Source organism: Coregonus clupeaformis, chromosome 38, assembly GCF_020615455.1.
Source record: "Coregonus clupeaformis isolate EN_2021a chromosome 38, ASM2061545v1, whole genome shotgun sequence".
NCBI lineage: Eukaryota > Metazoa > Chordata > Actinopteri > Salmoniformes > Salmonidae > Coregonus > Coregonus clupeaformis.
In genome coordinates, this window is record NC_059229.1 from 4,803,199 (window position 1) to 4,873,287 (window position 70,089).

The window sequence follows — 70,089 nt, forward strand, 5'->3', positions numbered from 1 at the left end:
GTTAACCACAAGACAGCTGTTAGGACACCTAACATATGTCAGTACTATATGTGGTAGATCACTACTAGCATCATGAAATCATAGCCTGATCCACCATCCTGACTAAACCGTGTGAAGCTAAACAGAATGTAAGTTTGCGAGATCAGACTGGTCGAACGAGGCTAATGAAATCCACCCTAATCAATAATATCTTACCTCCATGTTGAACTTGAAGGCCAGGTTAGACTCGGCTATGATCCTCTCCTTGGTCTCCTGGTCCATCTCCAGCTCGTTCATCCTGCTCCTGTACAGCTGTTTAAAGGCCTTGGCGCTGTGGATGCCCTCAAACTGGTAGAAGTGCAGCCCCTCGCCACTAGAGGGCAGCTTCAGCGCCCGCTGTGCCACCTTCATTAGAATAGGGTTAATTAGAATGAATGAATTAGAATCAATTGGAAAATGCTTACACTGATATGTTTAAAATGTTTGTATTATTTTAAAGATGAACTGAAATCACGTTTTGTTGAGTATAAACCTTATCTCAAAGCTAATACAATGTCGTATAAACGTTATTGTGGACTACAATTCAGTTTCTGTGTTGTAAACTGCCCAAGTGCATCATTGTGGCAGTTGTATCGATATAAGTGTGAAATAAACCATTTTATGTACCTTCTTAAGGATCTGACCCCCAGAGAGGTCACCCATGTAGCGGGTGTAGGAGTGGGCCACCAGCAGGACCGGGTCTTCACGTCCCACTTCGTGGATGCGGTCTACGTATGGCTGGGTGCCCGGGGAGCAGGTGACCTGGTTCAATCAATCAATAATTCACTTAATCAATCAAAGTTACCCAGCCTAGACCCCAATGAGCAAGCAGAAGCAGAAGCAGAGGCACATAGGCTTGAAATAAACTCCCTAGAAGGAAGAAACCGAAGACTGATTCACACTATAAGGTCAAACCAAGTCAAGCCGAGCTGTACTGGGTTGGCCTGGTTACACGTCCACCATAGTTACTGTAACTGTGCACTACCAGCACAGTGCGGTTCGGGTCAGCCCTATAGTGTGAACCAGGCACCAGATAGGAACCTGGCTCAGAGGGGTGACCGGGGCCCGCCCTCTTCTGGCTGCACCTGGTTCTCCCAGTCTTCTCCATAGAAGTACTCCAGGTCATGGGCCAGAGCCTCACGTCGGTGCAGCTCAGTGGGGAAGTAGATGGGGGCAAACTGGGGGTGGTCCCTGTTCCTCTCTATCTCCTCCTCCATGGCAGTATACACAAAGTAGAGGGCAGCTGTGCCCCGCTGGAGAGAGGAGTGGAGTGGAGGGGGAGAGAGAGGGAGATAAGAGAGGGTAGGAGAGAGAGAGAGAGAGAGAGAGAGGTGAACTATTAACTCACAGGAAGAGAGAAATGCAGGTCATATTCAGTTCAGTTCTAGTCTATTCAGGAATAGAACTGACTAAGGCATCAAGTGAAATATGCTAATATTACATATACAGTAGCACTATTTCAATGCTGCGTTCTAATCCAACTCAACCAATTGACTGAATAAATGAATCGTTTAAATGAATTTGAGCAGGGGTCAATGTGTAAGATGGTTTGTCTGGGCCTGTCAGTTAACCCATTCTTACCCAGCCCTACAGACTGACCTTAAACAGTTCTCTTTGGATGCGTCCCCTGAGGAAGTCTTTCACAAACTGGCAGTTCTCTGCTCTGTCGTGGGACTCCTTTGTTCCCTCTGCTAGCAACTCTGACAGGTCATCTGGACTGGGGAGGTGAAGAACCGATGGAGGAACAACAGACAGTCACATAGTAAAAAATATGAAATCATTCACAGGTAAAGACATGCAAGCTGACACTCTTGGTCATAAAATAATGAAGTCCTATATCACTATGCAGGTTGGGGAAGACATGGAGTGAAACAGATACAAAGAACAGGTGAAAACTATTCACTGCTAAGAGCATGCAAACATAGCCTATGTTTATATACCATCATGCCAACTCCTTGTTACTCATTATCATACCAACTCCTTGTTACTCATTATCATACCAACTCGTGGTCCTCTGTAGCTCAGCTGGTAGAGCACGGCGCTTGTAACGCCAAGGTAGTGGGTTCGAACCCCGGGACCACCCATACACAAAAAAATGTATGCACGCACGACTGTAAGTCGCTTTGGATAAAAGCGTCTGCTAAATGGCATATTATTATTATATTATAACTCCTTGTTACTCATTATCATACCAACTCCTTGTTACTCATTATCATACCAACTCCTTGTTACTCATTATCATACCAACTCCTTGTTACTCATTATCATACCAACTCCTTGTTACTCATTATCATACCAACTCCTTGTTACTCATTATCATACCAACTCCTTGTTACTCATTATCATACCAACTCCTTGTTACTCATTATCATACCAAACTTCCAATTGTTGTTATTAGGGCCCCAGGTTTTCCCTGACCACCTAATAATTATAATATGCCATTTAGCAGACGCTTTTTATCCAAAGCGACTTACAGTCATGCGTGCATACATTATTATTTTTTGTGTATGGGTGGTCCCGGGGATCGAACCCACTACCTTGGCGTTACAAGCGCCGTGCTCTACCAGCTGAGCTACAGAGGACCTCACCAATAACCCTAAATCATTATGCATAATTTGACATTGAATAGATTAAAAGGGGTGATAGGCAATCCTAATCAATAGGCTACTACTCCTCAGTACCTGAGATCGTCCTCCTCATCCTCTACTTCAGTGATGATCCCCCCCCATTCGTCACACCGTTGGTCTTTGTCGGTTCTGGTACATTCTCTGCAGGCATCTTGCTGGTCTGTCTGTCTGGCTATCTGTCTGGTATGCTGTCCGTCCGTCTGGCTTGTTGGTTGGCAGTCCGTCTGACTACCTGTCTGGCTGGTAAGCTGTCCGTCTGTCTGTCTGTCTGTCTGTCTGTCTGTCTGGCTGGTTGGCTGTCTGTCTGGTTGGTTGGCTGTCCGTCCGTCTGTCTGTCTGTCTGTCTGTCTGTCTGTGTTTTGCTTCTCTGTGGAGGTGAAACAACAAGAGAGGATTGGTATGATGATAGAGGGATGAGACAGAAACCATTAAATGAGGTCCTGACCACAGTAGCTCCGGTGTGCTCCTGTGTTCAAAAGTACTGACACACATGACCCTCTGACATAAGGGGTAGTGTATTACAGTGCTATTATTATGTTCGGACATATCTTTATTTTGGATAGGCCAACAGAAAGTTACAGGTTCCATTCAGACCCATAACATATATTTCTGAATGAGTAGGCTAAGAATTGTATATTTACATAGATATATACATAAACATGCAATCTACAAAATATCATAAAATGTAGATATTTCAATAACTTATAATACATCAAATCAAAACATTGGTCACATGCACAGAATGCTAACTTGCAGCTCTTCCTCAACAGTGCAGAATTAATAATAAAACCAAAGATCCATACAACGCACCGTAGGCTACAGTAGAGTATCAATACAAATAGCATATATGCAACAACTTCACAAATGATCATATACTTCTCTATTTGACCTGTCTACGTGCTGGCAACAACATCGCCTGCCATGAGCGACAGTACACTATCGGACAGTTACAAAACTCACTTACATAGCCGTGAGCTTTGTATAACAAGCCCACATGAGTCTAACGTCAATTCCATTACACTAAAATTATATTTGCACGAATTCTCGGTTGCGCATAGGTACATTCGTAAACTTATATCTATCTCTATATTTTATGACAACTGAACATATATTGATTATTTGTTTACCTTGTAGTAGATATCAGCCGCAGAGAGTGCAGTAGACTGTGTTCATGCAAAGGAGGCGTGTGTTGAGTCACGCCAGCCAACCAGATTGCTTGCCATAACAGAAAGGCAGAATCGAAGCACACGATGATACAAGAGGACACAGCAGCTAGATTGAATCAAAAACGTACTGTAAACAGGGAATTCTAATGGGTGATGCAGTTGGATACAGCTATTATCTCCATTCGCAGAGATCATGTAACCATGTTGTAATTTATTTTCACAGCTGCGGTTAATTGTTGTTTGGACCAGTTCCTTTCCAATTTCTTTTAAATACCAATAGCAAAGCATGAATAAATGGATCAATACAGTTTGCAGTGACATTACCAAGTTAATATCAGGTTAATGTTTCAAGGCCTCAAAACCAAGTTCATATCATCAGAGGAGGGAAACTGTCGGTCCTTTTTCCAGAAGGCAGCACAACCCTCAATTCATTATTCTTATCACCTATTCCACAATGTAGCGCATTTGTACCAGTGATACTGTCTAAACTAGCATTGGTTGGAGTGAAAGCATAACATTACTAACGTTAGCTCCTTAGACATGCAGATTTTCCTCAATTGAATGATTGGAAAGATTTCAAATTAATTGAAGAAACATTCTGCTAAAGGTGAGACAATTTGACCGAGCTAGAACTATCTGAGATATAAGGTTTTGTTGAGGTTAAAACATATTTTTTTTTTTTATGGTGCCCTGAGGAGCACTTCCTTTGAAAATAATACGTACATACTGTGAAATAGTTTGAATTCAAATGACTAATTTCAGTAGCTGTGGCTTTTTGTTGATGTTCTTCGTGTGTGTGCTTGTGCGTTCACTAACCAACGTTGTCTACATTATTCTAGCGTCACAAAATGGTTAAATCTTCCTTGATTACCGGTGTAATCAGGCCAATGACGAAGTAATATATAGAAAACCAAGGTTTTGTTATGTCAAGAGTAAGAAACGCTAAAGATGCATCTATCCCAAATAACGGGTAATAAAGATACCTTAATAGAAAATGACTCAAGAAAACAATGAAAGTCACCCAGTAAAATAGTACTTGGGTAAAAGTCTAAGAGTATTTGTTTTTAAATATACAGTACCAGTCAAAAGTTTGGACACACCTACTCATTCAATGGTTTTTCTTTATTTGTTACTATTTTCTACATTGTAGAATAATAGTGAAAACATCAAAACTATGAAATAACACATATGGAATCATGTAGTAACCAAAAAAGTGTTAAACAAATCAAGATAAATATTTATATTTGAGATTCTTCAAATAGCCACCCTTTGCCTTGATGACAGCTTTGCACACTCTTTGCATTCTCTCAACCAGCTTCACCTGGAATGCTTTTCCAACCGTTTTGAGTTCCCACATATTCTGAGCACTTGTTGGCTGCTTTTCCTTCACTCTGTCGTCCGTCTCATCCCAAACCATCTCAATTGGTTTGAGGTCGGGGGATAGTGGAGGCCAGGTCATTTAATGCAGCACTCCATCACTCTCCTTCTTGGTAAAATAGCCCTTACACAGCCTGGAGGTGTGTTGGGTCATTGTCTTGTTGAAAAACAAATGATAGTCCCACTAAGCCCAAACCAGATTGGATGGCGTATCGCTGCAGAATACTATGGTAGCCATGCTGGTTAAGTGTGCCTTGAATTCTAAATAAATCACAGACAGTGTCACCAGCAAAGCACCCCCACACCATAACACCTCCTCCTCCATGCTTTACAGTGTGAAATACACATGCAGAGATCATCCGTTCACCCACACCACGTCTCACAAAGCCACGGTGGTTGGAACCAAAAATCTCCAATTTGGACTCCAGACCAAAGGACACATTTCCACCGGTCTAATATCCATTGCTCGTGTTTCTAGGCCCAAGCTAAATGTAGTTACTATGTGCATAATCATCCATGTGTCCCACATGTATATTCTCATTTTATTCACAGTGAGCCTGGGAGGAGAATGCCGAACCCTGCATTACCTCACCACCAGGTAAGGAAGGGGAATGGAGAGGTAATTAGAACAGAACAGAGGGAGAGAGAGGACATAACATCTCAATTCATCTTTCCTCGATTCCTTGCATCATATCTCCTCGCCTCCTTTTCAACTGTATCGGAGTATGTAAGTTAGGAGCCGTAATATTGACATAAAAATGGTTATATTTGGCTGCCAAACTTGCTCCCACCATTATGAAATGTAATGTTGTTAATTATTTTGCTTTCCCCATCATCCCGGAATCGAATCAGTGGGGGAAGCAGCGCTCTTGTAACCTGCACAGTTTTCCCCACTATCTCAACACAAGATTTAAATAATATTACACAATTCTAAAATGATTTAATTCAATTGATATTATAACAATATTTATTAGGATCGATGTTAAACTGAAGCTGAAAGACTGACATTCATTAAACAGGTCTTTCTTTTATCTCCCTTCAACAAGCGCTATTATGGTTGGAGGATATAGTGCCTTTAAGATGAGGAAGGACAATGTTTGTTTTCATGAGCATGGCCTTATTTCTATTACAGCATATTGGATGACTGTCATTCATATTCCACTCACCCATTTCAATGTAACATCTATAGGTTTAGGCTACTACATGACACTCAAATTATCCCTATAGCCATCATGAGGTTGCTACAACCTAGCCTATGAATGAAAGTTTACAACGTAGGGGCACAGGTAAAGATAATTTTTAGTAATCAAGGTGACAGACAGTGACACATTGAATAACGCCTTGCACACTCTTGCCTGCATCTAGCTGATCTAGGGTGTAATCATTAGTCCATCAGTTGCAAAAGATAATTTATTTTGGACAAATTCAGGTATGTTAATCCCATTTCGTTTGCTTCCGTTTAAGAAACATTTTTCAACAGAATCGGCAGAATGAATACACCCCTGATTACACGCAAATACAGTTCACTTTCATAGCAGCCACATACAAACAGTATGATCACTTTGCTTGTTGTAATTCCTTCTCGCATCTATGCACTCTCCTACTTTCTCATCTTTTCCCTTTGCTTGTGGACTTCAGTGCACAACACTTCAACTGTCTGTGATCTGGCGAAAAAACCTTTCCAAGCCAAACCTTCATATGATATCCACTAACCACTACACACAGCCTACATCGTTGTCACCATATTATCTAACGTCATAGTCAACATAGCTAATAGAACTAACGTATTAGTAAACCCGCTACAATCAGTCAGCAAGCAGTTTAGCAGTTACACCGGCGGGCCCCGGTGTCAATAAATGTATAAAACCAAAAGCTTACCTTGACTTGGAAGAGTTTCAGTGTTGGATAGCCATAGCCAGCTAGCTAACATAGCGTCCCTCTCTATTTGATCCGGGTGTAGCTAGCTAGCTAAGTAAGTGAAAGTGAAAAAAAAAAGACTGAAATATAGCTAGCTCTCTCTCTCCATCACTCTCTTGCTTCTCCTTAATTTTTGAAGAAATGTATTTGTTCACAAATGTTCAACTATTGTCTTTCTCTCTCTTTGAGTCAACGACTCACCACATTTTATGCACTGCAGTGCTAGCTATCTGTAGCTTATGCTTCCAGTACTAGATTGTGGTCCTCTGTAGCTCAGCTGGTAGAGCATGGTGCGTGTAACGCCAAGGTAGTGTGTTCGATCCCCGGGACCAACCATACACACACACAAAAAAAAAAATGTATGCACGCATGACTGTAAGTCCCTTTGGATAAAAGCGTCTGCTAAATGGCATATTATTATTATTCATTGGGTGGACAAAATGTCAGTTCATGCTGCAAGAGCTCTGATAGGTTGGAGGACGTCCTCCGGAAGTTGCCATAATTACTGTGTAAGTCTATGGAAGGAGGTGAGAACCATGAGCCTCCTAGGTTTTGTATTGAAGCTAATGTACCCAGAGGAGGACAGAAACTAGCTGTCCTCCGGCTACACCATGGTGCTACCCTACAGAGTGCCGTTGAAGCTACTGTAGACCTTTATTGCAAAACAGTGTGTTTTAATCAATTATTTGATGACATGTTAATATATTCAGTATAGTTTTATCTAAAAGGATGGTCCTCCCCTTCCTCCTCTGAGTAGCCTCCACTGGTATATACTGTATCAGTTATCCTGTTAGAGCTTTTGTGCCAAAATCTACTGCAGTGTGGCCAGAGTCAGAGGTGTCGTATGCTGAGGCAGTGAAGAAAGTAGCGGAGGATGGGTCAATGGTGAGGGATCCTGAGATGATACCTGTGAGTAGTAGATCTGTGCCAGCACAGAGGGATAGGCCAACGAGTGATATATGCTTCAGTAAGGTTGGCTTAGCGTTCATAGCAATGGTTATCCACTGTACTGCAGAAATGGAATGTAAATCACAGAAAATAGATGCTGTGGTGGCAGCTGCAGAGAAGTATTTGGGTATACAAGATTTTACTTCAGAAGAGTTACAGGGTGTGTTTAGTTGTGGTGTCCCGTCCTCCCAGGTCCGTGGCATGGTAGGGTCAAAGTATTTTATTTTTATGGTGTTTTTTATTTGTATTTTTATGAAATAGTGCTGTATAGGGGGGGGGGGGAAACAACTAACTGGTTAGTTAGTTGGTACAAATTGTTATTTTATTTTTCTTCCTTTTTTATTTTGTATCACTAAATGTAACATGATTGAACACACAGTCCCGCACAATGCAAACGCTATGGTACCAAAGAAGAAGAGATTGAGAGGCCGTCCTTTTTTTTTTTAAACAACCACCCATACTTGGAGAAATCAGGAAAATTGCATTGCATTAGCTAGGCTGGTGCAGGTCGGCTAGCTGACAGGCTCACTTTCCCGTTGAACTCGTCATCTTTCTTCTCTTATCCGCAGGACATAAAACAATATAGAGGTAAGATGGATGTCGATTTTGTTATTTCTAAAAGATTTCTCACAAAAACAAGCTCTGAGCGTATTTTGCTTTTTGGAACGTTAATGAAATGTTAGAGAAACTGAATAAACAGATTTGTCTTCGTAAAATGTTTTTTATAACATAAGGAACTGACATTTCATCACCGAAGCACAACCTAATTGTACTTTATAAAGTTGTTGAATCAAATTGCAATCACTCTAGAATAATTGTCTTACTTTTTCAACTCGAAAAGGTATTAACAAAACATTGACAAATACTGTTAACTTGTCAAAGGTAGCTATGTAGAAATTGCTCTGGTTGCTGAAATTCTAATGGTTCTCTTATTTCAGTTTATGTGACAAAACAAGCTATCCATTGTACCATTATAAAACGCTGTGAAACAAATTTTCAATAACTCAAAATATAGTATTTTTAGCTATTTGAAGCTTGTGTACAAAACCGAAAGTTAAAAGACCCAAAAATGAAACTTAAGGACGGGAAACATAGAAACATACGCACATAGAACGCATCTACCGCTTCTCAGACGTGCTTTCAATGGGAGTGACAGATCTACAACTCACATTTTCAGTCTTGTTTGTGTGTGTGCCCATTGTTGTACTTTCTATTCTAGCATCATAAAATGGCTGCCAATCCTGATTACCAAGCAATTGATTTGCCAAGAGATAGAGATAAAGAAAATAGGGGTTCTGTGCCAGGGGAAACGGATAAAATGCTGGCAACCCAAGTAACTGATAACATGAGCTCTGATGAAACGAGGTAAGAGGAGTATCCTATGAAATATCTATAGTCAGGAAAGTGTTACCAATTTAATTATGTGAAAGAAAAACTAGCCATTTTAGAACAACATTTGAGCTATAAAATTGCATGTTTTGTGATTGTATTCCATTATAAATATGAACAGTTATGTCCAAATAAAGTAGGCTTTTAACTCAAGCTGGAGTTGAAAATGTTATTGTGTTTGTATCAGGGAAGGAAGTAAAAAAACACCAGTGTCTTACAACATGGATAGTGATCGGTCCATGCGTCAACCAATAACATTCAACAGTGGAATCCTTACATCTGTGAAATGGTGAGACACTGTCTTCTGAAATATTGATGTAAAACATTCATCCAAACCTCTTTGTTTTGTTGTACTTTAATAACAGAGTTGGCTCACAAACTGACCTGCAAACTTCTACTCTCCTGAAAAAAATAAACATTAACTAGACAAGATTACTTTTTAGAGATCCAACCACTTTTGACAAACATTTCAGACCCTGGTCTTCAGTCTCTCTCTTGCTCTGTTGTTGCTAGGAGCCAGCAGGTGAAGACAGAGTGCTCAGTGTTTACAGTCGGCTCAACAGACAGTGAGGTTGATTTATATGGATCTGGTCTTCATATAAATCAGAGGTACAGTATGTAAGCCCATAATGTAAACCAGATATACACCTTTGTTTTGGTGTTATGAGGAAGCCTAGCCTGAGCTATTTATTGATTTCTTATAGTGTAAAAGTGTTTGTTGTTCATAGTACTGAATGCTGTCTTATTTACTATCCTGTACCATGATGGGGTGGCAGATAGCTGGGCCAGTAACCAAAAGGTTGCTGGTTCGAATCCAGCGACCAATCTGTCGATGTGCCCTTGAGCAAGGGCACAATTAACCCTAATTGCTCCTGTGAGTCACTCAAATGTAAAAAAAAAATACAATGTCAAATGAAATGCTGTTAATCCTTTGCTATGGATATGCATGTGTTCTAAACACTTAATGAGTAAAATTACCCTATCAAATAAACTTGCATGTAACGGGTGGCTTCATTCAGCTTTAACCTTTCTACAGCCCTACCTTTGAGGACCCTGCTTTAGGCCAGATGCAAGATAGGAGAATAGTACATCGTATCAGACTGGACTGTACCATATGTATGCAGCGCAGTGACAAAGCTGTGAAGTTCTGCGAGGATTGCAAGGCTACTTTCTGTGAGAACCATGTTAGAGACCACTACCAGGCCCCAGGACTGATGAAACACACATTGGTGGAGGCCACTGAAGGATGGAAAACCATTCCAAATGTAGACGATCACGTCCATGAAACGTATGTTGGAACAGAACAAACTGCGACTCAGGTTTGTGTGAAATGTCTATTTGGTCCCCTGATAGAAATGGTCAAGAAAGGTATTGACTAGGGTTGCAAAATGACGGTAACTTTCCTTAAATTCCCCAGTTTTCCAGAAATGAGGATTCCGGATTTCCTCCTTATTTCCTCCTTATTCCGGGAATCTTCCAACCAAGATTTCTGGAATTTCCTGTGAATTTGGGAAAAGTTACCAAAAATTAGCAATCCTAATAGTGACCTACAGTACATGATGTACTTACATGACTCTCCTTCGTAGGTCTGCTCATGGAAAACAGCCTTCTTTTCCAGTCTTCTGGGGATTCTCATACTGGTACTTGCCCTGGTAGGCCTTGTGTGTTATACACACCTGTGTGTCTCTGTACACGGTGAGTTTATTCATGGTTATTTCTTTATTTCTCGTTCTGTCCCAGTATTAATATTTTTCACTTATTCAATTTAACATTTTAACTTTTACCATTTTAAAACCTCTTTTAAATGCCCCGCATGCATTTCTGCAGGGTCTGAGGTGGGATTTCAGCAACGGATTGTTCTGCTGGGGAAGACTGGATCAGAGAAGAGAGCAGCAGGAAACACCATCCTGGGGAGAGAGGCATTTAAAATGGAGGCTTCACCTTTGTATGGGTCAGAGTGTGAGGAACAAGATGCTGTTGTGGGCCGAAATAACATAACTATGATTAACACCCCAGATGTGTTGCCGTCTGAGGAAGTTGCAGGTAAAGTAGCTGAATGCATCAACATCTCAACACCTCACGTCTTCCTGCTAGTGATCAGGCTGTGCAATTGGTGCACAGAAGAGGAGAAGAATACTGTCAAATGGATGAAGGAGAACTTTGGGGAGGAGGCCCTTAAATACACCATGGTGCTGTTCACTGGTGGAGACCAGCTAGAAGGGAAACCAGTGGAGGAGTATCTAATGGACAACAGTGATCCCCTAAAACTCCTCAGTATGTGTGGTGGCAGACATCACGTCTTCTATAACAAAGACAAGAATGAGCTCACTCAGGTCACAGAGCTGCTGGAGAAGATAAATGGATTATTGAATGAGAATAGGGGATACTATCATGTGACAAACATCTTGACCCGGAGGGAAGAGGAGATCGGGAGGAGGGAGAAGGCTCTGAGAAAGATACTAGAACAGGAGGTTAGAAAGAGGGATGCAGCCATAGCAACGATAAGAGAGGAGGAGGTTAGAAAGAGGGATGCAGCCATAGCAACGATAAGAGAGGAGGAGGTTAGAAAGAGGGATGCAGCCATAGCAACGATAAGAGAGGAGGAGGGGAAAAAGAGGGAGACTGAAGAGAGAAAAGAGAGGGAAGATGAAGGGAGGAAGGCCATTGATGATCTGGCAGTGAAAGTCTCAGGCTCAAAAATGTATGTAGGAGTAACGGTGATCACAATGATCATCTTAATTGTCCTTTAATGATACTAATCTGAACATTAGGGAGTCTCCATGCATCATCTCTTTGTAGAGCAGGGTGACCTCTGAAAACAAAACAAGTTTACAGATGAAAATTATTAAAAGTTAATTGATCAATTGTTGATCAATACGTTCATTGATTAATTGTTAGAAGTGGTTTTATATATTCTTTAAGAACATATCTCCCATGAAAACCTGGTGTTTAGAGAAATCTGCACTTTGTGTTATGGAGAATTACCAAAGGGGGAGCGGGGCTTCTTTTCTAATCTCTGGATGCCATGGAGTGATTTCTACTGTAAGAGTCACTGTAATGGAAATCAAGGTTAACTCTTTAAATGCTTCAGTTTAAAACTACATTATTGATTTATTGATGTTTGACAAGCTGGATTTAAACAGAAAGTGAAGTCTGCTAAATGATGTAAATGTAGATGTAAGTGAGAGGCAATTATTAACAATTTGTTGACTGTAATGACCATTTGAATGATTTGAATAAAGCTGATTATTAATCGAGAACTCTCTCCATTCAGTCTGTCTACTAACTGTCTGACTGCCCAGTAGAGGTCAGGATAGTCAAGGATATTACTCTGTTTTTCTACTGATTATTTTACACATTGTCCCAAAATCAGGGCCCATATTCACAATGAGTCAGAGTAGGAGTGCTTATATAGGATCAGTTTAGCCTTTTAGATCATAATGAATCAGAGGGGAGACCTGATCCTAGATTAGCATTCAAACTCTGAGGGGACCTGATCCTTTCATCATGTATGTTACCTACTGCTCCCCCTTTTAAATGCCTGTTATCTTTGTTTATGTATTACATTTTGATTAAATGTATTTAGATTGATTAACGCTTCATAGTGGAAATCTGTTTCTATCCAGTCTGTCAATTATAGTGAGTCATCCAGTTACTTACTGCCCCTCTAATGCTGCATTCATAACCAAGTGGGAAGGTGGTATTTATCCATTCGACTGGGAAAAATCTAATTGAACGCCCCTCCTACTGGTAATTACTAGTGGGAAACTCGTCTATCATCCCTGAACTCCAACTTCTCCCACATGCTGACCTCTGACGTCACCTACTAAGGAAATTACCTTGATAACAGCATTTTCGGCAGTTAAATGCAACAACAATAAAACAAAAAACTATAATAAGCAGTCTATTAATATGATTTTTGAACACTATAATTGGTTGTATAAGAAATGTATATGTTGGGGGACAAGGAAGGGTAAAGATCATATTGAATTATACATTTCTTATACAGCACGATAGCTGTACCTTTAGTTTATGGTTGACGCAGCTTGTTGGCCATTTGCCAATCAACGAGTTCAAAGCACGTGAATGCTTCCAACTGATGTTTACGAATTGCTGGACCCAGTTTAAATGTCCTTTAATAAAACCAATGTCAAAACATTAATGCAAAATATCAATGATGCATTTTGTACCACATCAGGGAAGGGCAGTTGGCTAAGCTACTACCGGGAACTGCTCAGTGTCAGAGGTCAGCTAGTTACTGGGTCATTTCACAAAAAAGTGCCTTTTGATATTTTAAGTAGAAATTGTGTACCAATATTTCATTTTAAAAGCCTGTTATATTAAATAAAGTGCCCTTTAATATAGACTAAATGGAGAATTCAATAAATCCAAATGTTTATATAAATAACGCCTTGCTAAAGTGACAAAATTCAGCATTTTCAAAATTCAGCATTCAGCAACCCTGTGTCAGTTATTCCCAACATTTCTCAAAGTTTCACCATCATTGTAAAGCCCTAGTTATTTTGTTGCTTTGACAAAGTAATTTCTGAAGGTTATTACTTGTTTCATATGATTAGTGATTCATTTACGTCTATCCCTCATTTTAAGGTCAACCTTGTTACGTGAACTGAACTCTTGTTTTAATATGGTGAAACTATTCTTTTTTATTTATTTATTTTATTCAAAAGAAACATTGAACATCTAATAGTCAAACCATAGAGTAAAAGCAGGTGAGCTGGTTCTACTCTTTTTGGCTATTTTCTGGTCTTTTGTGGTGGAAAATTGAGCAGGTCAAACATAACGCCAACTGTTACCCATAGATAGACAGACTAGAGATGTTTTAACAATACAAATAATTTGTGAAGCTTGCATTCAATTGCCACTCCCTGTTGCACACAACAATCTTCCGTTCCCCCTGTCTCAAGGGGATTTATGGTTTGATTTAAAAAATAAATTGTCAACCCTATTATGGTCAGCCCTGTTACTTTATTTGGCACTTAATATGCAATTACTATGGTCATGATTTTATTTAACCTCTTGAGATGGTAAAACATGTTTTATGAAGTTGTGCTCTTTATGACAGAATGTTAAAATTAGGTGAACTCAAACGTTTCTTTTGGTGGAATGACCTTGGTGGAACGACCTTGCTATGTGGGGCCTAGAAAGTTGCTACAGTATCTCTATTAGAACACGTGACTCCCCAATGGCCTCATTTTAATCTCCATAGACCACGTTCATGCCATCAGGGGAGGGAAAGAGTCGGAAGAAAAGAGGTTGAAGTTCTGTTTTCTTTAACTAAGCTGAGCTGCAGAACTGCAGAGCGTGGTGCCTTTCATAACTACCAGCATGATCTTCCAGCGTTTTATTTTAATTACTGGTGTCAGGTGATACTGGCTAAAAGGAAGCTAAGAAATGATGAAATTAAAGAGAGCTAGGATAGGAGGAAAGGAGGAAAGGGATCTAGGATAGAAGAGTTCACATGTATGTTGTAGGGATTCACCATGGCCAGTAGATGGCGTTATTATTCCTTTTCAATCTGACTATCCACAATGTGTTCATGTAACCGCACTCAATGACTGCTTGTTTTGTCACATGAACTGAAATTAGGTGTACTATTCTAATTTTAGCAACCAGAAAATGTCGTTGCGATTTCTGCATATTGCACTTTTAAGACATTTGTTTCTAACATGGGGGACCCAGGTTCAGATCCCACAATTAACACATCTATGCTTGTCGGGCTTTTCCTTCATCAATCAATCAAAGTCACCAGTGCACTCGCTCGTGAGCTGGCTGCTCTTTCTAAATAGTTGGTAAACCTGTTCAAAACAGTGGCAGCATGTGCACTGGTGATTCAATTTTTAAAGTGAAAAATGAATTTGTCTTTAACAAAACAAATGGCTGATATACATAAAGTATATGGGCATTAAATTACCTGATCCTAGATTAGCGCTCCAACTCTGAGACACTTTATGAATACAGGCTCCTGAACTCTGTGTAGGACTATCTAAAAAGTGAGAGAAAATACACTTGTACCTGCAACCTAAAGAAAGGCATTTTCAGGCCTTTTTGTGTACATGTTAACTGACCACTTGAACAATATTCTGTAAGCCTAATGTAGACAATTCATCCTTCAATAAAACCAGGTTCAGGTCTTTATACCTACTCAGCATTACTTAATAATGTGTTACATCACTCTATATGTTATGTTGGGTTATCCAAACATGCCCCCATAGATACAGAGACAGAAATATGATTATTTTGTTGGGATGAGTGACAATGCACAGGAAATGTATAGTTTACAGGTCGTCATGTTCAGTACATACTCTATACGGTATATTCTCTATACCCCCTATATGTTTACACTTGGTGAATCAATACATCATGTCTAATGTTATTATATTATTCTGAATCTGTACATTACACTGAAAATACCATGAATAAAGCATTACAAATAAGTAATATCTAAGAACACATCTGGGATATCAGATTGGGGATTGAGTATTATATTATACTCAAAGCTCTTAACCACTAGGCTACCTGCCACCTAGGGCCCTGTCAAATATAATGTGCTATACAGGGAATAGGCAGGGGGCCATTTGGGACATCCTCTGGCAGCTTCAAGGGGCCTTTTAATGTCTTGAAGGGCCCTTGAAAATGACCCTTGATTCCCTTCACTGTACTGTATAGGGGGAAAGTCCCACTTTTACTTGTTGCTCCCTATCACTCCTGCGATGTCCACCCTCTCTTGTTTGTTTTGTCATTGTTATTAGGGGGGACGAGCTTCCTATGATCAACAATATTACATTGACCTCGACTCCTGCCGGACCGGCCCAAGCTATTTCATATTGAATGCAATTTCCTGTGTTTATTAATGTTTTCGTCTCCTTTTCAGGCTGTGATGCTCGTTAGGAACAATGAAAACAATATGAACAATATGTAAGAAGATGTGTGGCATTATTTGAGAGTAGACTCATAGCCACAAGTGTGTCTGACTACTAGTTCCTCTCCCTATGGGGACATCAATCAAAATGGCAGCTGTGGTTCTAGGTGCCAACAGGGTCTTGTATCACTTCCTCAAAGCTTAACTGAGGCTGCGTCCCAAATGAAATGGCACCCTATTCTCTATGTAGTGCACTAGTTTTGACCAAGGTCCTTAGGGCTTTGGTCAAAGGTAGTTCACTATGTAGGGATAGGGTGCCATTTGGGACGCACACTGAGCCTATGGCTCCCTTGTGGAACTTGTGATGTCATTGTTGATCATTGTTGATCAATTGTCCCGCTATGTAGGACTCCAAGATTCCAATTTAGGTGTGCAGGTATTTTGTCTATCCCTGTATTGTTCACTGACCCTGATTGTTTTTGGAATAATTTGTGTCTTTATTACACAAAAGGGAAACCTTCCTGTTTACCTAGGATTTCCTCTTGTTTTCTGCATGGCTGCAGTGAAAACACTTTTACGCACAATAAAATAATCCACTGGTGTATTAGGTTTTGTTTGAAGTCAGATGGGCTTCGGTGATTAAATGTGTATTTACGGACAACAACATCATCATCAACAATAACAGAATTGAGTCTTTTGAAGGTGACTGTTCACCCTAAATCTTGTTGACAGTCTTCTCTCTTCTCTCTACTGTTTTGTTATATCAGTATTCATTCTGATTCTGATTTATCATTTGGGTTTGTTTGTGTCGCCCTGCTGGCAGTTTTCTATAAGCAGTATTCTTCCTTTTGTGACCTTTTGTGATCTTGGTGAACATAACTCAGAGAAAATAGATTTCACATGTGGCGTTCCACAAGGTTCGATTTTGGGTACGGTACTGTTCAGTTTATATATGTTACCCCTTGGCAGCGTTATCGGAAAGCACAGCATTGATTTTCACTGCTATGCAGACAATACACAACTTTATATTTCTGTGTCACCAGAGGATTTTAGCTCCACAGATAAATTATTAGACTGTATGAGTGATTTAAGTACTTGGATGGCTCACAACTTCCTCCAGCTAAATCAAGACAAGACTGAGGTACTTATTGTTGGAGCCAAAGCACAGAGAGAGAATCTGGCCGTACATTTTAATTCACGGGCAATAAAGATAAAACACCAGGTAAAAAACCTAGGTGTCATTTCAGATTCTGAACTCAATTTCGAATCACACATTAGGAATGTGACCATAAGAGCCATTTCTATCTCAGGCTGATACAGGGAGACTCATCCATGCTTTTATTACAAGCAGGCTTGACTACTGTAATGTTCTGGTCTACCCAAGAAAGCCATTGATCAGCTGCAAAACATACAGAATGCTGCAGCACGGGTACTGACCAAGACCAGACAGAGAGCACACATTACACCGGGTTTAAGGTCTCTGAGTTTTAGAACACATTTTAAGATTCTTCGATTGGTTTTTAAATCAATCCACAATTGTGCACCCCAATACATGTCAGACATGCTTTTAAGTTATGTACTCAGTAGGTCCCTCAGGTCCTGTGGCACTGGCCTTTTAACTATCCCAAAGCCTAGGACCAAGAGGCATGGAGAGTGTCACGCGACGTGTATGCGGTCAGCGAAGTCAAACGCAGGACACAGAGCGGCTGGAAACATACTTTTACTGAACACAGTAAATATAGTGCAAAAACAACAAACCTCCAAACAGGGAGGAAAACACAATAACCCGTACACCAAAGCAACTGCCGGAATGACAAAGAACAATCACACACAATAACCAATGAGAGACAGGGGTAAATATAGGGAATACAATACAACATAATGGGAAACAGGTGTAAACAATAAAGACCAAACTAGACAAACACTGATACATCGATCGGCAGTAGCTAGTACTCCGGGGACGACGAACGCCGAAGCCTGCCCGAGCAAGGAGGAGGAGCAGCCTCTGCTGAATCCGTGACAGAGAGGCAGCCTTTAGTTTCTATGCCCCCAGCCTCTGGAATAGCCTGCCAGAGAACCTGAGGGGGGCCGAAACTGTGGACATATTTAAAAGAGATCTTAAAACACACCTTTTTAGCTTTGCTTTTCCATAGGGTGCTTTTTAGTCTTTCAGTTTTTACTGTTATTCTTGTTGTTTGTTGTGTAGTAAATATTTCTGTTTTAATTTTCAGTGTTTTTTATTAGTTTTATTTTCCTGTGAAGCGCATTACGTTGCATCCATGTCTGAAATGTGCTATATAAATAAAGCTTGATTTGATTTGATACCTTTACCTGTCATGCGACCTCCGTAATCTGGAAGTTTGTTTCTCTAATGGAAGAAGATCATGTTTGATTCTGCATACAGTGGCCTTTTCTCAATTGGATTTGCTCAACTCCGGCATCCTCTCTCCTCCTTCCTCTCTAACCTCCCTTGAAAAAGGTAAAAGGTAATCGAGGAGAGGCGGCGAGGAGAGGGAACGTGGATGAAAATGCGCTTGTATGAAATTAAACTCTCCTCACCACTCGCGCGTCATCAGGCAAATGACGCTTACAGGAGTGGAATCCCAAAATAAATGTGTAAAGTGATAAAACAAATGTAGCTAGTTGTGCAATACATTTTATAGATAAAAGGATAAGTAGCATATCGTCTCCTTCGAGAAAACAACTGCTTCAAAGGCGGTGTGGCAGATTTCAAAAACTCTTCTGCGAAGGACTCAGGTAGGATACACGACTATCCTCGATGAAAGGTGGCTATCGAGGACGGGAGGACACTTCCGTTCGTCTACTAACAAATTGACACTCTCCTCGACCACTCAAACACTTACTGGTTTCCGGGTCATGGAGGAGAGAGAACGGAGGACAGACTTTTTTCCAAATGAGAGAAGGCCAGTACCTTTGTAATCTCCATCAATTTGCAAGCAGCTTATTCCTTTGATAGCATTGTTGGTACTTCACAGTCCACTCATTACTTACCTGATGTTGTGGATGGTTAATTTTCTGGTACATTTACATGTTTATGTCGTAGAGATTGATGAAATGTGCTAGCTAAGCTTGGCTCTACATATTAACTAGGATAGAACAAATACTTTTATATATGTTTTCCCCTATCAATTTTATCATACTTATGTATTTATAAAAGGGTTCACCCAAATCACACACAACCTATTCTAAAGTACCACACATGACCACAGAACTCTGTGACTGCATCATAGGCCTAAAGGCGTTGGCACGGTAGGGCAATGTGTTAATATGAAATAATAACTCAATCATCAGGCACCGGCCTCTCTGTGACACTTTAACGGCTTGATAATGTGTTACAGCCATGCTAGCTGAGCTGCTAATGTCTACAGGGAGGTGATAATGTTCTCTACTCAGAAACACCCTGCAGGTGGTCAAGTCTACACAACACCACACACTCTTCAAGCTCTTTACTCTTTGGAGTAGCTCTGTGTTAAGTGTTGTACTTTGACAAAGTGACCTGGACACCTTAACATGTTACCAGGTGCATTTGAATTGTCATTCATGTGTAGTACTTTAAAATGGGTTGTGTGTGACCCCCATAACGTGACCTCCTACAGTACAGGAAGTAATCCACTTGTTTCATCAAGAAGAAACATGTATGTGTGCAGCAACAAGTGCATTCAACGCAAGAGTCTTATGCCTTTGATAGCATTGTTGGCTCCTAACACGTTCCACTCACCGCTTACCTGATGTTGTGGATGGTTAATGAGTACACCTCACATGACTTCTGTCCTGTGTCTGACATGATGCAGTAGTATCAGTAACACCATGCAACCACCAGATCAAGCCTGTCAGATTTACAACCAGAGAACGTGAACAGTGAACAGCTCCCTGGCCTGCTGGGTTCAGGGGAAGCGTCGGCCCTGGGACCGTCAATTCTATGCTTGTAGTTATAGTAGTGTGTGTGTGTGTATGTGTGTGTACTGTGTGTGTATAGCCTAGTGTATGTGTGTGTATATTGTGTGTGCATACTGTGTGTTGGTGTGCCTCAGCCTCGCTCCTCTCTGAGTTGTACTGTAATTAGAAACAGCCCTAACTCACTACAGCACTCAGGAAGCAGGCCTGGGTCCGTTCTGTGTGTGCGGCGCGGTGGAGGACTACACTAACAAAGGGAGGAAAGTGTAGACATCAGGCAGGCATGCAGTGTAATTGTTCATTGCAGTCTGGTATTCCAGCCACCGACTCACCTCGTTAGTATGTACAGGTGTATGAATAGAAGGAATGAATGAGATGTAATAGAGGAAAAGAACACAAGTCGTTATTCCATGTTCTGTTTATAGTGCTGCGTAGGCTATAGTACGTGATGGAATTCTGCAGTGTTCCGCAGGTTCCGTAGAATCAACAACAGCTCATTACCGTGGCGACAGGAGAATTCCAAATGGTTCTAGAATGCATGAGAATTCTGTCTGTCGTCCTGTGAATTCCTGGTACATTTGGTGTAAATGAGGTTATATATAGACTGTGCTTTATCATAAGAATGCTCTATTTCACCTTAGATATGTTTTATCCATATAATTACTATTCATGTATCCATCTTACTTTGTTTTAATGGGGGTGTAGAAAATTCGCTTCAATATGTTCAGTGAGTCTGGTTCTACTGTATGTAATGTAGATCTCATGAGGTTGATCCTATTCTGCTGAGGTCTGCAAAGTAGGCTAGTTACTTTGTTCAGCACCTTATGTTCACTGACGCAGTTTGTATCTATGATCCCTTAGCTATGTCCACTCAGAATCTTAGCGATGTCTCCTAAAAATCTGAAATGTATGGAGTTCAGAGAGCTATGGACACCTGATGTCTGATGTACACTTTATGTAGGATATGTACCCACGATCATTTGTTCTGATAGGCATTCCATTTAAAAACATAGTCTAAAGCTGTCCAGCTAGTATTGTGTTGCAATTTTAGTTTTAAGTTTATAAGCCATAAAGTAAGATGGTGTGACACTTCTCTATTATTTTAGATGTCAAAGTCTGTTTGTTTTTTTACCCATTGAGAAACAACCAGAGGATAAACTATTGGTACAAAATATTATTGTTTGTTAAAAGTTGGAAGAACAACCAGTATTCTTTTGAAATATTCCGGAAAATATTGGTTCCAAGATTGAAACATTAAGGTATGAAGTTCAATCAATCGTTGGACAGAAAGGAAGTTGAACGAACTACAAAGCTTGAACAAATTGCCTTGGGATTACAATGAGCAAAACAATTTGGACAAACAAATAAACAGAGAAATCCATCAAATATCGGAAAGCAAGCCATGCTCTCAGCCATTAGTACTGATAACCCCAAGACTTCCTGGTTAATAGAAGGACACTGACGCAGTTTGTCGGAATGACAAACTGGAGGAAGTTGTGAGCCATCCAAGTACTTAAATCACTCATACAGTCTAATAATTTATCTGTGGAGCTAAAATCCTCTGGTGACACAGAAATATAAAGTTGTGTATTGTCTGCATAGCAGTGAAAATCAATGCTGTGCTTTCCGATAACGCTGCCAAGGGGTAACATATATATACTCTGTCCTTCTATCATCAAAATGGCTACTATCATTACCACCAGTATCCTAGGCGTAGACTGTCTGTTCTAAAGCCAAACTAAGGCCCATGGCTATAGTCTAGTGGGTCACCAAAAAAACAAAGAAATAGAAAGAAAATAAGGCTTTGTTCGAAAGAGAAAATGTATTCTGTAATTCTGGAGGGAGATACACAACTTGTCCTTGGAAGACCCTGAATTTCCGGAAAAGGCAGGTTCTTAGACACGCTTCACGCTATTCCCTGTTTTATCAATTGTTTTTGCAATGCGTCGACTCCCGACGCCTTGGCAACGCCAGCCTAGGGAACACAAAGCGCCTCACTGGAGGATCTGTTTGAAAACAATAAGAAGCAACCGATTCATTTGTTCACTGGATGTTTCTTCCAGTCAGGGCAGAGAACATAGCATGTTTCTCTATAACACAGGGAGAGGCTTGAGGAATAACACAATAGACAATGGTCCGATCAGCGTTACTACATAACATCCATTGTGTCCAGGGTTAAAATGTCTCCTAATTAGATTTTTCAGAGACCAAATATTCCTTTCTTTGAACTGATACCAAGATTTCTCCCCAAACATACTTTCACCAGAGAACCCACCCCACTGAGACTCAGATTAAGCTTAGTGCTCTATTTTTGTATCACATTACTGTACTCAGCACACTACTGTACTCAGAAAAGACTGAAAAGAAGATGTCCGTATTTTATAAGGAAAAATGACATTGCTATCAAGCAAGAGACTACCTTATTTGGACTGGAGTGTACAGTAGCTACATATATCACGGGAGATGCTTGATTTAACCATATATGGCTAATCAACTGTACAATCTAAATTGATGGAGTACCCTCAATAAGGTCCAACAGTACTTCAACATAAACAACTTTAGATCAGACCACCTTCTATAGGCCAGAGCTGGGGTAGGCAACCCTGGTTCAGGAGTGCCGCAGGCACTTCATGTTTTTGATTTAACGGACCTGGAAGACCAGGTGTGTTGAAGTTAGGCAACTGAACTGATCAATTATCTCAGTTGGTCAGGTGTGGTGCCTAGTTGGAACAAAATCCTGCAGTACCTGCGGCACTCCAGGAACAGGGTTGCCTGCCCCTTGGCCAGAGGCTAATACGTGCTCAGCCCAGAATTAGCTCTCCTCAAAACGTTTAAACCTCCACCCTTCTGTGAGGTACTTTCCCTCTTTAGATAACATAACACAACTAGGCTAGCCTGAATGACCCTGCCGTTCTCACAGACCATACAGGGAGGCTGTGTCCCAAATGGCACTCGATTCCCTATGGGCCCTGGTCAAAAGTAGTGCACTACATAGGGAATAGGGTGCTATTTGGGAGGCAGAGGGAAAAACCTGGAGGCCACGGGAGTCTGGGGGACGCTGCTGTACATTTGAATTCCTTTGGAGCAGGCCCTCTCTCACAGCAGGGGGTTCCCAGCTGAAAGGAATGCTCCCAGTCCCTCTCACCGCTCCCTTCCCAGCCCAGTCGCCTCTCTTTGTGAGACTGAGACACAACCCCGCCAATACAGGATGGAGGGAGAGGAAGATCATTCCGCTCGTTCTGCTCCGAAATCAAAACGGTCCTAAGTCCTCATTCCCAATTTCCAAATCGTTCCTGAATGGCATTGTTTGGAGTTGGACCATCCGGTCCCCTCATCAAGACAGGAGGCGGATTGGTGGTAGGGTTTACAGAGACGTCTGATTGGTTGTTTGTTTACCTCAGTGCCACTCCTCAGACCGCAGGTCTCTGTTAGAAGCTCTGTTACTCCTGAGGGAATAAATAAGGTTGTATTGAATTGAATTGACGCTCTATGGCGGGGATTTCCCTCAAAGCTGCTTCCATAATACATCCTTTAATATGCAACAATACCACATTGGGAAGGAGGGAAACTTAATGCCAAGGAATACACCTACCGCTGAATGATAAAATCTTGAGGATTTCCCTCAAGGATGCCTGCAATTATTAATATGTCACAATTGCAATGCCGTTGGAAGTAGTGAAGATGCCAAGGTATACCCCCCTAACTACCTACCTGCTGCTGAACGATGTAATCTATATACGTTATTGTAAGAGATCTGGCCCATAGGGATTCCTAGAGTGAATACCTTGATTACTGTACAATACAATACAATACACACTAGCCGACAGCACAATGAGTGGGACAGGAAGAGGCTGTGATAGTGTATTTCTGAAGCTGGCAGGTTTATGGTCTAATCATGATGTCTTCTGGCAGACCTATTGTGTGGAGTACATGTGCTGTAGTGAAGGCTATTGTAGATGTAGATAATTATGCCATAATGTGGGAATCACAAGAGTGAAGCAGAACGTTTTATTCAGAAACAATGAGGGCCTAAAATATTGAACAAAGGGTATCGTAATCAATATAAACAAATATCCTGTTAATACAGAAAGAATAGTATTACAAAGGGGATTTTTGCATCTATTCAGACACACAAGCTACATACCAATCGTCTTGCCATATGGGCTCGGTCTCCATTTTTCAATGTCATACCCATGAATTACTCAGTCTCAGGAGCTTAGTCATAGAAGGGCTATACAGCAATGATTAATGTATGTCTTTAATATCTCTTTAAAAGCCGTTCTGGATATGAATTAAGTGGAAGATGAATTAGAACACATAAATTATAATGTCTGTATATCTTTTATTTTACATAAAAATATACAATATATATTAAAATCAGTGATTATATATAGGCTGAACAAATATTGATTCCCAGGCCTGCCAATAACCTCCATGCCATGTGAGGTGAAGGTGAACACACATACACACACACACACACACACACACACAGACACAGACACAGACACACACACACACAGACACACACACACACACACAGACACACACCTAAATATATCTCTCTGTATCATAGCGCAGGACTCTGTGGCGCTCCACGTAGCCTCCCCCAGGACTAGTGAATAATCAGTGATTGTGTGTGTCACTACTTTTGTCATATTAGTGCATATTATTATGCTGAGCCACAGTCCCACTGTGCGTCCCAAATGGCACCCTATTCCCTACATAGTGCACTACTTTAGACCAGAGCTCTATGGAGAACAGGGTGCCATTTGGGACGCAACCCCAGTCCTCAGGTCTCAGGTCTGTCTCAGACTCGGTGGCAGAATGGAAGGTTCCTGTGTTTGTGCCTGTTCCTGTCTCTTCCTGTCTCCCGCTGTCACCGCTACCGTCGCCATTGTTTCCGCAGCGACCGGCCAAGCCGGTTTGGGGCTCGCTCGCTCGATCTTGCTGCCCGATGGAAGGGAGTGGAGGAGAGGGCAGGGAGGGAGAGGACAGAGGGGAGGGAGCGTCAAGCCACACATACTCACGTAAACACACACAGACAGGGAACACACACACCCCAAACACCCACCCTAACACACCCACCCACCTCCTCTCCACCACATCCACATGTTATTGTGCTGATAAATTCCTGTGTTTATCCCAGAAAACTATAATAAAGCGGTGGTCAGATCAGGATCAGGCTGGGTCTCCATGGACGACCAGGACCAGACCTTTCCCTGGTAAACACTAGAGAGATCCAGGTAAACAGACCATGGGTCTGCCAGAGAGGGATGTAGGGTGTGTGTGTGTGTGCTTGTGCGTGTGCGTGCGTGCGAGAGAACGCCTGATCAGAGCCTGATGGAAGTCCCACTGACTGGACCTTGGCCTGCTCAGGACAGACTATAACAGAGTAGCCTTGACACCAATACTGTCTGTACTGAAGACTACAGTTGGCATAACAGTGGCCCTATTGGAAGTGTACATGTGTTTTTGAGTATTGTATGCCATCTAATGTTGTGTATGTTGTGTGGTTAATATAAAGTGCTGTTTGTAGGTGGTCTTACGTAGCAAGGTAAAGGGATTGACAACATCAACATCACATTGCCACTTTCACAGTTGCCCATACTGACCGCACACAGCTTTGCATGAAGTTTTCAAAACAGAAAGTATTCCTTGATTATTCTACACATGGGACGTTAACGTCTTGGCAACACAGCAGGATTGAATCTGACATGTTTGCATAGCATTTCCACCACCAACAATGCTTAGACTGGGGTAGTTCAGCACGTCAAATTACCATGACATTTATATTGGCTTATTCATACTGTTTCAATGCCTACATTATCTCCCTGCCTCCCTATCAGAAGGGATTCAGAAAGTGTGAGTTTTGTTATAAAGCAGACATTTGTTGTAGGGAATGCAATGGGTCACATAAGTTATTGTTTTCCCAGCAATCATCAGGATAATTATGTTAATTGGCTGTTTAAGTGGTTGTGCAGTTTAAACATGTTTCATTAGGATCCCTGCTGTATATCACCATGCCTGCATGAACAGAAATTACTGAATAATTAAAGATGACAAATCTATTGATATAGACTGATATAATGACAAAGATATCGATATAGATTAAACCTGTTCGTCCATCTATATTTCTCTACTATATAAACAGTGAAAATATACATAGTTAACTCTCTCACCATCTTCTCCATTTTCTTTGACCTGTCGTCTTTCTCCTGTGGTGGTATTTGCTCAGCTGGCTTGTAAAAAGCTGTAGGGCCTCCCGCCCCGGGTCCAAAGAGCATAAAGGGCCTCATTGGGTTTAATACGTTATCCTGTTAAATATCTCCAGCCTTCCCTCACTTTAAATATCTCCAACCTTCCCTCACTTTAAATATCTCCAACCTTCCCTCACCTTAAATATCTCAAACATTCCCACTTAAGTCCTCACCTTCAGAATGTATTAGGCTGACCTCTGCTTGCTAAATGGTGTTTTCATGGCTGACCACAGTCAATGTGTATCCTTAGCGTAGCTAATAATGGATTTTAGGCTTCTGGGGTCAGATATCTTCATTTAAACATGCCTTGAAGGTGAGTCAACACCAGCAGGAAAAAGTAGAGGGGGAGTAGGGCTTTTCTTTCAGTCAACACGTTCAATTTAGTGACGGTAAAAAATACCATCTGTATTGAGTTGTCATCAGTATCTGGTAGCTAACTGCAATAAGGCTTATGTCATGCTATGAAATCCACAATGTTCCACCTGGGCTCAAACACTTAACTAATGGACTGCTCCATCTGGTTGTGATGAGGTCAGGAAATAGACCCGAAGCCGTATTACTGGAGTGTGTTATTACGCCAGTTGAGGCGTGTGAGTTTTTCCAAACCTATTCATGCTTGGTAGGCAGAGATAGATTCAAATCATGATAACGCTGTAAAGTGTTATGACTATGACATTAGCAATCTCCTTTTCCTGAAAAATAAAATAAATATTGACATGAACACATCATCTGTTTATATCAGAGCTAATGGTCATAGATCCGATATTAGTCACCATCTGACTCATTGATGACGATGGTGTTTAATATTCACCAACAACTGACATAATATAATCTGGAGAACAAAGACAAAGTATAGCCAGATAAAGCTTTATTCTTGTATTGTTTGAAACTCTCCTGACGTATCACAGGTTCAGAACCAGACACAGTACACCCCTGCAGTCGTGTGCCCAGACCACCTGGTAAGGTTACATCACAGTACACCCCTGCAGTCGTGTGTCCAGGCCCCAGGTAAGGTTACATCACAGAACACCCCTGCAGTCGTGTGTCCAGGCCCCTGGTAAGGTTACATCACAGAACACCCCTGCAGTCGTGTGTCCAGGCCCCAGGTAAGGTTACATCACAGAACACCCCTGCAGTCGTGTGTCCAGGCCCCAGGTAAGGTTACATCACAGAACACCCCTGCAGTCGTGTGTCCAGGCCCCAGGTAAGGTTACATCACAGTACACCCCTGCAGTCGTGTGTCCATGCCCCAGGTAAGGTTACATCACAGAACACCCCTGCAGTCGTGTGTCCATGCCCCAGTTAAGGTTACATGACAGAACACCCTTGCAGTCGTGTGTCCAGGCCCCAGGTAAGGTTACATCACAGGAGACCCCTGCAGTCGTGTGTCCAGGCCCCAGGTAAGGTTACATCACAGAACACCCCTGCAGTCGTGTGTCCAGGCCCCAGGTAAGGTTACATCTTTGAGCTCCAACTGAGATGAATTACAAATGCAGCCCTCAAGACTAAATCTACAATGCTGTATAACTTCCAGAGGTCCTTAATTATTCTGAAAGACAAATATACAGACCGCCCTCCCTCTTACGACTCTCATGAGTGAAATCATAGAATAACTTTGAACAGGGCTATGATATCAACTCCCTCGATATCCCAGTGTGATATGACTCATTTAACAAAGTGTGTGTGCGGACCCCCCTCTGCTTCCCCCAGTGAATACACCACTAAAGGAATCGCTTACGCCTGACATGATAATTTCTGCTGTCGAACATTGCAGGGAGGCACTGTCCGTTTGAGGCTTTGTTTAAATAAAGTTTGGTTTTGCATTAACGGTAGGGTGCGGTGCTCAGGGGAATGACAGGAACAAAGAGTACTGTGTGGCCAGGTTGTTTTTGTAAAATGTACTTTTTTGGGATCATGGGTATTGGAGGAGAGAGAGGGAGAGAGAGAGGGAGAGAGGGAGAGAGAGAGAGAGAGAGGGAGCGAGAGAGAGAGAGAGAGAGGAGGAGAGACAGAGGTCAAATCATAGAAAGGATCCACTTTTTATCTGTCAGGTCATCCTCTCATGTATTGCTATTGAACATATTTAATCAAATGTATAAACATATCCAAAGTAAGTATAGTAAACTGAGGATTTGAGGCTACGTTTAGTAAGAAACATATCCCATTTGTCTTCTTAGTTGATGTCCCTCTACCCCCCACCTTTTAGGGATTGTTAAATTCCCTTTGAGAAGACTTTGAACTTTATTTCTCACAGCCCTGGTTTATTTTTCTATCATATTAAAACCTGACTCATCATATCACTTCTAACACCAAAGGATAGCAAAGTCGTCTAATTCAAACACATGAAAGCTTATTCAGTTGTGTTACGTCATGATAAGGTCATTTCTATGACTTGTGTTATTACCTTAATACGTTTTCATTGGCTTTACTTTACTACCTTTAGACATCCCTGGATTTAGTGACAACCTTGATATGTCCATTTGGAGATGAAGTATTTACATTGGCAAATTATATGACAATACCCAAGTGAATAGGAACATATGAATCAAATGCTGGTCTGGGTCAATTATGAGCAGCTTCGGACACTGCACGGTTTGTCGGTTTTTATTGGGAAATAACTGTTAAATTCCCACTATGAAAATTAGAGCAATTACTTGTCGACCCTTTAATAGAAATTGTAACACTGCTTTCAGAAGTGTTTATTTAATCAGTTCAATACAATGTTCTTTGGGTGTAACTCCTTCCCTCCCCCACTGTGCTAGTATCCAGTCCGTCACATATATAGATAACAGAGACCCCAGCCTCCCATTTGTTCCTCTTTATCACTTTTCTCTCTCTCTGAGATCTCTTTACTGGATCCTCCCTGTTCACTCCCATCTCTCACCCAGTCTACACTGACACTGCTAACCAGGAGCAGAAGCACCACTAAGTTGGAGTATTTAGCATTTTTCAAACACTTGAAACAGCTTTTTCCAGTAATCTAGAGCCATAATCATTATTCTTAATTCTTTGTAAAAATAAATATGTTTGTTTTTCTGCATATCTAAGTATACCTTTTGAGCTGAATGGTGGTTATTTTTGTAAAGAAACTAAATATGCTTCTCTGCATCTCTGCTAAAATCTGGGTAAAAGATTGAAAGGAATGTCTTATCCAGCTACTCTAACTTGATTGATAGCTAGTTATGAGGTTGGGAGATTGGGAACCTATCTGGCATCACTAAAGCCAACTTCATAACATAGCTAGGTGGCTAGTAGTACTACAGATTATTTATTGATGTATTTATTATCATGATTATTTTAAAACAGGAGAAATCATAGGGTTGCACGTGCCCCCGTGCCCCCTATGGGCATGACGCCTCTGCTACGACTCATAGTGAAATCACAACTTCGAACAGTGCTATGATATCAACTCCCTCGATATCACAGTGTGATATGAGTCATTTTACGAAGTGTGTGTGTACATTGATCCCCCTCAGTATCTCCCACGGAATAAACTATTAAAGCTTGTGTAACGGCTCAATTCAATCCATAGCGCTGAAGATCCGCTTTATAGCGAGATTGACAATTAAAGGCAATGTTTCCGCAGTCACAGAGACCGCATTCATGGTAAAAATAAACGCTGCATATGTCGGCTCAATCGAAAGTTACCTTTAAATGTGAGCCATGCCACAACGCAGATATTCTGCACTACGGATTGAATCGAGCCCTAAATCTGGCATGATCATTTCTGCTGTCGAACATTGCAGAGAGCAGATTCATTGTCCAGCTGAGGGGCTTTGTTTGAATAAAGTTAGGTTTTGCATTAACGTTAGGGTGCAGTGCTCAGGGGAGGTGTCAGAACAAAGAGTGCTGTGTGGCCAGGTTGTTTTTGTAAACTGTACTGTTGGAGGATCATGGGTATTGGAGGAGAGAGAGGGAGGGAAATGGAAGGGGGGGAGAGGGAGGGAAATCAAATCATATAAAGGATCCACTTTTTATCTGTGTCACATCTTCTTCTCATGTAGTGAATGTGAGACAACATCATTTATCATAATTATATACTTGTTTTATCTTATCCAAATGTATAAACATGTCCAAAGTAAGTATGGAGATTTTATGCTACATTTATTAAGGAAAATATCCCATTTGTCATCTTAGTTGATGTCCCTCTACCCCCCACCTTTTAGGGATTGTTAAATTCCCTTTGAGAAGACATTGAACTTTATTTCTCACAGCGCTGGTTTATTTTTCTATCATATTAAAACCTGACTCATCATATCACTTCTAACACCAAAGGATAGCAAAGTCGTCTATTTCAAACACATGAAAGCTTATTCAGTTGTGTTACGTCATGATAAGGTCATTTCTATGACTTGTGTTATTACCTTAATACGTTTTCATTGGCTTTACTTTACTACCTTTAGACATCCCTGGATTTAGTGACAACCTTGATATGTCCATTTGGAGATGAAGTATTTACATTGGCAAATTATATGACAATACCCAAGTGAATAGGAACCAATGAATCAAATGCTGGTCTGGGTCAATTATGAGCAGCTTCGGACACTGCACGGTTTGTCGGTTTTTATTGGGAAATAACTGTTACATTCCCACTATGAAAATTAGAGCAATTACTTGTTGACCCTTTAATAGAATTGTAACACTGCTTTCAGAAGTGTTTATTTAATCAGTTCGATACAATGTTCTTTGGGTGTAACTCCTTCCCTCCCCCACTGTGCTAGTATCCAGTCCATCACATATATGATAACAGAGACCCCAGCCTCCCATTTGTTCCTCTTTATCACTTTTCTCTCTCTCTGAGATCTCTTTACTGGATCCTCCCTGTTCACTCCCATCTCTCACCCTGTCTACACTGACACTGCTAACCAGGAGCAGAAGCATCAATGTATCTCCACTGTCTTCTTCCACCACCCACCACCACTGACTTACATCACTCCTTCTACCCCAGCCAGTCTGTGCCTATCCCTGGGCACCCCGTCCCCCTGCCTCAATGACTTCTTCCACCACCACCACCCACCCACCCACATCACTCCCTCTACCCCAGCCAGGGCACTCTACCCTTGGGCACCCCTGTCCCCCCAACCTCCCTCTCCTGGTTCTCTCCACCCACCCATCCACATCACACTCGCTACCCCAGCCAGAGCACTCTATCCCTGGGCTGCCCTTTCCTTCCACGCCCCCCCTGCCCTGGTTCTCCAGGCCCCAGTCTGGTCAGTCTACAGGGAGAGTCCTGTCTGTCTGTTGACATGGTGGATTGATGAGGCCCAGTAGATGTGAAAACATAAAGGGTTGTATGTCTAAGTAGCGCTGAATACTTTCTCAAACTCTTCTCATTGCTCTCTGTGTATCTCAAGACTTGCACAGAACCTATTGCATAGAGGGAAATAAAGTCTAAACAAATAATGTCCTGAATTGACACCTGTTGCTTGGCACATTGGCAGACTGGCAGTTGTCTCTGCCGGTAAGGTGAATCACCTGTCTAATCTGTCTGAGAATGTCACCTGAGTTTATAATGTCACAGAAAAGCCATCAATGAATAATGTGTTCCTGGCAGACATCATTAAAATGATTGACATGTCCTCCTCCAGGACATGATTGTGTAATTAATTCATTTTGCCAATCTTTCTCACCATAAACTGTAACGTGAGTTGAATAAAGAAGTCTGACAAGCCAGTGCCGGTTTAACAATGTTGCCAGTGTAAAAACATGTTGCTGAAGAGGCAACAGAGGCATTTGGTGTTGCTCATTTGAAATCAAATTAGAGTAATCTCTTTATAACTCTCCTCCTCCGTTACTCCCACATTCATCAGTAGTGAAAGGCAGTGTCATTCTGTCTAAACTAACTGATGAAATGTAATGATGTGGGCACAGTGTAATGTTGACTAAGCTGTCGACAGAGACATCCAGTACCCGGGCAGAGACCCAACATATGCCAACAACGCCCTGTCATGCCCTGGCACTGATGCCAAGACAGTGTGTGTTGTGTTTGTGTGTGTCAGAAGACACCAGAGGACATGAATCATTGGGTAATTAGCCTGAGAACTACTAATGCTGAGAGAGAGAGAGAGAGAGAGAGAGAGAGAGAGAGAGAGAGAGAGAGAGAGAGAGAGAGAGAGAGAGAGAGAGAGAGAGAGAGAGAGAGAGAGAGAGAGAGAGAGAGAGAGAGAGAGAATACTCTTCAATGGGCCTCAATGTGCAGTATCTGGGTGGTGTCATCAAAGATGCCGCTGTCTAAACCAAATAAATGCTAGTCTGTTATTGAGGACTTGTCACTGTTATTAAGTCATCAGCAGCATTAACAGCATAACACCTTCATTAGTCAGAAGCCGTGCAGTAAGGCTGGCTACTTGAGATCTGAGAGCTGGAACATTTTCACAAATCTCCAGTATTTCCTTGTGAATATTTAGATGGAAATCATAAAGTTACGCCTGCACATTTCAAATCATGATATGGTCCAAAGAATGCAGTCGTTTCGTATGGCCTTAAAATGACTCGGAGCAGGCATGACCCCTCCGTACTCATGACCTCTCCATACTCATCCATCATGCAGATCTACATTTTCTAGTGCTTTTCCCAAACTTAGGCTGCGTCCCAAATGGCACCCTATAACCTATAGAGTACACTACATTTGACCAGGGCCAATAGGGTGCCATTTGGGACATAGCGGTAATCTCGTCATCTGCTCCCTGGCTTTATCAAAGTGCTTTATTGGGTCTCTAAAGTCCTGTGGTTTCAGTGTGTCTGGTCCTACTTAACGTTATGGATCTACCAGCTGTGTGTGTGTGTGTGTGTGTGTGTGTGTGTGTGTGTGTGTGTGTGTGTGTGTGTGTGTGTGTGTGTGTGTGTGTGTGTGTGTGTGTGTGTGTGTGTGTGTGTGTGTGTGTGTGTGTGTGTGTGTGTGTGTGGAGGCTATCTGACCATCTATAAAGTATTAAATAAGGTAGTGGATTGGGGTGGGGTGGAAAAGACGGTTGTTATTTTGGTAATGACCTCCCATGGCCTCTGTATCCCCTGCACCTCTCAAGACTCTCCCTTCCACCACGATCATTCATTACTTTAGAGATTGTTTGATAAGGCACACAGACGCCCACGCAACCTGGCTTGTATTCACATACACACATCAAGACACACAAGATGCCCAAGTTATATTCACGTCTCTAGACCGGTAATGAGGCTTGCCAATGAGGGCCACACAGATAGTGTGACTCCCCTAAATCCCATGTCTACGTACCCTAACCCCACGGGACCCCCCCCCCTCTCCTTCCCTCCTCTTTCACTCTCTAGAGGTTTCTCTGTATCACTATGGTGACAGCACTTTCCAAATCTAAAGACTCGTCAACAAATCTCACCAACTACTACTGTACATCTCTCCTTTCCCAGTAAACACAATGTTTCTCCAGGGAACACATAGCCTATATAGTCTACATTCACTGAGAGGGTACCAATACTGAGAAACTGTCATTCATTCGTCCTTGTCCTCTCTCACATCCTATAATAGGTTGTTATAGTTCTCTAGAGGGCGATTTAGGAGGGACTAAACTAAACCATACCACCCATGGTAGTCTTATAACCTTTGACCTTATGTGCTGTCCCTATATGTCAAACCTGCGTCACATGCCCCACACATCAGGAGGGACTGGACAGCGCTACGCCTCGATTCCTGCTCACTGTAGCGTTTTACCATTCTCGCTACTGGGTTTATTTGTCTTCCAACTAAAACAGGATAATCTTCAGCCCCTAGACTACACTCGAAGATGCTAGAAGGACTGTTTGTGTATTTGGGTATTGGTCCTTGCGGACAGACAACGGTCCTCTTGAGGAGAATGTTTCCACTAGATGGCTCTGAGAGTGGAGCAGTAGGGGATATTCATCATTTGATATCAGAAAACATTTACAAAAATAGCTCCAGAAAACAGTGTGATTGGCTCAAAGCAGGTCTGGTTTTATCTACTGTAGAGCAGACAAGAATCCATTGAAACATTGTGGAGAGAAACAATAATGTCAATGTGCAGTAGTTTATTTTCTCAGTTTTTCAGTATATCTAATCATACTGATGAGGACGGATATTGCCTTTTTGATCTGTCGGTCTATCACTGTGTAAAATGGAGACAGCCAAGGTGTGATCACATCGATACTTAAGGCTTGGCTCATTTTTAGAACATTTATGCCATTTCAAAAAAACTGTTTCTGAATGCGAGTTTGCATAAATGTGGTTTGAGAGCAAATGGACAAAGGAGAAATTTACGAAATCTTGGCAAACACACTGAATGACCCGTCCTCCCTCCAAACTCAGAATTTGTGCACAGTGTCTTTCTAAACCAACGTATCTAAAGTAGAACCTTTCTGGCCTAAAGACTAAAACAACTATGTACTGAGTGTCAAGATACAGCACATGTGTTGAGGATTGTTTTGACACAACTAAACGGCTGCTCTATTTAAGTTGTCAGAATTTATCTCTGGGGAGGGTTATTACTTAAATATGTTTACTTATATGTTTGTGGGACGATTGAATGACTAAACGGATCTATTCCACCCATACAGTATATCACACCCCTATGACCAAAAAATTTCCTTCTTTGTCGCTGTTGACGATCATATAACCAATAGTGTTGTTTGGAGATCTCAAGTACCTCTTTGGTGCCAAGAATAAGTTCACATTCTGGGGTTTTCATTGAATTGAAACTACTGGTCTGAGTTAGAGAGAAACTTAGCCTCTGTAAAGTCAGCCAGATACTGATTGTCTAAGCTATTTCGGGTTGCGGCCTTTTCCAGTAAAACATTTTTAATGGGACTTGTCAGAAGGCTGTTTTCTGGTTTGAGTCAAAGCCTCTGGATCGGATCTGAAGAAGTGGGACTAAACTCATCACCTCTATCGTGTTATAAATTCTGTCTTCTCTCTGGTTAGTTGTTAGATGCTTGTATTCAAAGAAAAGTATTGTAATATAGCTGAGAGGGATGTAAATGTAGGAAGATATGGGAAGCACACCTGGCCAGCCCACCTGGCTAAACTTAACCTATGATTGGACCCTATCACGTCCTATGATCCATTCTCTGGAACCCCTGACTCCTCTGTGACCCTGCCTAGAGAGACCACGTCCAGGCTAACCCCCTGTAGACAACTCTGAGCCCCAAACATCAGACTAAAACATTACAATGCGCGACATGAACACCCAGTTTGCTGTTAGCTTTCATGCGTTGGGCTGAGTAGGGTCTTAGCTGTCCGGAGTGATCAGTCTTCTTATTCTAGAATTCACTGCCCATGTCAACATTGAGGAAGAAAAATGCCTCCTTCAGGACAAAAGAGTTCACAGTTCCAGACGCCACGGAAACCTCGTATCCCGCAAGCCCCCTCTCTTTTATTAAATGGTCCATCCGACGTAAGCGTAAACAGATTCTGCAGCATTCTGGAATGTTCTGTGATATATCATGGTTAAGGGGGTGGAATTAGAATGTTTTTCTAACCTTGGGGTTTGAGAGAGGGCTCACTGTCATCCCACAACGCTATTGGAAACAAATTGATCATTAGCATTTTTTGCACAAAGAAAGAAAGAAAGAAAGAAAACCACGTCTGTATGCAGGAGAAAAGAGGGAGAGAAAAGAGGGAGAGAAAAGAGGTAGAGGGAGAAAGAGAAACTCATCTCATCATTCCCAGTTGATTTGCTATCTGAAAGAGAAGGAGAAAGGGAGAATAAGAGAGAAAGAAAGATAATTGCATCAATCACCCTTTATATGTGATCGTGGGAGTTTTATACAATACACTGCTATTGATTGGTATTTAATGAGGCCTTTCGTTCCTGAGATCAATGACAAACACATTATTGCTTTGTAGCCGGTCAGACCTCTTACTCAGAATCTAACAGACATCATTAACTGAGTATAACGAAAAATCCCCTGCTATTTCCTTTTTCCAAGCAGACCAAACCAGACATACAGTTGAAGTCGGAAGTTTACATACACTTAGGTTGGAGTCATTAAAACTAGTTTTTCAACCACTCCACAAATTTCTTATTGACAAACTATAGTTTTGGCAAGTCGGTTAGGACATCTACTTTGTGCATGACACAAGTAATTTTTCCAACAATTGTTTACAGACAGATTATTTAACTTATAATTCACTGTATCACAATTCCAGTGGGTCAGAAGTTTACATACACTAAGTTGACTGTGCCTTTAAACAGCTTGGAAAATTCCAGAAAATGATGTCATGGCTTTAGAAGCTTCTGATAGGCTAATTGACATAATTTGAGTCAATTGAAGGTGTACCTGTGGATGTATTTCAAGGCCTACCTTCAAACTCAGTGCCTCTTTGATTGACATCATGGGAAAATCAAAAGAAATTAACCCTGACCTCAGAAAAAGAAATTGTAGACCTCCACAAATCTGGTTCATCCTTGGGAGCAATTCCCAAACGCCTGAAGGTACCACGTTCATCTGTTCAAACAATAGTATGCAAGAATAAACAACATGGGACCACACAGCCGTCATACCGCTCAGGAAGGAGACGCGTTCTGTCTCCTAGAGATGAACGTACTTTGGTGCGAAAAGTGCAAATCAATCCCAGAACAACAGCAAAGGACCTTGTGAAGATGCTGGAGGAAACAGGCACAAAAGTATCTATATCCACAGTAAAACAAGTCCTATATCGACATAACCTGAAAGGCCGCTCAGCAAGGAAGAAGCCACTGCTCCAAAACCGCCATAAAAAAGCCAGACTACGGTTTGCAACTGCACATGGGGACAAAGATCGTACTTTTTGGAGAAATGTCCTCTGGTCTGATTAAACAAAAATAGAACTGTTTGGCCATAATGACCATCGTTATGTTTGGAGATAAAAGGGGGTGTTTGCAAGCCGAAGAACACCATCCCAACCGTGAAGCACGGGGGTGGCAGCATCATGCTGTGGGGTGCTTTGCTGCAGGAGGGACTGGTGCACTTCACAAAATAGATGGCATCATCAGGAAGGAAAATTATGTGGATATATTGAAGCAACATCTCAAGACATCAGTCAGGAAGTTAAAGCTTGGTCGCAAATGGCTCTTCCAAATGGACAATGACCCCTAGCATACTGCCAAAGTTGTGGCAAAATGGCTTAAGGACAACAAAGTCAAGGTATTGGAATGGACATCACAAAGCCCTGACCTCAATCCTATAGAAAACATGTGGGCAGAACTGAAAAAGCACGTGTGAGCAAGGAGGCCTACCTACCTGACTCAGTTACACCAGCTCTGTCAGGAGAAATTGGCCAAAATTCACCCAACTTATTGTGGGAAGCTTGTGGAAGGCTACCCGAAACGTTTGACCCAAGTTAAACAATTTAAAGGAAATGCTACCAAATACTAATTGAGTGTATGTAAACTTCTGACCCACTGGGAATGTGGGTCAGAAGCTTAAATAAATCAGCTTAAATAAATCATTCTCTCTACTATTATTCTGACATTTCACATTCTTAAAATAAAGTGGTGATCCTACCTGACCTAAGACAGGGATTTTTTACTAGGATTAAATGTCAGGAATTGTGAAAAACTGAGTTTAAATGTATTTTTCTAAGGTGTATGTAAACTTCCGACTTCAACTGGACGCAATTACGCACCAAATAATTCCAAACAAGAACCATTTGAGGATTGAGGCCCTCTCTCTGACTTTACATCTTTGTGAACTCAGATGAAGCAGCGTTCAGAATCCCTAAACCCTTTTAAAGACAGTAACAACAGAACACTATCCTCCCTTGGGGCTGTATCAACATGATAAAACGACTGTCTGTAGATTCTCAACCCCTTATCGTTGCTTACAGATATCAGAGAGGTTGTTACATTAATATCTGTTCTGTTCTGTCGTGTCCTCTTCTTCATGTTTCAACACATCTGGACAGCTTCCAGCTGACAGAGGAAGTGATCTTGTTGTTGTTGGTTTTTTGATCAAGTGCTTGTTGTTGTTGTTGAGACCCCTTTTCAGTGTGAGCGGTCAACCTATTATGAGAGCAATAAATTATCTATAATGTGGAGAACTGTCCATATTTATTAAGAATGACTGACATGACCATCCAAGAACGGGTTAGGGCATAGTCGAGCTGTGCGGTGTACTTGAGAATAATTTGATTATTTTTCACCATCTTGCTCAATATAAATTCCCTGCGGTGTCTGGCACTTGTCCTCAGAACTCGTGCCCCACGGGCTTTACAGTAAGTAACACAAACCCGTTCTGTGCTGCTGTAACACTGTCTGTACTGGAGCTGTCTGTACTGGAGCTGTCTGTACTGGAGCTGTCTGTACTGGAGCTGCAGATATGCTAAAGGCTTCTGATATACTGTAGGTAATAAAACATCTACATGATACGGCTATATTCACCTACTATGCATTCCTTGTTGTCTACTGTAAATGTTTCAATATTCTATAGGGGAGGGGTTGGCAGTGTGTGTGCGTGTGTGTGTGTGTGCCTGTGTGTGTGTGTCTGTCTCCCTTAGTGACAGTGAGGGATGTCAGCCTTGTTGGGTTCAGAATCAGCATGTAATTCCTCATGTCGGTCCAGGAACAGGGCCTCACTGTGTGAAAACACAGCCAGAGGATGAGGCCATAACACTCTCTGTATCCTGTCGGGTATGGAAATGGAACTGATGATGAGAGTGAAAGGGCCCCCCTTCGGTCTGCACACACACACACACACACACACACACACACACACACACACACACACACACACACACACACGCACGTACACACACACACACACACAGTCTTGTTTAACTAACCTTGTGGGGACACACAATTCAGTCCCATTCAAAATACTATTTTCCCTAACCCCTAACCCTAAACCTAAACCTAACCCTAACCCTAACCCTAACCCTAACCCTAACCCTAACCCTAACCCTAACCCTAACCCTTACCCTAACCCTAACCCTAACCTTAACCTTAAACTTAACCATAACCTTAACCCCAAAACCTAACCTTAACCCTAACCTTTACCCTAACCCTAACCCTAACCTTAATCCTAAACCTAACCCTTACCCTAACCTTAACCGTTATCGTAACCCTAACCTTAAATCCAAAACCTAATCTTAACCCTAACCCTAAACCTAACCCTAGTTCCTAACCCTAACCTAATTCTAACCCTAAAACTAATTCCAACCTTAACCCTAAACCGCCTAGAAATAGCATTTGACCTTGTGGGGCATAACAAAATGTCCCCAAATGGTCAAATCTTTGTTTGTTTACTATTCTTGTGGGGACTTCTGGTCCCCAGAAGTATAGTTAAACATGTCCACACACACACACACCACAGGCGCACACACGTGTTGTTTTCCACCCAACCTGTTTCCTATTACCTCCTGGTCAATGGGTCTGGTATTAAGTAAAGAGCTCCAAATCACGTCGGATTACCCATGATCCTTGGGACTCAATCACTTTGTTGTCCAACTTCGTTATGTTCTCTGTCTCAGGTGATTTGAGTTGAATGGTGTCTGTGTGTGTGCGTTTCTGTGTGTGTGCGCGTGTGTGTGTGTGTGTGTGTGTGTGTGTGTGTGTGTGTGTGTGTGTGTGTGTGTGCGTGTGTGTGTATTGCCCACGCTGAAATCCCCTTATATCTTGTGGTTGCTATTTGATTTGAAGCTGGTGAACTTGACAGAGAATCTAGGGAATCTCTCTTTCTTTTGATTGGGTCACTGTGCTCTTGTATCAGTCCAGTGTAATGCCCCTGGCATGGTTTGTGGTGTAGTCGGGGATACTTAGCCAGGTTTCTACATTTATACAGAGGGTTTGTTGGACAGTACAGCTGTTTTCACTCCTCTGTGAACTAGTCCCAGTGCTTCAGTATGAAGGAACATATTATTCACACAGCACAATACATGTTCAAGTACAGTTTGTGAGTCACCTTGGACCAGGCATTCAGCTGGTGTGTGTATGTGTGTGTTTGTGCTTGAGTGCATAAGTGCGTGCGTGCATGTGTGTGTGTATGTGTGTGTGTGTGTCATATCACATAAATCCACAAATCGTTTCTGAATGTGCCCAAGACCCCAAAACACAACCTGTGACCCTTTAAAGTGTTTGGTCCTTGTCTAAACTCCAAGACCTCATCTCTTGTTCTTGTCCTTTATGTATTATGTATTATGTATTAACATCAACATCCAGCCAAAAGAGAAAGTCTATGCCTACATCCCAAATAGCACTCTGATCCCTATATAGTGCACTACTTTTGACCAGGACCCATAGGGCTCAGGTCAAAAGTAGTGCACCATATAGAGATTAGGGTGCCATTTGGAACGTAGCCTATAACATGAAGTTAATCTGGTTCCACTTGATTAAAGTAGACAGCTTTATGTATTGGTGGTAACTCCCCGGTGCTACAGACGGGTAACGAACCAGGACTAACGAATACATTCAATTACACAACACACACACACACACACACACACACACACACACACACACACACACTACATGAAACCGGAGGTGTTAAAAACTTGGACACGGTTGTTGATGGCCCTCGCTTGTACCTTTACGTTTTCTGTTTCTTTCTTTTTTTCCACCATGCTTTAGTTTTAAAGGGGAAATGTCAAGTGACAGTGTGCGTCCCAAATGGAACCCAAATTCCCTATATAATGCACTACTTTTGACTGAGACCCCTATGGGGCTCTAAATAGGAATTAGGGTGATATTTGGGACGCACACATAGTCTAGTTGAAACGACTTGCCACAGAAATGTTGCAGTTCTGATGTAAGCTGAGGTTTTGGCTTAAAGGGCAATTCCACCACTTTTCAACTTCATACTCATTATCTCCAGCACCACACCAGTGTCTACCTAATGTGAAGACGGCAGGTTTCTATGATCTGTGGTTAAAGATAAGAAGACAGGTCCTAAAAAATATATTATCTGTGACATCACAGTCATCGTGAATCTCATAGTGTTTGAAAATCACTGTTTTTAAAATGTTTTAACTTTTGATGATGTCATCGGGTAGAACATTTTAACTTTATACTTTTTTCAAAAAAACGTGGAAATGCGCCGTTTTCACATAATGTAGACACTGGTATTGTGCTGGTGATACTGAAAATGAGGTTGAAAAGTGGTGGAATTGCCCTTTAAGTTCTACTGTACCCTGTGGTTTCAGCAGGTATACAGTAGATACATATGATGGCTGTCGCCCCAAGCTGCAAAGATAGACTTCCTATGGGTCTGTACTCCTGTGGAAAGCAGAAGGTTCATGTGTATGTGTGTGTGTGTGTGTGTGTGTGTGTGTGCGTGTGCGTGTGCGTGTGTGTGTGTGTGTGTGTGTGTGTGTGTGTGTGTGTGTGTGTGTGTGGGTGTGTGTGTGTGTGGGTGTGTGTGTGTGGGTGGGTGTGGGTGGGTGGGTGGTGTGTGTGTGTGCGCGCTCGTGCATGTGTTTGTTGGTTTTATTCCACCTGTCTAGGTTGTGTGTGTGAGAGTCAGGAATCCAGCATCTATTACCGTCAAACTGGTTTGGATGATTCTAAGTGAAGTTATTTTGTAGTGAAACAGAAATATCTACATCCTTCAGTCTTATCTAATGTGACATTTTCTGTCAGAGCGTCTGTTGTCATAACGAAACACAATTGTGATGGGTCTGCATTGCAATGAAAACATAACAGTTACAATAAAGGAGAAATTAAACATTCAAATAAAGTGGAGACAATTTGTAATATTGTTCTATTAATGCTGCTTTCAATAAATATACAAATTATTTGTATATTAATTTTTAAAGAAGAAATGAAACATTCCGTTTTTTTCTTTTATATGTTTATTGAAAAAGAGGGTGAGTATCATATAGCGTAGGTATCATATTGCTTCTTGGTTTGTACAAACAGTGAACATACAGAGGTTAAACAATCCATCTTAGTTTAAGTATACTTGTGTCGTAAGCTGCCTCAAAAGAATGTAACATTTTAACATTTTATTCACATTGTCTGGGGAGAGCACCCATATAGAACAAATACAGTTATGAAAACAAATATTTAAAAAAATACATACATACATTTCCATTTTGGATGTTATTGCTTATAAAATGATTTATTTGCACACGTGGTCCAAATAACAGATATGATAAGTAAAATGGTAACAGCCATATTGTTTGGTTTGGTTGTAGAGCTAACTTTAACATGACATTAAACAGAATGGTTCTCAAACACTTAAATCATGACCAAATTCCCTTCCTTTATGCAAAACTTCACCTTATAACGATTTGATACAGATACTTAATAACTTCTGGACCAAAACAGCTGCACTTAGCTCACAGACTAAGACGCCTGGAGATTTGAATAGATCTGGAACTCTATTTGGACAATAGAAAAACAATGGCAACAGTAAAACAATATAGAAATCAACATCATTGAGGGATGGCTATCTGGGAGGGAGTGGCTTGATTGAAAACATGTGTGGGTCCCCTGGCTCATACTTAAATGTATTGTTCTCTGTCTTGGCACCGTGGTACAATTGGTACTTCATATTTTAAACTCTGTAGAATGCTGTCAGGAGAAATAGAACGGAATCCCAATTACAGTGTTCTAGAGTGTGTTCTTGAGTGTTCTAGAGTGACATTGTTCTAGAGTTTTCTAGGGGTTTCTAATGAGGATTAAATTGAAGGTTCTGTGGAATAACTGCCTGAACTGAAATATCCTAATGACAACAGTAATGTTTGTTTTAAAGTATCTCAGTGTGTTGGATTACTATCCAGATTTATTAGATTTGCTCATCTTGCATCAGGGATGAATGCCGTCAGATTATTGGTTGATTAGGATAAACCTCCTCAAGGCATGGACGAATCAGGGCAAACTATGTTGATGAACCCTGTATTTCTATAACATTCTGTTGTTGTTCAAGTTAGACCTGTCGCCACAATTTCATCTGGGGGACTATAAATGTTTATTACATTAACTTCAACATGTTGCAGCTGCACAAAATAAAGCAAACAGAAAGTTTGCCATAACATATTGTGTTTTTATGATATTGCAAATAAACGTTTTTGGAAAAGTGATAAATGTTTTAAAATGTGATTTGATAATACAGTAGTACTGTGGTTGGGATACAGTACTCTCTGGTTATGCCTTCAACTAGTACTGCTGAAATGTACTTAAAAATACTATGTTATATCTCATTACCTTAGATTATATAAAAAATAAAAAAATAAAAATCATTACAGTAAAAATACATATTTAAAAGACACATCTGGTATTTAAAGTGGCTCAACAATCAAAGGAGAATAACTTTCTTTCGCCCCCAGCTCAGCAACATTCAGTTTCAATGTGATAGTCAATACTGTAGTATAGTAACAGGTATTTCATGTGGCCGTATACTAGCTTTAAAATCCTGCCTAAGGATTGGTGTTGGTTTATGACTATGGAGTTGGCCTAAAGTGAGCTCCCAAGCAATTGATAAGTGAAATCCAATAATCAGACAATGTGATCCTGTATAGAAATGTATGTTATAAATCTTACTATACTTCATATAATACAGCAATTATTTTGCTACAGTATTTGTCAGTCAATACCCAGAATATAGAGGTACATTTATTTCATATTGCTTGTTTTGCTGAATAAAGACTTGGTGTCTCATCCAATGCCTTATAGCCTACACTATAGAAACGGACAACATTACATTCATACAAACTGTATAAAAGCTGCGTTGAAATGGGTTTTTATCCCTGTTTTGCATTACAATCTTATCCTACAAGGCCATCCTTCTTACAACACTTGGCACTTGCTGAGTTGCTTAAGTTACTCTTCTTTGTGGGCTTTTCTATTCGACACAGGACTGAACTGTAATACAGAATTGCCTGCCTCCAATAAAGGCTGTCGGCTTTATTACAACAGATACCTTTACTTTTACTACAGCACCGGTTTTCAAACCTCTCCTCAGGGACCCCCAGCCGTTCCATGGATCTAATCTATTCCACAGCTAGCACACCTGATTCAACTTGTCAACTAAACAGCCTTGAATAGGTGAATCAGGTGAGTTAGTTCAGGGCTACAACTAAATTGTGAAACATCTGGGGGTCCCAGAGGAGAGGTTTGAAACCACTAGCCTATACGTATCATCTGATTTGGATCTTCACTGGTCTGTTCTTGTGAATGGCAACTACACATAGCCTTGATGAAATGCATGTGATTCAGTGCACAGCCTCTCTCCCTGACATAATTGATCCCGTAAGAAATATAGAAAGAATATGCATCAGTTCAAACTAATGGCTTCTGATCCCTTGAGTTGAAACACCTGAATCAATGCATGTCCCTTGTTATAGTTTGAGGATCTCCATTGTCTTGGCTAGACTGGATGGCTTGTTAAGGCTTGACATAGAAGTTGCCCCTAACCACAGATCTAGGATCAGATTTCCTTCTCTACCATCCTAGTCGTAACCATCAGGGCTTAAACAACTTCTGACCTTGGATCAGTTAGGGGTGACTTCTGTCTTTTTCCCTTGTTATGAATGTTTGATCAGCCCTGATTGGTCACCTATTACAGAGTGGGCTCAACCCATTGGCCAGCTCATTCCTGTTCCAATCCCATGACCCCTCAGTCAGAGCCCACCCCTGGGGATACCCACAAGCCCTTGCTCAGCCCATTTGAGACGGAGAGCTGGGTGTAAAATCTTAAAATGTCCCTTGTAAAAGTAGGAAAATACTTTATATACAGACGTACACTTACACACTCAGTTCAGACAACACACACACACACACACACACACACACACACACACACACACACTAAGAACAAGCACACTGAATAAAACCACAGACATGCACTTTCGCTCACACACTCTTTACACACGTACTCACACATTCCGATATAATTAGGAATAACTGCACTTGGTGCTAACAACGTGAGGAGAGGCGTCTGCAGCGTGGGAGACAGGGTGGCGGCGGGGTCAGCAGCAGCAGCAAGGCATCATGGTCGGTCTGGTGGTGAAGTGCTGGTTTTGCAAGCGTTCATTCCAGAGCGTTCCAGAGCATTCCAGAGCGTTCCAGAGCGTTCTAGAGCATTCCAGAGTGTTCCAGAGCGTTCCAGAGCAGAGACGTGTAGATACAGTATGTGGAGTTACATATCTGAGTAGTAGAGGAGGAGGAGGAGGGGGAGAGCTGGCCTGGGACTAGGTCTCCTTTACTGAGCACGTCTTCTGGACTTCTTCACCCTGGAGAGACAGAAAGAGAGGAATATGACACTGATTAATGGAGGATTCATGGGTGTAACTGTGTCCACTTGACATCACCTGATTAAGAACAACTCTGGGCCCTAATGTAATGTAATTTGATAGTAAATACTTAGTACGGTTCTCATTGGTATATTGACGCTATGTTCTGCATCATGCAGGGTTTTGAATCATGCACTCTTAGAAAAAAGGGTTCCAAAAGGGTACTTCGGCTGTCCCCATAGGAGAACCCTTTTTGGTTCCAGGGAGAACTATTTTTGGTTCCACATGGAACTCCAAAGGGTTCTACCTGGAACTAAAAATGTTTCTTCAAAAGGGTTCTCCTATGGGAATGGCCAAAGAACCATTTTAGGTTCTAGATAGCACCTTTTTCTCTAACAGTTTGTAACATGTCACGTAGGCCTCCAGTATCTAGTTGTGTAGTAATATTGTTTGTTTGTCTGGCAGACTGGACTTATAAACAGGGTACAGTTTTACGAGAGCATATATACTCTAGCCTTCATAAACAAGATAATCTGGATCTGCCTTGTTTTAGAAATATTTGTACACACAGCTTTTTAGCTAGCTATTTAGAGCAAATGCAGTCTTTTGTAACTATGCCACATTGGGGACTAAACAGCAAGAAAACACCTAATTTGCTGTAAAATGTTCCTCCATTTTAAATTGTTTACTATAGGCGTTTTTAAGAGGTAGACATTTTGCGTGGTTGGTGATAATGATCACCAGATGATGTATGTGTGAAGTTTTTATGAGGAATGCACATTTAACACAGATTTTAACTGCACAAGCCATTTAGGTTCATTATAATATACTGTATACTGTATCTGTTGTTATTGTTTATTTTAATTTTTTTTACAGTTTATTGTTTACTCCTTGGGTGTAAAACTTAGTGGAATTTTTTTCCCTCCAAAAAATGATTTTTTACTATTTGTAGACAAATTAGTCCCGATAATTTTGTGGAAATGCCTTCAATTTACACATATTTGTTTACTGATACATAAACTACTGTATTTTAGCCATGAAATGAATGAAGTTAGTTAAATAGTGAAAAGAACACCTGTTTTTTTTGGCCAAAAGTTTGAGTTATTAACTGAAGATCATGAAATTCTACTACATCCCTGATTTCCCAGATAAATTCTGATTGTTTACCGAAAGACCTGGAATGCTCCAAATGCCACGCTTAAATTATCAAAGGGATTGCAAGGCATGAGCAGAGAGCATTCTTTCCCAGTCTTTAATTCATATCTCAGTAGCTATCTGAGTAGCTAACATGCACATGAGAAACAAGCACCCAGAAATACCAGTGACTTTCATCTCTTTTAATGAGACACACACATTCCAAAAATTCTAATCATACCGATAAACGAGCTATTTAAAATTACATTGAACTATTGTTACTGTTTTTAGGCAGTCCCATTTCTCCCATTTCACGTGGATTTTGCACATGAAAACAGGGGCGTATTTCATTCCATGTCTCTCACTGTTACTGGCAAACTAGCCTGGTCCCAGATCTGTTTGTGTTGTCTTGCCAACTCCTATGGTTTGGCGTGACAATTAATGACCATAAGAGTTGGCAAGACAGCACAAGCAGATGTGGGAACAGGCTACCCTGCGATCAGCTCTTACTTGTCAAAGAGGGAAGTAAGGTTTCTCCTTACTTGTTAATGGCATTCTTCAGGTACGTCTGCAGCCATTTGGTCTCGGGGTTAATGCACACCTCCCTGTTGTTCTTCAGCTTGGCACTGTGACCGAGAGTTGGATGGAGGGAGGGATGGCGGGAGGGAGAGAGAGAGAGGAAGTGAATTAGGCAGACTCATTTCAGTGTTCTCCAAGCATCCACTTTCTCTGTTTTCTTATCTGATTCAAGGATAGAATGATCCTGAAAAGAACAGGAGGAAAGAAAAGCCCAGTCCAGGAGGTTCTCATGAACTGGCCTACAGTCTTCTCACTCTGGTGAACTGGCCTACAGTCTTCTCACTGGTGAACTGGCCTAGAGTCTTCTCACTGGTGAACTGGCCTAGAGTCTTCTCACTGGTGAACTGGCCTAGAGTCTTCTCACTGGTGAACTGGGCTACAGTCTTCTCACTCTGGTGTTCTGGCCTACAGTCTTCTCACTATGGTGAACTGGGCTACAGTCTTCTCACTCTGGTGAACTGGGCTACAGTCTTCTCACTCTGGTGAACTGGGCTACAGTCTTCTCACTGGTGAACTGGGCTACAGTCTTCTCACTCTGGTGAACTGGGCTAGAGTCTTCTCACTGGTGAACTGGCCTAGAATCTTCTCACTGGTGAACTGGCCTAGAGTCTTCTCACTGGTGAACTGGGCTACAGTCTTCCCACTCTGGTGAACTGGGCTACAGTCTTCTCACTCTGGTGAACTGGGCTACAGTCTTCTCACTCTGGTGAACTGGGCTAGAGTCTTCTCACTCTGGTGAACTGGGCTACAGTCTTCTCACTCTGGTGAACTGGGCTACAGTCTTCTCACTGGTGAACTGGGCTACAGTCTTCTCACTCTGGTGAACATCCAGGGATAGTGTAGTGTGTAGCTGCTATCAGTAACACACATACCTGATACCTGTGGTCAACTAGGATCAACTACGGTCAACTGTGGTCATGTTTCGGTCAAACTGTAATGAGACTCATGGGCCTTGTAGTAGTGAGTTGAATAGTATGAGTCACACGTTTTTATTATACTTAAATTATAAATATAGATAAATAAATATAGATAATTTATAGGTTTCATTTATAGGTTACTTAAATCTAGTCTGTATAAGTAATGTATCTGAAGATTGAAGAGACATCTGATGAACTCTGTATACTATAATCAAAAAAATAAATCTGTTCCGTTATTTTGATCTGGTCTATCTGGTCATTTAGGGTCAAAATAAACAAACACGTTTGATGAATGGAGTTCCCTTTCCTTTAAACCAATTACTGTACTGTCCTGTACTGTACTCCCCAAACAAACATCACTCAATATGATATAAGGCTGCAAAGTCAACAGTAACATATCTTTGAAAATAAGTTATTTGAACAAGAATGATATTTATCAAGCTTATTTATATGTCACTAATTTCTAGGGACATTTGCGAGACAAACATACCAGTGAACAATTTACATAACTTAGCAGACGCTCTTATCCAGAGGGATTTACAGTAGTGAGTGCATACATTTTCTTACTATTTCATACTGGTCCCCCATGGGAAGCGAACCCATAACCCTGGCATTGCAAGCACCATGCTCTACCAACTGAGCCACACGGGACAATCAATGCATTATTAAAATCCAAAGCATATTCTTTAACCACAAAACATATTATGAACCAGTTGTAAGAATAACAATTATTTAAAACTTATATCCACGGTATATTATAACCCACAAAACATGTTTTGCGCCTGTTGTAAGGATCACAATGCATTAAATTACATAAAGTCCCCCCACCATATGCCACATGTGAAAAATCCCATCTCTCTGCTTTCACTCAAAGACGGCTGTTGTAAAGATAATAAAGCATGGTAACACTGATCCCTTTGTTAAGCCGATGGTACTAACAATAAGGAGGTTTTGATGTCAGGGCATTTAGCCTGTGATTTACAGACTGTGGGGTGTATGAGGGAGTGAGTGTTTCTCCTGTAGCAGACTGTAGTGTGCTGATAGAGGGTTGATTTGAGTGTCGACTTGAGAGAGGGGGATTTGTCCCGAGATCGGACACCTCTGGTAGTGTTTCTGATCTATGAGTGTTAGGGGGAGACAGGGGGTAGTGTGTGTGTGTGTGTGCGCATGCTCTCCTCTCCTCCTTCCCCAAACATATGGATCTCACACCTCTGTGTCAAAAGGTCGTGTTTGAGAGTTAACAACTCAGGTAGCGCCTCACCACCTCTCCTCCCTCCCTCTTCCCTCCCTCCTTCTCTCCCTCCTTCTCTTCCTCACACAACCCTGTAAATTAAACACATTCCTCTCCACCTCTGAATCTCTCCTTCATCACTATTTTACCGCTTTTCTGATTCAATTTAACCTCCCCCAAACTCTCCAGCCCTCTCAACCCCCAACCTCTTAAATTGACCAAATGGCCCACCCTACTACCCTTACCCAATAAGATGAAAGAACAGCTCAAGTGCATCAAAACCCTTAAAATCCCCCAAAACTAACATCCCAATCGGTTAGATAAATAAAAGCCGGTAACTGGATTCCCCGTTTGTTTATCTCTAGGATACCCCCTCCCTCCCTCCCTCCCTCCCCCATCCTGTCCTCTTTTATATAATTAGTGCAGGTAATCCATTTGACTGTTTTGTTTTGATGTGTCTCCTGGTTTAGGTTTATCCCTTTAGGCTGTGTGTGTGTGTGTGTGTGTGTGTGTGTGTGTGTGTGTGTGTTGTGTGTGTGTGTGTGTGTGTGTGTGTGTGTCTGGACTGTCTAGCCTGTCTGATTGACTCTGTTGGAATTCGGGGCTCTGGGGGTCCGGAGCTTCTAACCCAGTAGGTAGTAATTACTTCACAGCAAGCTAATACCAACAAGCGGGAGGAGACAGGGGGGTGTAGGGAGGGACGGATGGGGTGAGGGGGGTGTAGTGTTACCCCTGTTGTCTTTCATCCAAGGACAATAGATATATCAGAAGAGAAGCAAGCTCTCTGCCCCTCTCTCTCTGCTGCTCAGTCATACATCACTTTGGGATGGTTTTGGAGGGAAGAAGAGGGAAAAGTGGAAGCTTTTGGTGGTGTGTGTGTGTGTGTGTGTGTGTGTGTGTGTGTGTGTGCGTGTGTGTGTGTGTGTGTGTGTGTGTGTGTGTCCATGTGTGTGTTCCACAATGCCTATGTGTGCCAATGTGTGTGACTCTCTTCTTGTTCGTCTTGGAGCGATAAGGGAGGATTGTGGGTCCTGACCAGATTTGTATCCTTACTGACCTATTGCCATGAGATAACCCCCTAATGACCCCCCTACCACCCCTTCCCAACCCCCCAAACCCCTCTGGCTTTTTGGCTCTGGTCACCTGGTTTCTATAGGTTACAAATGGGCAAAGCATTTTGGCTTAATGCGTTCCAGGCCATTGAAATTACAATAAATGTGGGCGGCTGGTGAGCGAAGGGAAGAAAAGAAAGAAGGGTAGGGAGGGTCAGCTGCAACATAAAGGTCATCACTTTGACCCCTAATGATTGTTTCCTTAACATAACTGAAATCACCCCTGGAGCTAGCTAGGAGAGAAACACTCCTCTGTCAGCTTCCTCTCTCCTCTCCTGGCAGTGTATCGTGTTGTTCTAATCTAAACATATTTTTCCATTTGGGGAGAGCCATAGCAACTGCATCTCTTTTGCTCCACTCTCTCTCTCTCTCTCTCTCTGTCTCTCTCTCTCTCTCTCTCTCTCTCTCTCTCTCTCTCTCTCTCTCTCTCTCTCTCTCTCTCTCTCTCTCTCTCTCTCTCTCTCTCTCTCTCTCTCTCTCTCTCTCTCTCTCTCTCCCATCACTGTGGTCCTCCAACTGCAATCATTAAAACCTCATAATATGAGACTGATGCTTAGCCCAATGCAATGGGAACCAAAGTTAAGCGCCATTAGAATCCACATGGGATCTTATTAACAGAGGGGTCTTACTGGGCTGAATCAGGCTATTCTGAACAGGTTTTGCACTAGGAGCTGACTATAAGAGTTGGCAAGACCACACAAACAGATTTGGAACCAGGCTAGTTTATCCCTAATTGACTATACTTATCAGGTCTTTCTGGTTTCACCCATGTTGGTTTGTGCTTTGTTAATCCAAAGATGGTGGATAAATGAAGATGTCCCACTCAGGCCGTTTACCATTAGAAATAAATGTCACAGATCCGGTCTGCTTATGGGGTGGCTCTCCCATATGCACCAATTCATTAGCAGCTGGGTCTGGTGTACTTAGTTCATTGACTATATATAAACCAGAAAAAATGAGGGAGTGGGATGTTTCGCTTTCTCTTCCGTCTCTGGTTAAACTATATTGCTGTGGAGTAACATGGACCGTAGCATTGACAGGTTTCTGCCCAGCCCTAAAACAAACAGCTGATTCAACAAAACGCAGCCTTGACGATTAGTTGATGAGTTGAATCAGGTGCTTCAGGGCTGTGCCCGGGAACCATAGCTTGCTCACACACTCAACATGCAGCTGTCTCACACCAGGGTTGCTGACCACTGCTTTACTAGGCCTATATACAGTGCATTCGGAAAGTATTCAAACCCCTTGATTTTTTGTTATGCTACAGCCTTATTCTATAATGACAAAGCAAAAACAGGTTTTTCATAAATGTTTGCAAATTTACAAAAAACAACAACTGAAATATCACATTTACATAAGTATTCAGCAGTGGTGGAAAAAGTACCCAATTGTCATACTTGAGTAAAAGTAAAGATACCTTCATAGAAAATGACTCAAGTAAAAGTAAAAGTCACCCAGTAAAATCCTACTTGAGTAAAAGTCTAAAAGTATTTGGTTTTAAATATATTTAAGTATCAAAAGTAAAAGTAAAAGTATAAATCATTTCAAATTCCTTATATTAAGCAAACCAGACGGCACCATTTTCACGTGTTTTTTAATTTACGGATAGTCAGGGGCTCACTCCAACACATACATCATTTACAAACAAAGCTTGTGTTTAGTGAGTCCGCTAGATCTTCTGTCTGGCCACTCTACCATAAACGCCTGAATGGTGGAGTGCTGCAGAGATGGTTGTCCTTCTGGAAGGTTCTCTCATCTCCACAGAGGAACTCTGGAGCTCTATCAGACTGACCATCGGGTTCTTGGTCACCTCCCTGACCAAGGCCCTTCTCCCCCGATTGCTCAGTTTGGCCGGGCAGCCAGCTCTAGGAAAAGTATTGGTGGTTCCAAACCTCTTCCATTTAAGAATGATGGAGGCCGCTGTGTTCTTGGGGACCTTCAATGCTACAGACATTTGTTGGTACCCTTCCCCAGATCTGTGCCTCGACACAATCCTGTCTTGGAGCTCTATGAACAATTCCTTCTACCTCATGGCTTGTTTTTTTGCTCTGACATGCACTGTCAACTGTGGGACCTTATACAGTGCCTTGCAAAAGTATTCATGTTTTAGTCTTCCAGAGATTTGAGACTGGGACGGAGGTTCACCTTCAAGCAGGACAATGACCCTAAGCATACTGCTAAAGCGACACTTGAGTGGTTTAAGGGCAAACATTTAAATGTCTTGGAATGGCCTAGTCAAAGCCCAGACCTCAATCCAATTGAGAATCTGTGTTATAACTTAAAGATTGCTGTACACCAGCAGAACCCATCCAACTTGAAGGAGCTGGAGCAGTTTTGCCTTGAAGAATGGGCAAACATCCCAGTGGCTACATGTGCCAAGCTTATAGAGACATACACCAAGAGACTTGCAGCTGTAATTGCTGCAAAAGGTGGCTCTACAAAGTATTGACTTTGGGGGGGTGAATAGTTATGCACGCTCAAGTTTTCTGTTTTTTTGTCTTATTTCTTGTTTGTTTCACAAGAAAAAATATTTTGCATCTTCAAAGTGGTAGGCAAATTGTGTAAATCAAATAATACAACCCCCACAAAAATCCATTTAAATTACAGGTTGTAATGCAACAAAATAGGAAAAACGCCAAGGGGGGTGAATTATTTTGCAAGCCATTCTATAGACAGGTGTGTGCCTTTCCAAATCATGTCCAATCAATTGAATTTACCACAGGTGGACTCCAATCAAGTTGTAGAAACATCTCAAGGATGATCAATCAATGGAAACAGGATGCACCTGAGCTCAATTTCGAGTCTCATAGCAAAGGGTCAGAATACTTATGTAAATAAGGTATTTCTGTTTTTTATTTGCAAACATTTCTAAAAACCTGTTTTGACTTCGTCATTATGGGGTATTGTATTTAGATCGATAAGGGGAAAAAATGATGAAATCAATTATAGAATAAGGCTGTAACGTAACAAAATGTGGAAAAAGTAAAGGGGTCTGAATACTTTCCAAATGCACTGTAGTTCTGGTTTATCTCCAGAAAAAGTCTGTCTAAAAATAGTGAATAGCTTCACTTCTGTGAGCAGCAACACTGTGTGTGCTGTGTGGGATGTCCAGTGTTGGTAACCATAGTACTTTCTTATCTGTGCTGTGTAGTGCAGGGTTGAGGAGAACATGGAGGTGTCTCCTACAGAACTTCTTGTTACTCCCGTCTTTCTAATGAATACATTGACTTTTGGGAGCAGCAATACAGTGATCTAGTTGTTCTCATGAGGAGTATGGAAGGTTCTTCACATGACAAGCTAAGGAACTTAGCTGTTAGTCTTCTAAATCCCAACCCAAAATCTGATTGAAAAAACATCCCATAATGCACCAGCAGGTTACTCACATGACTTGGAAAGGGCAGTTGGGTGTGTGAAGGAACTTGAGCTCTCTGATGCTCCTCTGAGGGACGGTGTTGAGCGTGGAGCGACACCAGCACCTCTCTACCAGGCTGATGGGCTTAGCTGAAAACAACAACCAGAAACATACTGAGATACTGTACAGGTACCGGGTACCAGGTACCGGACACAGAGAGAATGTGAGGTTTGACCATTTCTATGTCTTAAAACTAAAACAACCTAAGCTCACAGTGTGAGATACAGTAATGTCTCAACGCTAGCATTATGATAGTCAGAGAAGAACCAACAATATGAGAACCAACATCTCCAAAATGCAACAACCCACAATCGTTGCAGGAAGGAAACTAGGTATATTTAATATCAGAGCTTCTTGTTAGAACAAATATGTTTAATCTACTGTATCTAACCCCAACAATGCATGGGAAAGTATACAGTTACCGGACTTTTGTCCCACACAAGGATGAATTTGTTCATTTCATATCAGAGCTTGTTAGAACAAACAGGATAAAGTAGAAGAAAGATTTCCGTTGCCGCTGGACTTAATAAATCAATCTTCACTGTACTACATGACAGCAACATCTCCTAAATCAATAGTCAGTGGTGTGTGAGATTGGTTTACACAGTGTTACAACCAGGTCTCATAAATAGCTCTCACACACTCACACACTCTCACCAAACTCCCATTGTATACACTCAACACTACTCCACTTTTACCTGTTGTTAATCATCTACACACTCACTTGGGTAAACGCCAGTATTTCTGTTAAACCGTTAAACATGTCTGACTTTCAACTGGCCTGCTGAGCATGGCAAATAGCTACACTTAAGATAAAACTAGCAAAAAGCATGCATTAAAGAAGATTACTTTAATATGTTGTTCAGAATCAAATACAATTTTGAAAGCTCTGAGAGGAAAATACATTTCATTTAAATAATTCAATCAAACTGTTATAGTTATCTATATATATCAAATAATACACCATTAAGACAAAACAGCACACATTTCCATGCCTTTAAATGCATATAACAAATAATAAAACACTACATCCCACCAAGTACAAATTAGATGTTCAATCTGCTGTATCTAACCCCGACAATGCATGGGAAAGTATACATTTACCTGCATTTAGTTCCAAATGCAAGGCAATTAAAAAGAGATTAGTCTGCCACACACACTCACACACACACACTCACACACACGCACACACACACACACACACACACACACACACACACACACACACACACACACACACACACACACACACACACACACACACACACACACACACACATACACACACACACACACACACAGAGAGAGACTCTCAAACCAGCGCTCATTGTCCCATCAACCATCATACTGCCTTTTCACTATGTACATTTAAGACACAGCTCTCTAACCCAGAAGAGCCCTTATTGCTGTACTCCACTGGGGCTCCCAATATTTCCCCTCTTTCTCAAAGCTCCAAGAACACAAAGCTTAGATTCTTATCAAAAGAGTCCCTTTAAGAAGTAGGCTACATTCTTAGAATGATTGCGTATCACCCCTGGTTCCTACTGGTTCCTGAAACTAAGAAACATATACATAGGCTTTTAAGTGAAAATATTCTTAGTTTCAGGGATTTCAGAGGGGATACCCTACCGAAAATTTTAAAGATTAACCAATTCCGTTTGAAATTCTAACATGTTCCGTGACGTGAAATTCTTGATAACCTGTTTCCAACAATGTTTTCTTTTGTTTTTCTTTAAAGATGGGAAGAGGACAATTGGCTGAACATGTATACATGTCTCTTCTCTAGTTGCCTTGTGGTTGTAAAACGTTCATGAAAGACTCTGTTTGCTTTTAAACACTTTCATATTTACATTCCTTTCATTTCTCGAATCTTACATCTTAACGGCTTACAAATGGCTCCCTTGTTTGACTGTTAGATTAAACGGTGATCACATTAATCCATTGCAAAGTAAACGACATCAGGAGAGAGAGAAGTCAAAGAGAAGTGTTGAATTGAAGTTAGCCGATCCTCTGCTGTGTTATGCTAAGTCTGTTGTTACTACCCCAGCCAGGGAGACCCTGACTGCATGTTAAAGACGATAGGATGGCCGGGGTGATGGAGGGGGTAATGTGTGTATTTATCTATTTTCTTTGCTTTCTTTTAATTAGAAACTAATTAGGGGCTAAACAAGGCAGGTCGTGAAAGGACCTAACTACATCCCAAATGGCACACTATTTCCTATTTTGTGCACTTCTGACCAGAGCCCTATGTGTTTCCCTATTGGCACTGGTCAAATGTAGTGCACTATATAAAGGAATAGGGTTCTAGTTGGGAAGCAGGGTTGTAGCTAGATGCTCACTTGTGGCCGGGTGCTGTAAGCAGCATACATAATGATCCAGTATTAGCATTATAAAGGAGCCTGATAAGGTGGAGGGTCATTGCTGTGATATTGACATGGGGGAGACTTAGCCATTTGGGACACTGACTCCCTGGCCCATTATCCTCTAAATTGTAAGATCTTTCTTTCTTTATTTGACAAATAGTTTTAATTGTTAATTTGTATGCCGTTAAGATGTAAGATTTGAGAAATCAAAGTGGTTGAAATATCAAAGTGTTAAAAGCAAATAGAAACAGTCTTAAATTAAAGTTTTACAACAAAAGGCAACTGAGAAGAGACAGAAAGTTTTGCAACAAAAGGCAACTGAGAAGAGACAGAAAGTTTTGCAACAAAAGGCAACTCAGAAGAGACATCAATAAAGGCAAAAGCAAATACAAACCTACACATTTCCAGAAAAATCCTAATAACCAACTACTTAAAATTCAACTATACAAACAACAACAACAAAAAGCAAATGTAACCAGTTTGAGTACAACCTCTCCATCACATCACAATGATCACTTACTGCTTTTCTTTTAGCAAAACCAGTCAAAAATCAAGGAGCCAAAAGACAATCTCCACAACCACAACTCATAACCACAAGTTCTTCTGTTGTGTAAACCTTCTCTCAGCAACACCAGCCATATGTCACAAGAACCACATCTATTCTAACAACATCTATTCAAATTCACCAAAATTATCAAGACAACCTCCACAACCACCAAAACATCTTCCTTTTCTAGAATAAATCACATCCCCAGACATTCTAGAACACATACATAAAGTTCCTCTTTGCTAAGTTACTAAAATGACAAAAATAAAGGGATAGATAGAGATAGATATAACACTAGAAAGAACACACTAATACACACTAATACACTCTAAGAAAAAAGGGTTCCAAAGGGGTTCTTCAGCTGTCCCCATAGGATAACCCGTTTTGGTTCCAGGTAGAACCCTTTTTGGTTACAGGTAGAACTCTTTTGGGTTCCATGTGGAACCCTCTGTGTAAAGGGTTCTACATATAACTCAAAAGGGTTCTACCTGGAACCAAAAGGGTTCTACCTGGAACCAAAAAAGGTTATTCAAAGGGTTATCCTATGGGGACAGCCGAGAACCCTTTTAGTTTCTTTTTTTCTAAGAGTGTGGAAGACATGCCCAGACAGATAACCCATTCCCAGACCAACTCACCCGTAGAGAGAGGTACATCCATGGCCACAGCCAGTAGGGCCAACACAGCCAGTACTTTGACATCCATGGTGGGCTGTACGTAGTAGGATGGAGTTACAAGAGGCTCAGGGCTCAGCTTCTCACAGCTAGTATCCAGCAGGGCTCAGTGTAGACTGACTGTCAGCTCCTCTCTACACACTGTTAAATTAGAGCACAGAGGCTGAGGGAGAGAGAGAGGGAGGGGAGAGAGAGGAGGGAGGGACTCCTAATTTCTCAGGAGGAGGCAGGAGGGAGGGGAGGAGGGGATGAGGAGAATTTCTCTTTCTCTTGTTATTTCTCTCTCCATCACTTTCACTCTTTTTCTCACGTCTCTCTTTATGTCTCATTTTCCTTCTCTCTCTCTCAGGTCTCCTCTCTTTTGGTTTCTGTCTCTCTTTCTCTCCCTCCCTCCCTCTCACTCTCCCTCCTTTACCTGTCTTTTCCCAAACTCACACCCCCCCCCTCTTTTCGGACTGTCAGTCAGACTATTTGGAGAGCCTGGGCTCCCTGCTGCTAGCCCAATATTGTTCCTATTTCAGCTGAATGGCTGGAGTGTTATTGTTTACAGGGACACTGCCTGCTTCTCTCCCCCCTCTCTCTCTCTCTCTCTGGCTGGTCTGTATCTTCCCAGTCAACTGTCTCTCCTCCCTGCCTGGATTATGTCATAATTTAACTGAACTGTCATGAGAACTCACTCAACTGTACTTTTATCTGTGTTTCTCCTGGTCAGGATACTGTATGTGGCCGGGAAAAACTGGTCAGGAAAATAATTATAAGGCAATTAAATGATAGTTATAGCCTAACTAGAACACATCATTTCCTCTGGTCAGGTCATGGAGCCAGGAACACTCTTGGCCATACTAATGATAAAATCGAGAGAATGTAAAAAGCGGCCAAAAATAACGAAACAAAAATGGTTGTACTTTAGAGGGACATTAAGATGTGATAATATGCAGTAATAACAAAATAAATGCTTTAACTAACAGGTGGGGAATAAATGAAGAAATAGCCAATTGAGCCAAAGATGTATTTTATGTACTCACTGGTTCCCAAAGCAATTATCTGGAACCTTCTGATAGAACTAACTTTCCATGAGGACTTTCAATTCAATCTGGCTAAAAAAAGGGACTAATAGCGAAGAGCAATCTAACGGGACACAGATGTGTGTGTGTGTGTGTGTGTGTGTGTGTGTGTGTGTGTGTGTGTGTGTGTGTGTGTGTGTGTGTGTGTGTGTGTGTGTGTGTGTGTGTGTGTGTGTGTGTGTGTGTGTGTGTGTGTGTGTGTGTGTTTGAGAGGCAGAGAGAAATATAGTGTTTATTTCACTTTTGTTTATTATCTATTTCACTTGCTTTGGCAATGTAAACATATGTTTCCCATGCCAATAAAGCCATTTGAATTTAATTGAGAGAGAGAGAGAGAGAGGGAGAGAGGGAGAGAGGGAGAGAGGGAGAGAGGGAGAGAGGGAGAGAGGGAGAGAGGGAGAGTGTGTGCACGTTTCCTTATACCTGGCTATTACCCCACTGTATCTAAACTGGAGGTCTTGCCAGAGCCAGAGCCAGACGTCTGAGTCTGGGTGTCAGTGAAAGGTAGGTCTGCATAGCCTGGTTAAACCAGATTGACGTAAAGGGAAACAAGGGTGAGCACAGCATTCAGTGTGGTTTAACCAGGCTAGGTGGTGTAGTTAGAGAACCATTCCTTCAGTTTACTGGCTCATAAACCTCTCCCTCAACGTCAACAAAATGAAGGAGCTGATCGTGGACTTCAGGAGACAGCAGAGGGAGCACGCCCCCATCCACATCGACGGGGCCGCAGTGGAGAAGGTGAAAAGCTTCAAGTTCCTCGGCGTATACATCACTGACAATCTGAAATGGTCCATCCACACAGACAGTGTGGAGAAGAAGGCGCAACAGAGCCTCTTCAACCTCAGGAGGCTGAATAAATTTGGTTTGGCCCCTAAGACCCTCACAAACTTTTACAGATGCACCCTTGAGAGCATCCTGTTGGGATGTATCACCGCCTGGTACGGCAACTGCACCGTCCACAACCACAGGACTCCTCTGAGGGTGGTGCCGTCTGCACAACGCATCACCGGGGGCACACTGACTGCCCTTAGGACATCTACAGCACCCAGTGTCACAGGAAGGCCAAGAAGATCATCAAGGACCTCAGCCTCCCAGCCTGCTACCATCCAGAAGGCGAGGTCAGTCCAGGCCCTCATACTGTTAAATAGTCACCGCTAGCCGGCCTCCGCCCAGTACCCTGCCTTGAACTTTAGTCATTGTCACTAGCCGGCTACCACCCGGTTACTCAACCCTACACCTTAGAGACTGATGTCCTATGTACATAGACATGGAACACTGGTCATTTTAATAATGTTTACATGTTGTTTTACTCATGTCATATGTATATACTGTATTCTAGTCATCCTATTCAACTAATGCTGTACATATACTATTCTATCCTACATATTTTACATATATACGAAATATTCTATCCATGTACTGTCCATATTGTTCACATTGTCTATACATCCCATCAAATATATATATATATATATATATATATATATATATATATATATATATACACAGTACCAGGCCTGATTCACACAGTCCCCTCTGAACAGTTGATGTGGAGATGTGTCTGTTACTTGAACTCTGTGAAGTATTTATTTGGGCTGCAATTTCTGAGGCTGGTAACTCTAATGAACTTGTCCTCTGCAGCAGAGGTAACTCTGGGTCTTCCATTCCTGTGGCAGTCCTCATGAGAGCCAGTTTCATCATAGCGCTTAATGTTTTTTGCGACTGCACTTGAAGAAACTTTCAAAGTTCTTGACATTTTCCGTATTGACTGACCTTCATGTCTTAAAGTAATGATGGACTGTCGTTTCTCTTTGCTTATTTGAGCTGTTCTTGCCATAATATGGACTTGGTCTTTTACCAAATAGGGCTATCTTCTGTATACCTCCCCCTACCTTGTCACAAAACAACTGATTGGCTCAAATGAATTAAAAAGGAAAGAAATTCCACAAATTAACTTTTAAGAAGGCACACCTGTTAATTGAAATGCATTCCAGGTGACTACCTCATGAAGCTGGTTGAGAGAATGCCAAGAGTGTGCAAAGCTGTCATCAAGGCAAAGGGTGTCTATTTGAAGAATCTCAAATATAAAATATATGTTGATTTGTTGAACACTATTTTGGTTACTACATGATTCCACATGTGTTATTTCATTGTTTTGATGCCTTCACTATTATTCTACAATGTAGAAAAGAGTAAAAATAAAGGAAAAACCCTTGAATGAGTAGGTGTGTCTAAACTTTTGACTGGTAGTGTATATATATATATTTATACTCCGGACTCCGGCATTGCTCATCCTAATATTTCAGTATTTCTTAATTCCATTCTTTAACTTTTTAGAGTTGTGCGTATTGTTGTGTATTGTTAGATATTACTGCACTGTTGGAGCTAGGAACACTAGGAGCATTTTGCTACACCCGCAATAACATCTGCTAAATATGTGTATGCGACCAACAACATTTGTGTGTGTGTGTGCGCGTGTGTGCATGTGTGTGTGGCTCTAGCAGGTCTGAGGCCTTTAGCAGCCCTATAAAGCTATGTGTGTGTGTGTGTGTGTGTGTGTGTGTGTGTGTGTGTGTGTGTGTGGCTCTAGCAGGTCTGAGGCCTTTAGCAGCCCTATGAAGCCAATAAAGCTGACATGGTGTTCATCATTAGGAGCAGAGTGGGTTTATATGCAGTATGTTTATGTAGGGAGATCAAACCATGGTGTGAATATAAAAAACTTAAATTACCACAGAAGATTCCACTCATTTTTTTCTGCATAGGCCTAAAGTATGTGTATGTTTAGAATTTTAAAGCTAGAATAATTTATGGAATTAATTGCTAAATATGTGTACAAAATACATGATTCATCTGATTTATAGACATTACCAAAATATACGATTAATCTGCGTTGTAGACATTATCAAAATTGTATGCAAACTAAGTGACATATGAAACACCAGGAGTGATCCATTCCCTGATCCTCCGACGTCCCTCATCATGGCAGGCATTAGTGGTAAGCTGTCAATCAGTCCCCGTCTCAGTACAAAGCCTGAGAGCCCTGTTGGCCCTGTTTCCCTGTAACTCTATACAGGGACATGAAACGCTGACCTCTGACCCCATGTGTGATACAAGTGGCAGCGCTGTCACAGAGGTCAGCCCTAACGTGCCGCTAACGCATTCTCAGCCTCCCTTCGCGATTGCCTGACATTATAGGCAAACCGTCAGACGTGAAGCACACTGCTTTACTGCACAACATCAGGAGTAGAGTCACTAAACCCATGATGACATCTGTTTTCAGGCCTTGGTAAATACTGAATGAGGTCTGTGAATGGATGTCTGTGATTGTGAATCTAGATATAAATTTTGATAGGGTGTGTTTTAATGCTGTGTTATTTCTCATCCATGTTTCATTTCTGACTAATAATACTGACGACATTAGTACAGGCAAAATAACATAGGTGCTGAAAAACAGGAACATTTTGAAAGCCCCAGAACCCGTTTAGAACAATATACGTTCTTAATATACATTCTTTAGAACAATATACATTCTTAATATACATTCTTTAGAACAATATACATTCTCAATGTGCTCTATTTGAAGTGTGAGTAATCAAAGAATAATATATGCATTATACTATAATCATAGCACTCATAACGTACCCAAACAAACTGACCTATCAGGCTTATAATCTTCTACGTGACGGCTGATCCCTTTTTCCTGTTGAGATCTATACTTTGGCTTGGTCACAAATGGCACTCTATTCCCTATGTAGTGCACTACTTTTGACCAGAGCAACAGTGGTGCACTACATAGGGAATAGGGTGGAATTAAGGAACGCAGACGTTATAATTTCAACAGGATCTAAACGTTTATTATGTTTGTCTGGTGGCTTTAAGTGTTTTGTAAGGTCTGGAGTGGAGTTTATTGTGTGTATGTGGTGGGAGGGGGGAGGGGCGTGTGTGTGTGTGTGTGTGTGTGTGTGTGTGTGTGTGTGTGTGTGTGTGTGTGTGTGTGTGTGTGTGTAAGGACTGGAACATGGTTTATTGCAGTGTGACAGGACATGTTGAGTTAAGGATGAAAGGTTTCCCTCTGCTGGTCTGTACTGTGGTTAAATCAATAGGAGTACACAGTGGTTGGTCTGACATTCCATCCTATTCCCTAGATTGTGCAATACTTTAGAGCAGGGCCCATAGGTTTATGGTCATAGGGAGCGCACTATATAGGAAACAGGGTGCCATTTAGGACAGATACAATCAGTGCTTTTGAAGTGATTTGTATATGAAACCTCTAGAGAAGTTGAACACTTGTTGAACGAGAGCATTAGAAGTGTGTTTGTGTGTTTGTGTTTATGGCTGGGGGGCAGGACTCCTAAACAGGATAAACCTGGAGTTTTGGGGGGTTAGAGGGGTGGATGGTTAAGGTAATGGGGGTTGGGGGTTGGGGGGGGTTAGACAGGGGGATGGGTGGTGGTGTGTTTTTTGGGGGTCTGTTGTTATCAGTTAACACCCCCCCAATCCACAGCTGCTGGTTTTTCTCAGCTCTAGATGAGGGCCAGAGAGACCCCCTGGGGCCCCACAGACACCCCCTACACCCCTACCCTCACCCCCATGGCTGCCATCTCAGAGATATATGTGTGTGTGGGGGGCGGGAGGGGGTTCAGGATAGAGGTGTGTGTGTGTGTGTGTGCGCTTGTTTGTGTGCGTGTGTGCTTCTTGATGATTCAGCTGAAAAAAGCAGAAATGCAAAATCCATGCCATTTTTGGGCTTAGTTTTATGAAGGACTTTGATGAGTCGTATTGCATCTAGTAAGGATGTATTAGCCTGAACCATATGGGAACCATTTTTGGAGGACTTCAATGGGGTGGTCGGGATAAGCGTTCCTCTTGTTATCCTGTCCATCGTGTGAAGAGCCGCACGCACGCACACACACACACACACACACACACACACACACACACACACACACACACAGAGTGAAGAGCCTGGGGTGTCATGTTTTGAGAGCTGGATATTACATGTTGGGTGTTGACAGGAGAGGACTCTTAAAACCAATGCCTAGGATCCTGAGTGGCCAACAGTGAGAAGCGGCCGGATACACACAAAAAACAGCCACCCAAGTTGGCTCTTGTCTCAAAAATGGAGAGTTTAGGAAAACACTGTAGATACTGTCTTACTCACAATTTAACATTTTAGTCATTCAGCAGACGCTCTTCTCCAAAGTGACTTGCAGTAGTGAGTGCATACATTTTCATACTTTTTCGTACTGGTCCCGTGTGGGAATCAAACTCACACTCCTGGCATGGCAAGTGCCATGCTCTACAAACTGAAGCACACAGGATAGCGGGGGGTAGCATCAGATAAGTTATTTGATTTCATTGAGGCGTTGTTTAGAAATGTGGCCTCTATACACGAGAACATACACGTTTTGACACCAAAACCATTATTTTTTCAGCTCACAATGATTATTGTCACGCCCTGGCTCTGGGGACTATGTTATGTTGAGCCAGGGTGTGTATTCTATGTGTGTATATCTATGTTGGCCTGAGTGACTCCCAATCAGAGGCAACGAGTGTCAGCTGGTTGTCTCTGATTGGGAGCCATATTTAACTATCGGTCTTTCCACTTTGTGTTGTGGTTTCTTGTTCTCATTTTGGTTTGTTTATGTAACCAGAGACATCACGTTTTCGTCAGTTATTTTGATCGTGTGATCAGTCTAATAAATACTATGTTCACTTTCAACGCTGCGCCTTGGTCCTCCTCATTAGACGATCGTGACAGAAGAAACCACCAGAACTGGACCAAGCAGCCTAGTGAGGAGCAGAGAGGGTGGACTTGGGAGCAGTGGAGTAGGAGTCTCGACTGGGCCAAGCCAAGAGAAGAGGAGAGAGGTTGGACTTTGGAGCAGTGGGGTGAGAGTCTGGCGAGAACGATGGAGGCCTGGCCCACGGGGAGGAGAGACCCCCAGAAAATTTTTAGGGGGGGGCTCACGACGTCGGGGCAGCAGGAGGCCGCGATAGAGCGGTCCAGCGGGTTGGCAGAGGAGGCCGCCAGGTTACGGGAGTCACTGGTCACCAGGGGGAAGGAGGTGGTAGAGGCACGGCGAGAGGTACTGGCGTGTGTTGCCAGTCCGGTCCGGCCTGTTCCTGATCCCCACGTAGGGCCAGTGGTGTGTGTTCCCAGTACGGGCCGGCCTGTTCCTGCCACTCCCACCAAGTCTGTGGTGCGCGTCGCCAGCCCAGTCCGGCCCATCCAAGCTCCCCGCACCAAGTCGGTGGTGCGCGTCGTCAGCCCGGTCCGGCTCGTTCCTGCTCTCCGCACCAAGTCTGTGGTGCGCGTCGCCAGCCCAGTCCGGCCCATCCAAGCTCCCCGCACCAAGTCAGTGGTGCGCGTCGTCAGCCCGGTCCGGCTCGTTCCTGCTCTCCGCACCAAGTCTGTGGTGCGCGTCGCCAGCCCAGTCCGGCCCATCCAAGCTCCCCGCACCAAGTCAGTGGTGCGCGTCGTCAGCCCAGTCCGGCTCATTCCTGCTCCCCGCACCAAGTCGGTGGTGCGCGTCACCAGCCCTGTCCGGCCCGTTCCTGCTCTCCGCACCAAGTCTGTGGTGCGCGTCGCCAGCCCAGTCCGGCCCATTCCTGCTCCCCGCACCAAGTCTGTGGTGCGTTTCGTCAGCCCTGTCCGGCCCGTTCCTGCTCCCCGCACCAAGTCTGTGGTGCGTTTCGTCAGCCCTGTCCGGCCCGTTTCTGCTCTCCGCACCAAGTCGGTGGTGTGGGTCGTCAGCCTGGTAAGGCCCGTTCCTCCTCCACGCACCAAGCCAGGGGTGCGCGTCGTCAGTCCAGCACAACCCGTGCCTGGGTCATGTCCGGAGCCGGATCCGCCGCCGAGGCGGAGTGCCCACCCGGTCCCTCCCCTGTTGTGGTTGTTTGGCGCGGTCAGAGTCCGCGCCTTTGGGGGGGGGTACTGTCACGCCCTGGCTCTGGGGACTATGTTATGTTGAGCCAGGGTGTGTATTCTATGTGTGTATATCTATGTTGGCCTGAGTGACTCCCAATCAGAGGCAACGAGTGTCAGCTGGTTGTCTCTGATTGGGAGCCATATTTAACTATCGGTCTTTCCACTTTGTGTTGTGGTTTCTTGTTCTCATTTTGGTTTGTTTATGTAACCAGAGACATCACGTTTTCGTCAGTTATTTTGATCGTGTGATCAGTCTAATAAATACTATGTTCACTTTCAACGCTGCGCCTTGGTCCTCCTCATTAGACGATCGTGACAATTATACTGTATACGGTACTGTAACTAGCTTCAAATCAATGGTTAGAAATTATTATATATCATCTCTGAAAAATGAAAAACAATGGCTAAAAATGCCACCTGATACTGTAGGCTACTTGACAAAGAGTGTCTGTCGACATCACTGACATCTCCATTGGAGCACAGAACATAGCCTGTGAGGACGGTTCCCAGGTTACGTGCAACATCTACAATGTTCCCGAAACAGATCAGTAACTTTGTTTACTTCCAAGAAATAAACATTTTGTGATGTTTAGCTTTGATGCATGCCAACAAAGGAAAATGTTCTTCAAATTCCCAACATGAACTTAAGAACTGCAAGTCTATTATCCTGATCAAAAACACAAGGTGAAACATCAACATCACTGATGAAATCCTGCATCACCTGACCAAAACTAGCCTACTAGTCTTAATGGGTCATGAGTCATGACAACTTTTAATAAAGAACCCCAATAAAGTATTTGTAAAATACATAAACATTCACAACATTTGTAACGCCAGTAATCCCTTGAGCAGAGAGAGACCCAATCTGCTTCAGGTCAAAGAGCACGACTTTAAACCATTCATCTCTTTATCTCCTTCTCTTTTGTTCAGGGAGAGGTTAACTATTATTTCAATATGACGCTATCCCTATTAATGGGCAGAAAACCTTGAACAAATGTCATCACCAGGTCTAACAAATGAGTGCATGGCCGTTACATTAAAATACTTATCACTGCCTCTGAGAGGGAAGTGCAGCGTGAGATCACCATCTTCTCTGTTGATTTATCTGACGATGTCCTCTGCTGAGAATAGAGACTAAAGTACAGAATCGTTACGGAGAGCTTCTCTTCCCTGATAAATGAATGCTGCCTGCTTCCAATGTGTGTGTCTGTCTAACTGTCTGATGCTGTGGTATCAAGCCTGCTTGGAATGAAACTATCAGGAGAGGAGGAAAGAGGGATGAGGTGATGGAGCAGAAAGAGGAGGAGAATGGAAAGAGCCAGAGATCGAGGAGATGGAGGAAGGGCAGAAGGACAGAGGAAGGGCAGAAGGACAGAGGAAGGGCAGAAGGACAGAGGAAGGGCAGAAGGACATGGAAGAGGGGAAGACAAGAAAATATGGAAAGAGGGGAGGAAATGGAGGAGAGGAAGTAAAATACAAGAGGGATATGGAGGAGAGGAAGTAAAATACAAGAGGGATATGGAGGAGAGGAAGTAAAATACAAGAGGGATATGGAGGAGAGGAAGTAAAATACAAGAGGGATATGGAGGAGAGGAAGTAAAATACAAGAGGGATATGGAGGAGAGGAAGTAAAAAACAAGATGGATATTGTCACGACTTCCGCCGAGGCTGCCCTCCTCCTGGTTCGGGCAGGCTTCAGAGTTCGTCGTCACCGGAGTACTAGCTACTGCCGATCCCATTCTCATCACTCCACTTGTCATGTCTTGTCAATCACACACACCTGGTACTCATTCCCCTAATTAGTATGTGTATAAGTGTTCCCTCTTCCCCTTGTCTTTGTGAGTGATTGTTTTGTTGTGAGAGTGTGTAGCTCAGTTGAGCTACATTTCACTGTGTTATTGCCAAGGTGGATGTTTTCCCTTGTATAGTGTCGTTTGACGCTTGGGGCGTTTGATTTATGCAAACGGATTAAACTCTGGACTTCGGTATTTTACCTCCTGCGCCTGACTCCTTCTTTCACACCTCGTCACAGATATGGAGGAGAGGAAGTAAAATACAAGATGGATATGGAGAAGAGGAAGTAAAATACAAGAGGGATATGGAGGAGAGGAAGTGGGGATGGAGGGAAATGGAAGAGAAGACAGGCTAGAATGAATAAGGGGAGGAAGAGAATGATAGAAAGAGGAGAGGAACATACAAGGGAAAGGAGAGTTGAAAGTCAGGAAGAGGTGCTAGAGGAGTATCCCTCTATCCTCTCAGAGTGTGAGGTCTGACCAGAGAGGGAGTGGTGAGGAGAGCAGAGCTCACACTGAGTCTGGCCGTCCCATCTGTAGAGGTCACGACCCCAGCCTGGTCCCGGGACACGGAACATCTCATCCATGATTGGCCTCGGCACCGCCTGGTCCCAGAATGCCGCTGAGCTCGTCTGTGTGTTCCTGTCAAGAGGGCCGCCATGCGAAGCTGAGAAGCCAGCACTGGAGAGTGTCTGAATGAATGTGGGTGGGTGGGTGTGTGTGTGTTCTCTATACGACTCCACAACCCCACTATAAGCCAACAGAGTGGTCCTGATGTGCCAGACACACATCACACAGTCGGCCCCATATGTAAAATACAGGAGAAACACAGTTAACTCATATACCACTCAGGACTAACAGCTTTGTTCCATCAGAAAATGAATCAATAGCAGATATCTATATAACATTTTACATTTTAACATTTATATGTTGATGAGGTATATTTAATGTATTGTGAGGGATACCAGTCCAAGTGTAGCCAGTTTCATTGACACAACCACTAACAGTCATCTACAGTGAGGGGAAAAAGTATTTGATCCCCTGCTGATTTTGTACGTTTGCCCACTGACAAAGAAATGATCAGTCTATAATTTTAATGGTAGGTTTATTTGAACAGTGAGAGACAGAATAACAACAACAACATCCAGAAAAACGCATGTCAAAAATGTTATAAATTGATTTGCATTTTAATGAGGGAAATAAGTATTTGACCCCCTCTCAATCAGAAAGATTTCTGGCTCCCAGGTGTCTTTTATACAGGTAACGAGCTGAGATTAGGAGCACACTCTTAAAGGGAGTGCTCCTAATCTCAGCTTGTTACCTGTATAAAAGACACCTGTCCACAGAAGCAATCAATCAATCAGATTCCAAACTCTCCACCATGGCCAAGACCAAAGAGTTCTCCAAGGATGTCAGGGACAAGATTGTAGACCTACACAAGGCTGGAATGGGCTACAAGACCATCGCCAAACAGCTTGGTGAGAAGGTGACAACAGTTGGTGCGATTATTCGCAAATGGAAGAAACACAAAATAATGCAAGATCTCAGTTGCAATGATCATGAGAACGGTGAGGAATCAGCCCAGAACTACACGGGAGGATCTTGTCAATGATCTCAAGGCAGCTGGGACCATAGTCACCAAGAAAACAATTGGTAACACACTACGCCGTGAAGGACTGAAATCCTGCAGCGCCCGCAAGGTCCCCCTGCTCAAGAAAGCACATATACAGGGCCGTCTGAAGTTTGCCAATGAACATCTGAATGATTCAGAGGAGAACTGGGTGAAAGAGTTGTGGTCAGATGAGACCAAAATCGAGCTCTTTGGCATCAAATCAACTCGCCGTGTTTGGAGGAGGAAGAATGCTGCCTATGACCCCAAGAACACCATCCCCACCGTCAAACATGAAGGTGGAAACATTATGCTTTGGGGGTGTTTTTCTGCTAAGGGGACAGGACAACTTCACCGCATCAAAGGGACGATGGTCGGGGCCATGTACCATCAAATCTTGGGTGAGAACCTCCTTCCCTCAGCCAGGGCATTGAAAATGGGTCGTGGATGGGTATTCCAGCATGACAATGACCCAAAACACACGGCCAAGGCAACAAAGGAGTGGCTCAAGAAGAAGCACATTAAGGCCCTAGAGTGGCCTAGCCAGTCTCCAGACCTTAATCCCATAGAAAATCTGTGGAGGGAGCTGAAGGTTTGAGTTACCAAACGTCAGCCTCAAAACCTTAATGACTTGGAGAAGATCAGCAAAGAGGAGTGGAACAAAATCCCTCCTGAGATGTGTGCAAACCTGGTGGCCAACTACAAGAAACGTCTGACCTCTGTGATTGCCAACAAGGGTTTTGCCACCAAGTACTAAGTCATGTTTTGCAGAGGTGTCAAATACTTATTTCCCTCATTAAAATGCAAATCAATTTATAACATTTTTGACATGCGTTTTTCTGGATTTTGTTGTTGTTATTCTGTCTCTCACTTTTCAAATAAACCTACCATTAAAATTATAGACGGATCATGTCTTTGTCAGTGGGCAAATGTACAAAATCAGCAGGGGATCAAATACTTTTTTCCCTCACTGTAGATGGCAATGCTTGAAATGACTTCCATAAGGAATCTGTTATGTAGTGTATTCTGCCTTCAGAACTAAGGCTGTAGTCTGTTTTCTGTTCCTTTCTCTTTCTATTAGTGTTTTCTTGGCTCGTGTC

General features: G+C 42.2%; 3 protein-coding genes across 5 annotated transcripts in view; 1 reads left to right on the forward strand and 2 right to left on the reverse strand.

Annotated features, from left to right (window-relative positions):
• Positions 1-4,353, reverse strand: part of hmox2a (heme oxygenase 2a) — a 5,616-nt gene extending 1,263 nt beyond the window's left edge. Inside the window, exons 1-6 of the mRNA XM_045211675.1 lie at positions 4,337-4,353; positions 2,700-2,939; positions 1,618-1,735; positions 1,104-1,271; positions 646-780; positions 196-384 (exon numbers count right to left, since the gene is read on the reverse strand). Coding sequence (XP_045067610.1) covers positions 196-384; positions 646-780; positions 1,104-1,271; positions 1,618-1,735; positions 2,700-2,939; positions 4,337-4,353 — 867 coding nt within the window. The remainder of the gene's footprint in view (positions 1-195; positions 385-645; positions 781-1,103; positions 1,272-1,617; positions 1,736-2,699; positions 2,940-4,336) is intronic.
• A 4,190-nt stretch (positions 4,354-8,543) lies between these two features.
• Positions 8,544-12,702, forward strand: LOC121553826 (immune-associated nucleotide-binding protein 3). 2 transcript variants are annotated; one of them, XM_041867210.2, is made up of 8 exons: positions 8,544-8,641; positions 9,273-9,418; positions 9,630-9,731; positions 9,956-10,051; positions 10,479-10,761; positions 11,029-11,137; positions 11,270-11,913; positions 11,959-12,702. In XM_041867210.2, exons 2-8 carry the CDS (start codon positions 9,282-9,284, stop codon positions 12,190-12,192), a joined length of 1,605 nt encoding a protein of 534 aa, XP_041723144.1. In that variant the 5' UTR covers positions 8,544-8,641; positions 9,273-9,281; the 3' UTR covers positions 12,193-12,702. The 2 variants fall into 2 exon arrangements, with proteins under 2 accessions (XP_041723144.1, XP_041723143.1); XM_041867209.2 differs by having other exon boundaries at positions 8,548-8,641; positions 11,270-12,702.
• Positions 12,703-40,887: 28,185 nt separating this feature from the next.
• Positions 40,888-57,721, reverse strand: cxcl12b (chemokine (C-X-C motif) ligand 12b (stromal cell-derived factor 1)). Of its 2 annotated transcripts, XR_006657943.1 has the most exons (5): positions 57,557-57,721; positions 53,983-54,100; positions 47,303-47,386; positions 45,158-45,626; positions 40,888-40,919 (listed from the first exon to the last, which is right to left on the reverse strand). XR_006657943.1 is itself a non-coding variant. In XM_041867481.2 (4 exons), exons 1-4 carry the CDS (start codon positions 57,621-57,623, stop codon positions 45,596-45,598), a joined length of 300 nt encoding a protein of 99 aa, XP_041723415.1. In that variant the 5' UTR covers positions 57,624-57,721; the 3' UTR covers positions 44,563-45,595. The 2 variants fall into 2 exon arrangements, 1 of the variants encoding a protein (XP_041723415.1); XM_041867481.2 differs by lacking the exon at positions 40,888-40,919 and having other exon boundaries at positions 44,563-45,626.
• Positions 57,722-70,089: the final 12,368 nt, after the last annotated feature.

What these genes read in the sequence shown, in the direction of transcription:
- LOC121553826 (XM_041867209.2), top strand. Translation starts at nt 9,282, where the DNA reads ATGGCTGCCAATCCTGATTACCAAGCAATTGATTTGCCAAGAGATAGA. An exon ending in ATCCTTACATCTGTGAAATG is followed by an intron (nt 9,732 to 9,955) that starts GTGAGACACTGT and finishes TGTTGTTGCTAG; the next exon opens with GAGCCAGCAGGTGAAGACAG. An exon ending in GGTCTTCATATAAATCAGAG is followed by an intron (nt 10,052 to 10,478) that starts GTACAGTATGTA and finishes ACCTTTCTACAG; the next exon opens with CCCTACCTTTGAGGACCCTG.
- cxcl12b (XM_041867481.2), bottom strand. Translation starts at nt 57,623, where the DNA reads ATGGATGTCAAAGTACTGGCTGTGTTGGCCCTACTGGCTGTGGCCATG. An exon ending in GGATGTACCTCTCTCTACGG is followed by an intron (nt 54,101 to 57,556) that starts GTGAGTTGGTCT and finishes TGTTGTTTTCAG; the next exon opens with CTAAGCCCATCAGCCTGGTA. An exon ending in AACTGCCCTTTCCAAGTCAT is followed by an intron (nt 47,387 to 53,982) that starts GTGAGTAACCTG and finishes TCTCGGTCACAG; the next exon opens with TGCCAAGCTGAAGAACAACA.